The 72089-nt window shown below is 36.0% G+C and overlaps 1 pseudogene; it reads right to left on the bottom strand.

Annotated features, from left to right (window-relative positions):
• Positions 1-40373: 40373 nt before the first annotated feature.
• Positions 40374-50298, bottom strand: LOC133055533 (solute carrier family 25 member 3-like; annotated as a pseudogene).
• Positions 50299-72089: the final 21791 nt, after the last annotated feature.

The following is a 72089-nucleotide window of genomic DNA, read 5'->3' as shown; positions in this document are numbered from 1 at the left end:
CAGTGAAGTGAAACAAGAAGAGAGAGGATAAGAACTATAAGTAAAAATTCTGGTAAGCCTTTAGGTAAAAGTGAAGAATTTGAAGATGTGTGTCAGGAATTAATATACGTGATGGACCCTGGAATATAAACTGGAGAAAAAGAAAAGTTAAGGATATGCTAGATTTTGAGATAAACTAATTATAAATCAGAATATGACACTTTCAATATGAACTATAGTGATATATAGACATATATATAATGATTCTCAAATCATGAATTGATTATACCATAATAAGAAGATTCCAGAAAGAAAGTATAAAACAAATCTCTTTTACTAAATAAATAAGCACTGCATTAAATATATAGTCATTATTAAGCCATTAATTTTTAAAAATATTTTATACAAATTTGAAAGGTTGCTTCCAAATTACAGTTATTACAAAATATATTCCCTGTATTGTACATCCTTGAATCTGTCTTCACTCAATAGCTTGTACCTCTCACTTCTCAAACCCTATATTGCCCCTCCCCCTATCCCCACTAATAATCACTAATTTGCTCTCTATATCTTGGAGTCTGCTTCATTTTTGTTATATTCACTAGTTTGTTTCATTTTTTATATTCCACATATAAGTGATATCATAGAGTATTTGTCTTTCTGACATATTTCACTTAGCATAATACCCTCTAAGTCCATTTACATTGCTGCAAATGGCAAAATTTTATTATTTTGTATGACTAAGAAGCATTCCATTGGGGGATATATATATATATATATGTATGTATATGTACATATATGTATACATATATATACATATATATGTGTATATATACACCACATCTTCTTTATATTTTCATCTGTTGCTGGACACAAGTTGCTTCTGTATCTTGACAATTCTATACAGTGTTGCTATGAACATTGGGGTACAAACAGTAATGTTTTATATCATATGTGCCCATAGCAGTTTGAGTTTATAATGTTAAAATAATATCTCACTATATCAGAATTATTTTAACCATATATTTATTTAAGCCATATAGTAAAATTTTAGAATAATTGAACCTATTCTCTCAACTATAAAAACCTCTAATTTTTGACATATAGTAAAAAAACACTTTTTTTTGACATACATTAAAAAAACACTAGTCAGATTAAAGCCTTCAACTGTGATTGAATAAACAAAACAAGAAATAAAAACATAACTCAAGGAACAATAAAAATAAATAGAAAATTGTATTGCATTAGTATATTGAATTAATTGTAACAAAAATATTTTCTAGTCTAGAAGACTGATTCTCATGCAAAATTTTAGAAAAAAATTAGTATTGGTGTTGAGTATTGCTGTTGAATTATTCCAAAGTATTTTGGCTTTAATAGTGAGGAATAACAAGAATCAACTTTTCAGGAACTTTAAAATGTTTTATATTAATTTGTGTGTATTTAGGTAGATCTGATATATGAGTATTCGATGATGAGTTTTATATACTTGATGTTAATTAAAAAGATAATTTCACTCCCTTGGCATATTTGATTTGAAAATAAATTTTCTTCAATTATTGAATAAATCTGAGCTTTAGAAGTTATAAGAGAATTTCATTTTTTCTGTATGTGGTATGATTCTGTTTATGCTAATAAAAGAAACTGTCATTAATTAACATTTTAATCACTGTAGGTATTTCTGGTAATTGCATGTTTTCAATGCTGTCATAGTCTCTTCCAAAAAGATTCCAATTCATAAATATTCAATCACTTGGGTTCATTTTCATCATAAAGGCATCAATCCTTATGTTATTTATAGGAAAAGTAATATAATTACAGCTACTGCTTCAAAACCTAAATGCTTTCAATTGCTATTATTAGTGCATGGAAGTATGACTAGATAGTTAATATAGGGGAGAAAAGGATACAAAGAGAGCCACAGAGTATTAAAATAAAGGATAGGTCATTCTATCAGACTTAGGAAATTTCCACTTAAATTTTGTACAGAAAATTTTGAATAAAAAGATGAATAATTGGTCTCTGAATTTAACCAGAACAGTTAGTCAAACATGTTACTATTTTTTACAAAAATCCCTATTTCAAGGTCACCCCTTTGTTATAATAGTAACTATAGAAGTGGAGGTTTTTTTTTTTTTTTTTTTTTTTTTTTAAGGTTAGCAATTTGGTGGCCCTTGAAAAGTAGTTCCTAACTCAGGTACAAAAGAAATGCCCTCAGCTATTCTTGATCAGTTGACTAGTATGGAGTTCAGAAATGTTTCGTTTTTTTTTTTTTTTTCTAATTATGTAGTCGCACATGGGATTATAGTTCCTTGACCAGGGATTGGACCCACATTCCCTGAATTGGGAAGTGGAGTCTTAACCACTAGACCACTGGGGGAGTCCTAGAAATGCTTCTTATAAATCACTATTCCAGGTGACTCAAGTTCAGATGTCCATGTCCATTTATTGAGAAACTATTCCACAAGAATAATGCTTTTTTTTTTTTTTTTTTTTTTTGGCTTTAGTAACTTCTGGTAAGACACGTCTTCAAGTTTGGTATCAAATTGCTTATACCGAGATTTCATTTTCGATGCTTACTCCTTCGAAAGAAAGTTATGACCAACCTAGACAGCGTATTTAAAAGCAGAGACATTACTTTGCCAACAAAATTCCGTCTAGTCAAGGCTATGGTTTTTCCAGTAGTCATGTATGGATGTGAGAGTTGAACTATAAAGAAAGCTGAGTGCTGAAGAATTGATGCTTTTGAACTATGGTGTTGGAGAAGACTCTTGAAGGTCGCTTGGATTGCAAGGAGATCCAAACAGTCCATCCTAAAGCAGATCAGTCCTGGGTGTACATTGAAAGGACTGATGTTGAAGCTGAAACTCCAATACTTTGGCCACCTGATATGAAGAGCTGACTCATTTGAAAAGACCCTGGTGCTGGGAAAGATTTAGGGCAGGAGGAGAAGGGGATGACAGAGGATGAGATGGTTGGGTGGCATCACCGACTCAATGGACATGGGTTTGGGTGGAATGTGGGAGTTGGTGATGGACAGGGAGGCCTGGCATGCCGAAGTTCATGGGGTCACAAAGAGTCGGACATGACTGAGTGACTGAACTGAATTGAGATTTCATTTTCAAAACTCATATTTTGCTTCAGTGAAGCTGGTTTCTCTATCTGGACATAAAATATAACAATAAAAAAGACAAACCGTATGATGCTTCTTTGCGTTCTCAGATTGTAGTTTTTGGTTGTCTATTCCAAGTGTAATTAGAGATTTTGTATTATTTATATTATTTTAGTTGCAAACACATCAATTTTCTCTTTGTTGGTAGTAGTATCAAAGAAAAAATATATCCAGACAGTAATAAAAATAATAACAATGGTATTATTAGGGGAAAAAGAGACATCTGCCTAGAACTGCACCCATTTTCAAATATAGCAAGGCCAAAGGTGATTTATAACCAAGGAGCAAGGTGGGCATCAGTGGATGGGTAATTACTGAAAGAAAGCATCAGAGGTGAAAAGGGACTCAGGTTACATTGACTGGAACAGGATTTACGCTGAAGGCAGAACAAGGTGAACTGACATCAAGATTAGAGAGTGAGAAATGTGATCAGATATGGAGAGTGGGGAGTCTTGCTAAACTAACTTGGCAGGATTTTTATTAAAATTGGGTGATGCAAAGATGAACCCAGACATTCAAAGGTAGAGAACTAGTTGAGAATTCCATTCAGGGGAACATGATTAAAGTTTGCTCAGGGAAGTCATCCTGTCGGTGACACATGGCTCCCAATCAGAATTTTAATTGTTAAGACTTTCAAATGTTACTTAAGATGCAAAAACTCTAATTCTTGTGGGGTCTTTTCATATTTCTCAATTCTTTCAAGTCATTATTTCCTTTTTGTGATTTTTGGAGAGGCTTTGTGAATTTTGAATTATTTTAGCTTCTTGCATGTTCTGAAACAAGACTAAATTTTTATGACTTACTTCAAATAATTATCATTTGACTTTTAATACAAATGAATTTATGTCAGTTAATAAATACTATGTCAGTCACTCTGTATAGATCAAAACCTGTCCAAAAAACAGACATTTTGCCACTGAGATTTTCAAATTCATGATTGCACATCCTACACTGTATCTCCAGTAAAATAGTGCACTTTTATTTTGAAATTAATTCATAAAATGATATATCCAAATGAAATAATTTTGGCCCCCTTCCTTGGTTAGTATCCTTAATTTTTCTTTTCTTCTGGATCATATTTTTTGAAAGTTGAGTCACTGCACTCAGTCACTGTCATCACACTAAAGCAGTGTGATGTTATTGTCTCCTGCATTTAGGGTGGAGTCTACAATAGTGCAGAATTCTTCCCTATATTGGTCTTCTGTTTCTTATTTATTGATTCATTCAATCATTTATTTATGTCAGCATGTACTAAAGAATATTTTATACTTTGGGTTATAATCCAGTAGCTCCTTATTTTCTACTTAAACTGTTTCACCTTTGGCCTTTGGGGATTCATTTGGCTCCTCTGCCACTTTGAGGTACCCTCATGTAAGTTTGTTCATAGGTTGATTGGTTTGAAGTAATTCTTTGCATTCTGGCATGACAAAATACTCCAGCCTCATCCTTCATATATTTTGCTTCAACTCTAGAAGCAATCATTTCTCCAAGAGATCTTCATTATTTTTATTGGGGAATGGTATTAGAAAACAAAATCTGAGCACTTAATATGCTCATTGGACAACAGAAAGAGACCCCAAAGTGATCTAGTTAATGCAGTTTTCAGACATGGAATTTAAAACAATGTCTTGAACAGAGTTAGAGATATATAAGCAAAGAATAAGAAAATATGGCCAAGAACTGAAAACCATAGGGTATGTACTTAAGCTCTGAACACTTGGTAGTTACCAAATGTTTACAGCCATAATATTAACAATCATGTGAAACAAGCTGTTACTTAAAATAAATGCTGAATACAGTCAAACTTGACATTAGTGAATGCACTTAATATTTTGAAGTGTCTGACATGATATGTCTAATACTATAATCAAAACAATTTTTGGTTTATATTGTCTGATCAGTTCAGTTCAGTTCAGTCACTCAGTCGTGTCTGACTCTTTGCGACCCCATGGACTGCAGTACGCCAGGCCTCTCTGTTCATTACCAATTCCTGGAGTTTACCCAAACTTATGTCCATTGAGTCGGTGATGCCATCCAGCCATCTCATCCTCTGTCTTCCCCTTTTTCTCCCACCTTCAATCTTTCCCAGCATTAGGGTCTTTCCCAATGAGTCAGCTCTTCGCATCAGGTGGTCAAAGTAGGATATTGTCTGATATCCTATGTGAAATAGTGAACACATTTATTTGGAACCTACTGTGTTGTTAGAATTTAGCTAAGTTCTAAATGAACGGTTCATTCTTATACTTACTAAATGACTTTTGAAACTTCACATCTCTTTTAACATGATGTAGCACTAAAAAGTCAATTTTCTTCTTGGAGTAAGTATGGATTTTAAAACTTGAATGAAAGTGAGAGGCTGGACAGTGTAAGAAGTTGGTTCCTTATTATAATTTTTAATTTCCTGATGTCATCAGCAACTTAGCTATTCAGACATCTACTTAATCCCTTTAGAACTTTTTTCTGATTATCTGGGTGCCACAAAATTTAGCCTGGAAAGTTTAGTTTGAATCATTATGTAAATTGCTTTATGAAAGAATATAACCTTACGTCCTCCTAATAGAAACAGAAATTGAAAGAGGCAAACCTGAATTAATGATTCCATCCCTAAAGAGTCTCAAGAGTGAACAGCTCACAAGGGATGCTTATGAATTTTATTCTTTCCACTTCCACCCTTGACTCTCAACTGGTACTGAATGAGGGTTGTACAAGAGTAATTTTATTCTTTGTTCTAGATAATTTAAAACTAGAACAATTCTTTTTTATGAAAAGATGAAAAAATTATAAATATTAATCTATTAAGTTAAGAATTATCAATGACAGGAAAAGGGAATATGGATTTTATCATATAGCCAAGTATTTTAATTAAAATTGTGTATTTCTACCATGGCATACAAAAGAGAAAATATATTGTCTATAACAGGCAAATCTGAACCTGTAATGCCCAGTTGTATAATAATGAAATACAGTGAGGTACAGGCTGCCCCAGTGGCTCTGTGGTAAAGAATCCACCTGTCAATGCAGGAGATGTGGGTTCAATCCCTGGGTTGGGAAGATCCCCTGCAGGAAGAAATGGTGACCCAGTCCAGTATTCATGCCTGCAAAATCCCACGGAAAGAGGAGCCTGGTGGGCTACAGTCTCTAGAGTTGCAAAGAGTCTGACACAAATGAAGTGACTTAGCATGCATGCACACTGAGTTACACTCTCTTCACAGAGGAATTTTATGGAAATTATTGAAGACTATAGGATACTCAAAACACCTGTTGGATGTTAACGGTAAAAAATTATATCTGCTGTGTAAAGATTATACTTCTTACTAGGAAGAAACAGTTCAAAATGTTAGGTTTTATAATCTTTTCACTTTTTCCTATCTTTCTAACCAGGTGGGCATTTCTGTTAGGGCCTACTCAAGAGGCTCGATACAGGCCCTCATCATAAGAATATCACTTCAAGTTATAGAAAGTTATAGAAAGGATGGACTAAATCACAATGTCATTTTCTGCATCTTTTATTTTTCCCAAAATCTTTTAATATCTATTTTTGAGAAGAAGAGGAAATTGTTTCTAGCCCCATACAGAAAAAGGAATCCACATAGCCTGGTTTTCTGGTTTTAACCACAGGGAGTATGTATCTATCTACACACACAAACATGTGTATATAGGTGTTCTTGTTGCTGTTGTTCAGTGGCTCAGTTGTGTCTGACTCTTTGTGACCCCGTGGACTGCAGCATGCCAGGGTTGCCTGTCCTTCACTATTTCGCAGAAAGTGCTCATACTCATGTCTATTGAGTCAATGGTGCCTTCCAACCATCTCGCCCCCTGTCATCCTTCTCTCCTCTTACTCTTAATCTTTCCAAGAATCAGAGTCTTTTCCAGTGAGTTGGCTGTTTGCATCAGGTGGCCAAAGTACTTCAGTATCAGTCCTTCCAGTGACTATTCAGGACTGATATCTTTTAAGATGGACTGGTTTGACCTCCTTGCAGCCCAAGGGTCTCTCAAGAGTCTTCTCCAACACCACAGTTGAAAAGCATCAATTCTTCTGCACTCAGCCTTCTTTATGGTCCAACTCTCATATCTGTGAATGACTACTAGAAAAACCATAGCTTTGACTATACAGACCTTTCTTGGCAACGTGATGTCTCTGCTTTTTAATATGCTATCTAGGCTCATCATAATTTTTCTTCCAAGGAGCAAGTATCTTTTAATTTCATTGCTGCAGTCACTGTCTGCCGTGATTTTGGAGCCCAAGAAAATAAAGTCTCCCACTGTTTCCATTTTTTTCCTATTTGCCATGACATGATGCCATGTCTGGGACTGGATGCCATGATCTTCATTTTTTGAATGTTGAGTTTTAAGCCAGCTCTTTCCCTCTCCTCTTTCACCCTCATCAAGAGGCTCTTTAGTTACTCTTCAATTTCTGCTATTAGGGTGGTGTCATCTGCATATCTGAGGTTATTGATATTTATCCCTGTAAACTTGACTCCAGCTTATGCTTCATCCAGCCTGGCATTTTACATGAGGTACTCTGCATATGAGATAAATAAGCAGGGTGAAAATATACAGGTTTGATGTACTCCTTTCCCAGTTTTGAACCAGTCCTTTGTTCCTTGTTCATTTCCAACTGTTGCTTCTTAACTTACTGTATACAGATTTCTCAGGAGGCATGTAAGATGGCCTGGTATTCCCATCTCTTTCAGAATTTTCCACAGTTTGTTGTGATCCACACAGTCAAAGACTTTAGTGTAGTCAATGAAGCAGAAGTAGATGTTTTTCCGGAATTCCTTTGCTTTTTCTATGATCCAATGGATGTTGGCAATTTGATTTGTATTTTTCTATTCATAGCTAAAAAAATTAGTCGATAATTAAATTTGCAATGAGTCACTGTCTAAACATACTTATTGAGAGAACATTCTTGCATTGATCAAAGAAGATTCAATATTTTTGCTTTTACTTGAACAGTCTGTGATTCAAAACAATGCTGGATTCTTTTTTTGTATTTGGAGGCACTGTAATTCTGGGACCTCTTTAATTAATAATGTGTTTGCCAACTTCACTACAAGGTACTGCTGTCTCTCAGAATAGATCATGACAAATCATTTTGTCTTTTTACCATTCTTGATGAGCTCCAACACCACAGAAACTCTAAAGAAACTATTACTCTTTTCCATCCCTCATATTTTGAATTGGCATTTATTCAGAAACAATAAGAGTCCCTCTTATTTCTTCTAAGTTTTGATTCATTTAATCTGATCTTCAGTACAAAAGAGATGACAGAAGTGTTCTGGCTGGTATTACATATAAAGTGAATGAAAGCTCAAGGGAGATTAAAAACCTCCGAATTATCTTCCTTTCATTAATATGAAAAAGTAATTCATGCTATTAGGAGACATAAACGTAACCCATCAGGCAAAATTTATAATTTCATGGTTATTGGAATACTTTTTCTTTTATACTGTTTGTCTAGAGTATAGTCCCAAAGTGGGCTTCCCTGGTGTCTCAGCAGTAAAGAATCTGCCTGCAATGTAGGAGCTGCAGGCAACACAGTTTCAATCCCTGGGTCAAAAAGATCCCCCGGAGAAAGGCATGAGAACCCACTCCTGGAGAATGCCTGGAGAATGTCATGGACAGAGGAGCCTGGTAGGCTACAGTCCATACAGTCACAAAGGGTCTGACAAGACTACAGCAACTTAGCATGCATGCCACATGCTAGAGTCCCAAGTAAGTCATTTTCTTATATCAATTCATGTATTTTATCTCATGGCCTAACATAAAAGAAAGTGAAAGTGTTAGTTGCTCTGTCATGTCCAACTCTTAGTGACACCATGGACTGTAGCCTGCCAAGCTCCTTTTCCATGGAATTCTCCAGGCAAGAATACTGAAGTCGGTTGCCATTTCCTCCTACAGGGGATCTTGCCAACCCAGGGATCCAACCTGGGTCTCCTGCATTGCAGGCAAATTCTTTACCATCTGAGCCACCAGTGACATATGCACATATGGTTTAATACATGTACATTTAAATATTATATTGAAATACTATGTGACTGGATTAAATATTAGATTTATTGGATTGATAACATTTATATTTTGAAGATACTATTTATGCTGTTTATCATGAAAATAGAAAAGTAGAAAACACATCTTATGTGCTTTTACATTTTACTATTTTTTAAAATACTTTATATGTTGAAATTTATACTCCATTAAATACTTGAAACAAGACCAGGAGCTGACTGTGGCTCAGATCATGAACTCCTTATTGCCAAATTCAGACTGAAATTGAAAAAAGTAGGGAAAACAACTAGACCATTCAGGAATGACTTAAGTCAAATCCCTTATGACTATACAGTGGAAGTGAGAAATAGATTTAAGGGACTAGACCTAATAGACAGAGTGCCTGATGAACTATGGACGGAGGTTCGTGACATTGTACAGGAAACAGGGATCAAGACCATCCCCATGGAAAAGAAATGCAAAAAGGCAAAATGGTTGTCTGAGGAGGCCTTACAAATAGCTGTGAAATGAAGAGAAGCGAAAAGCAAAGGAGAAAAGGAGAGATATTCCCATTTGAATGCAGAGTTCCAAAGAATAGTCAGGAGAGATAAAAAAGCCTTCCTCAGCAATCAATGCAAAGAAATAGAGGAAAACAACAGAATGCGGAAGACTAGAGATCTCTTCAAGAAAATTCGAGATACCAAGGGAACATTTCTTGCAAAGATGGGTTCAATAAAGGACAGAAATGGTATGGACCTAACAGTAGCAGAAGATATTAAGAAGAGGTGGCAAGAATACACAGAACTGTACAAAGAAGATCTTCACGACCCAGATAATCACGATGGAGTGATCACTCACCTACAGCCAGACATCCTGGAATGTGAAGTCAAGTGGGCCTTAGAAAGCATCACTATGAACAAAGCTAGTGGAAGTGATGGAATTCCAGTTGAGCTATTTCAAATCCTGAAAGATTATGCTGTGAAAGTGCTACACTCAATATACCAGCAAATTTGGAAAACTCAGCAGTGGCCACAGGACTGGAAAATGTCAGTTTTCATTCCAATCCCAAAGAAAGGCAATGTCAAACTAGTGCACAAGTGTACTCATCTCACACTCTAGTAAAGTAATGCTTAAAATTCTCCAAGCCAGTCTTCAGCAATACATGAACTGAGAACTTCCAGATGTTCAAGCTGGTTTTAGAAAAGGCAGAAGAACTAGAGATCAAATTGCCAACATCTGCTGGATCGTTAAAAAAGCAAGAGAGTTCCAGAAAAAACATCTATTTCTGCCCTATTGACTATGTCAAAGACTTTGACTATGTGGATCACAATAAACTGTGGAATACTCTGAAAGAGATGGGAATACCAGACCACCTGACCTCCCTCTTGAGAGACCTGTTGCAGGTCAGGAAGCAACAGTTAGAACTGGACATGGAACAACAGACTGGTTCCAAATAGGAAAAGGAGTACATCAAGACTGTGTATTGTCACCCTGCTTATTTAACTTATATGCGGAGTACATCATGAGAAACGCTGGGCTGGAAGAAGCACAAGTTGGAATCAAGATTGCCAGGATATAACCAAGATATAACCAAGATATGCAGATGACACCACTTTTATGGCAGAAATTGAAGAGGAACTAAAGAGCCTCTTGATGAAAGTGAAAGAGGAGAGTGAAAAAGTTGGCTTAAAGCTCATCATTCAGAAAACTAAGATCATGGCATCCAGTCCCATCACTTCATGGCAAACAGATGGGGAAACAGTGAAAACAGTGGCTGACTTTATTTTGCAGAGACACTACTTTGCCAACATAGGTCTGTCTAGTCAAGGCTGTGGTTTTTCCAGTGGTCATGTATGGATGTGAGAGTTGGACTGTGAAGAAAGCTGAGTGCTGAAAAATTGATACTTTTGAACTGTGGTGTTGGAGAAGACTCTTGAGAGTCCTGTGGACTGCAAGGAGATCCAACCAGTCCATCCTGAAGGAGATCAGTCCTGGGTGTTCATTGGAAGGACTGATGCTGGAGCTGAAACTCCAATACTTTGGCCATCTCATGCGAAGAGTTGACTCATTGGAAAAGGCCCTGATGCTGTTAAAGATTGAAGGCAGGAGGAGAAGGGGATGACAGAAGATGAGATGGCTGGATGGCATCACCGACTTGATGGACATGAGTTGAATAAACTCTGGGAGTTGATGATGGACAGGGAGGCCTGGCATGCTGCGATTCATGGGGTCGCAAAGAGTTGGACACAACTGAGTGACTGTACTGAACTGAACTGAAATATTTGTAGTTTAGTAGTCAGTTGAATCATACTATTATTATTTAAAGATTAAGACCAAGGCACTTGAGTTTCAAATTGGTTGTGTTCAAATCTAAACTTTATCTAAATGAGATGGAAAAACCTGTTTATTTTTGATATCTTAAATTTTCTTGTTGAGGATCATGGTATACTGTAGTCTTTCAAATTTAAAATCCATGTTCGCTTTACATATTCTTCATATAACTGGTTTTACATTATTGAATGATACTTTTTCTTCTATTTAAGGAAAGGAAGGTGTCTCTTGAATCAAAGTTTTTTGGTCACTGTGGTGGAAAAAATATATTTAAGCAAACATATTTCATTGAAGCTTATTGAAGCAAGAAGTTTTCTGGATGTGTGATGTGCCTTTGAGTATGCAGACTCGCTCACTCAATCTTGTCCAGGTCCAACTCTTTGGGGCCCTATGGAGCCCGCCAGGCTACTCTGTCCATTGGATTTTCCAGGCAACTGGAGAGGGTTACCATTTCCTCCTCCAGGGGATCTTCCCAAACCAAGAACTGAACCTATGTCTTCTGTATCTCCCTATCTCCAAATACTTGAAGTTTATATTTTAAAAGATAATAATTTCTAAATTTCTATACCATGTACTGATATTTTCTACTACATTATTCTCTTTATTGAAATGGAAGTATATTATGCTGATTCTTATGTGATACACAACATTATCCTGAGATATTATGACAGTAATGCAAATTGTAGCATTTGTCATGTACATGGAGATCACTTTAAGAGCACCCAGATGTAATGGTTTATATAATTTTGACAACCCTTAGAGGTAGGTATCAATATCATTCTCATTTTACAGGTATGGAAAGAGAGGCAGTAATCTTTTTTGGAGGTAAAAAGAAAATGTGTTTTAGAAGCAAATTTGAGTTTATCTCATCAAAACCATACTCTATCAAGCAATAATAACAATTAAAATATGATAATGTCAGAACTGTTAAACTATGTGGTATTCTTCTCCACTACTATGTATACATAAACAGATTTCACTTCTGGAATTTTTCTCCCACTTCTTTAGTGTCATCCAGCTATCTATCTATTAATGATTGATAATGCCAGCTACCAGCTATCAATGTTTAAATACTTAAATGCTTTAAAAGTATTAAGTATTTTTTAAATACTTAAATACCTTAAATTATTGAAGCTATATTGTTTCCCTTATTCGCTACCTATGTTTCTATATATTATCTAAATTTCAGGTGAAACTTTAAGTCAAAAGAAATGCCCTGAGGTTGACCTGATGAAATTTTGAATGCCTCGGTTTCATGCACGTCGTCTCATACTTTATTCCTTCCTATAGTCTGTGCGCTCAGTTTCTCCCTCATGGCTGACTCTGCGGTCCCCATGCACTGTAGCCTGCCAAGCTCCTCTGGCCACTGAATTCTCCAGGTAAGAATACTGGAGCGTGTTGCCATTTTCTACTCCAGAGGATCTTCCCAACCAGGGATGGAACACAGGTCTCTTGCCTTGGCAGGCAGGATTCTTTACCACTAGCGTCACCTGGGTAGCAGCTAACTTCCTATATTATTCACATAAATTCAATCTGAGTTGTTGACCTGACTGAGACCGCTTGATAATAAAATGTTTCCCAATTTGTCAGTAAATATCTCAAGTACGGTTAATTCATTAGGCATGTCCTATTTCAACATATACTGAAATAAAACTGCACATTCACTTTTGATGTGACCACAGAGGCAAAGTGCTTTGACCACAAACCAAGAAATGTTGGCAGTCACCAGAAGCTGGAGATAGCAAGACACAGGTTATCTGCCAGTGATTCTGATTTAGGGTGTCTGTCCTCATAATTTTGAGCTGTAGATTTCACCACCATGTTTGTAATAATTTGTTACAACAGTCATAGGAAATTAATATACCCTTTCATTTATTTTAACTGTATGCCTTGTCCTCAAGATTACACAAATACATCTCGATTTATTGTGTCAATAAATATCAGTATGTTATCCACTTTAGAAAATGAAATATTTTGTGATGTTTCTGTTGTATGTGTTAATCATGTGCATATATCTATATTGCACACTGTATGTTTCTATAGTTATAGAATATAATTATATTTATAGACTCACATGTCTATATTTATAGACTCACATTCCCTTTGTTTTTCTTCACTTCTTGCAATGCCATAATTTAATGTGTGTAGTTTGTGAGAAACGCTGGGCTGGAGGAAGCACAAGCTGGAATCAAGATTGCCAAGAGAAATATCAATAACCTCAGATATGCAGATAACACCACCCTTATGGCAGAAAGTGAAGAAGAACTAAAGAGCCTCTTGATGAAAGTGAAAGAAGAGAGTGAAAGAGTTGGCTTAAAGCTCAACATTCAGAAAACTAAGATCATGGCATCTGGTTCCCATCACTTCATGGCAAACAGATGGGGAAACAGTGGAAACACTGGCTGATTTTATTTTTCTGGGCTCCAAAATCACTGCGGATGGTGATTGCAGCCATGAAATTAAAAGATGCTTGCTCCTTGGAAGAAAAGTGATGACCAACCTAGACAGCATATTAAAAAGCAGAGACATTACTTTGCCAACAAAGGTCCGTCTAGTCAAGGCTGTGGTTTTTCCAGTGGTCATGTATGGATGTGAGAGTTGGACTATAAAGGAAGTTGAGCGCAAAAGAATGATGCTTTTGAACTGTGGTGTTGGAGAAGACTCTTGAAAGTCCCTTGGACTGCAAGGAGATCCAACCAGTCCATCCTAAAGGAGATTAGTCCTGGGTGGTGATTGGAAAGACTGATGTTGAATCTGAAACTCCAATATTTTGGCCACGTTATGCAGAGAGCTGACTCATTTGAAAAGATCCTGATGCCGGGAAAGATTGAAGGCGGGAGGAGAAGGGGATGACAGAAGATGAGATGGCTGGATGGCATCAGCGACACAATGGACATGGGTTTGGGTGGACTCTGGGAGTTGGTGATGGACAGGGAGGCCTGGCGTGCTGTGGTTCATGGGGTTGCTAAGAGTCGGACATGACTGAGCGACTGAAGTGAATTCAGTTTTACTTTGTTATGAATTTTACTTTGGCACAGGACTTTTGTGAAATAATTCTTTCAATTATTGTTTGTCAGAAAATACCTTAATTTCTTCTTCATTCTTGAGGGATATTATCATTGGGTATTAAACCCTGATTTGTCTGTTACTATCTTTTTATCTTTTGAAAATATTATTCCATTTGTCTTCTAGTCTCCACCACTTCTGTTAAGAAGTCATCTGTAAATCATTTTTTCCTCTTTGTGAAGATAGAGCATTCTTCCTCCAACTAAAGATCTTCTTTTCTTGGTTGTTCTGTGGCATGAAATCACAGGCTCTATTGTATAGATGTATTTTATTGCAATGACACATTCATAGTGCTTCTTAATAATGTGTACTGATATCATTTTTTAATTTTTAAAATTTTCAGTCATTAGTACTATGCATTTAACTTTTACACATCATATATTACTTTATACTCTCTCTAAGATTTTCTTATAGGATTGCACTTACCTACTTATCGTAGAACTTTTTAAGTTTTATGTCATTCATTGGTCATATGTATATAATGGTCTTCTACATAGTTTCTATTCAAATCTCTATACTTATTTTTAAATATTTTTACCCCTCAAGAATACTGGAGTGGGTTGTCATTTCCTTCACCAGGGGATCTTTCTGACCTAACAATGGAACCTGGGTCTTCTGCATTGCAGGCAGCTTCTTTACGACCTGAGACACCCAGGAAAGCCCATTATTAAACAAATATTCTGAGCTCATAATTTCAATTGTATCTCTCACATAAGAAAATTTTACTTGATTTTTAAAACTCTTCAATCACCTCCTGAAAATTTCTCTCATCATCTCATTTTTAAAAAGTATTTATTTATTCAGCTATGCTGGGTCTTAGTTGTAGCTTGCAGGATCTTTGATCTTCATTGTGGCATGTGGGATCTAGTTTCCTGGACAGGGATTGAACCCGGGCCCCCTGCATTGGGAGCACACAGTCAGCCACTGGACACCCAGGGAAGTCTCTCATCATGTCATTTTGATATATTACTGATAACAATTCTTTTAAAATCTTTACTCTGAAAACTCTACTATGTGGTTCTGGTACATTCTGTCTTCATCTATTTTCATTACTTTTTCTTTTTTCTTGTTTTTCAGTCATGTCAACATATCAGTCAGTATGTCTGATTATTTTATTTGATTTTATGATATAATACAAGCTACTGTGTACAGGAAAAAAATAGAATTTGAGGTTATGAATAATGTTATTTTTTTCTTCAGATAGGATTTGGATTTGATTCTGGGAAGGGAGCTAGAGGGAAATGAGATCACATTAGATTGTTAACATATTCAAAACCAGGCTTCAAGTTTAATGATAGCTATATTTCTCTGATTCACCCTTATTTCCATACTAGCAACTTCTCTGGTATCTCAAGTAGGAAACTAGCGTGTATCAATGTCTCCATTCCTTGGTGAGTTCTGAACTCAAATATTTACACACTGACTCTAAAATATTGACACAAATTTTGTTCAATTCTCAACCTCTCAGAAGCAGTTTCCATGCAGGGTTACAGTTTACTTGCTTCCTTGATTTCTTTTTTTTTTTTTTTTTTTTGAATGAGTACGTGACTTAAAGAGAAAGTAGTACTGAATGTCACACACTCTTTCCTGCCTCTTCATTTTAGGATTTTGTTTTCTCAAGATAATAACACCTTGGTAGTTTTTCAATTTCATTAAACAAATTTCTAGACATCTATTATTAGAGAAGGAGAGAAAGAGAGATTAGTTTTTTATGTTACTTGTTGAATGTTAATTAGTTAACGTAGTTTTCCATCCCTGGAAAAAGCAATGCAAATGTATTCTTCTAAATATAAAGTCTTCAATTCTTAAACTGTAAAATATTAAAATTTATCCTTTCCAGTATAATTGTAATAAAACAGAATAGATGTTAGACAACTATATCTTTTAATATCATTCTTTCCTCTGTAAATAATACCCATTGAAGAAACAGACCTTGAGAAGTTAACTATTTAAATAATGAATTCTTTCAGAAAATATTTACTGGGCAAATGCAATGAGCTAAGCTTTCTGCCATGTTTATTAGCCCTGATCTTCTTTAACTCAGAATTAAGCATATGATGACATGATACTAGAGGAGATGTGGACAGATCACAACCATTGAACCACATTTAGTTTGCCAGTTTCGTTGTTGGATATGAGCTAAGCATACTTTCAATACTTTTAAATGTTCAAAAACATCAAGAGAAAAGAATCATGACATGTGAATATTGCACAAAAGTCAAGTTTCTGTGATCAGAAAGAAGTCTTACTGAAATATAGCCACACTCATTTGTTCACATACTTTTCTGTGACTTCTTTTACACTACAGTGTTGGAATTGAGTAACAGATATTATATGACCCTGAAAGCCTAACAGATTTACTGTCTGGTCATACATAAAATGTTGACAAAAGACTTATTTGATTATTGATTTTGTTTTTTGACTCAAAACAACATGGATTATATTCTGAAACTTAATTCTCCTTTTTCAAAAATAAAACTTTTACTTTACAAAGTGTCCATCAGCAGATGAATGGATAAGAAAGCTGTGGTACATATACAACAATGGAATATTACTCAGCTATTTAAAAAGAGTGCATTTGAATCAGTTCTAATGAGGTGGATGAAACTGAAGTCTATTATACAGAGTGAAGTAAGTCAGAAAGAGAAACACCAATACAGTATACTCATACATATATATGGAATTTAGAAAGATGGTAACAATGACCCTATATGTGAGACAGCAAGAGACATGGATGTAAAGAACAGTCTTTTGAACTCCATGGGAGAAGGTGAGGGTGGGATGATTTGAGAGAATAGCACTGAAACATGTACATTACCATATGTGAAATAGATCTCCAGTCCAGGTTCGATGCATGAGACAGGGTGCTCGGGGCTGGTGCACTGGGATGACCCTGAGGGATGGGATGGGGGGAGGTTGGAGGGGGATTCAGGATGGAGGACACAGGTACACCCATGGCTCATTCATGTGAAAGTATGGCAAAAACCACTTCAGTATTGTAAAGTAATTAACCTCCAATTAAAATAAATAAATTAATTTACAAAAACAATTTTAAAAAATTCTCTGAAGAAGCATTCTATACTTGAACTTGATTTTTTTTCCTACCAGCAAAAGCTCAAAAGGTATATATGCATTTCTATTTACTTTGGCAATACATTGGCAATTAGACTTCAGATAGTCCCACTCTATAAACAGCATCCCTTAAAGCTTACCTTTTAAAAATCTAGAATTTCTAATTTGTAGGAAGGTGAAAGTCACTTAGTGGTGTACGACTCTTTGTGACCCCATGGACTATATAGTCCATGGAATTCTCCAGGCCAGAATACTGGAGTGGGTAGCCTTTTTCTTCTCCAGGTGATCTTCCCAACCCACGGATTAAACCTAGATCTTCCATATTGTGGATGGATTCTTTACCAGCTGAGCCATTTGTAGGAAAACCTACCCTCAAAAATTATGCCAAAGTGAAAACCTCAGCTCATTGATTCTTTTAGACTCCTAGCATGTATTTATCCCATCCTCCATGGTTATATAACAGCTCTTTTAAAGTACCTTAGAAATTATATAGTTTATTTTTCAACATAAAACACCACACCTATGTGAATATGTACATTTGCTCTTCAATTATTTAGATAATTATTTTTCTGTTTTCTAAAAAGTAAGCCATATACAGAAAAACGGCTTGATAATAATTTACAGAAATAGTTGCAAGTAAGTATAGCTTAAAGTGCTTTGGCTAGTGGGAAACAGAAAACTTTTTTTTTTTTCTTTTTAGTTTTGTATAGCTTACCTGATACACTATGAAAACTTTAAAATTTTTACTCTTCTCTGGTGTGGCATTAAGTTTATAAAAATAATTTTACTGGCCAACTTAAATATTTTCAAGCAAATGATTTGTGAATCAGGTCCAAGTGTTAATCCAAGCTTTAATATTTCTAATTAATTAACCTTGGCTACAGCAGCTATAAGCTTCTAAGCAAGGGATTACTGGTGACTTATCTGAGAATAAAACAAGTCCATTATTTGAACAAAATATCTTTAAAATGGTTGCCTAAAACCTACAAAAGCTTTGAAGCATGTTGATATAAAAATCACTCTCAAAAGCCATTTAATTCCCTTAAGATACTAAAACCTACTCAGCTTAAAAAAAAACACACAAAACCCTCAAACTTTAAATACTTGGTGATTAATCCCCTTGTCTTAAAACTTAAATTCAACCTTTCTAGTGTTTGAATAGCAATTGAAGTAGAACACTTATACAAACGAAAGGAGACATTACTTTCTAGAGGAAAAGTATGCTGATTGGGTTGGGATACTCCTATTTTTTTACCTACCTTTCCAGAAAATCTTGAATTAGGCAGTAAAATAACTTTGTATTTAAATAAAAGTAAATCAATGTAAAATTCAGAGAAGTGTGACTTTTGGAGCTATAAAGAATTTTTCAGTTCTATTGTTTTATATTGTCTTGAAATGTGATTTTGTGTGTTGGCTTTACGTAAAACAATGGCAACAAATTTAAAATCAAAATGTATAAAATCATATCAATTCTCATAATCTATATTTTAAAATTATTGATGACATCCTCTAGGCCCCAAGGAATATAAATGCGGTGAAAATGAATCTGAATTCCCATTTAGTGTCACTTCAGTATAGCTATAATGAATTTGAACGTGTTTGTGGTATATTCCTATTATAATTGTAAGTTCACAAAAATTAGAGAAGTACTGGAAAGATTTGCATTCTTTTTTTTAAAATGATAGTTTATAAGCCCTATAATACATGTATCCCCAAATGTATACATTTTAAAATTTTTGGCTTAGAAAATATAAAAAATAAAATGGGAAAATCTGGGTTAAAATGACGTAGTAAACACATATTTTTGCTTCCTTCTAAAACACTTAATAAAGAGAATTGATTAGATTTTTAGATCACAAGCCCATAAAGATGAAGCAAACAAAAGAGGAGAAAATAACCAACTAAGTATTGGAGTGTTTAGAGTAAATTGGTAAATGGTAACTGAGCAGCAGACCAAATAATGATCAATTCTAAGCAGACAATAAAGAAACACATGTGACTTAAACTTCGTGTTGTCGTTCAGTCGTGTCCCACTTTCTGTGACCCCATGGACTGTAGCCTACGAGACTCCTCCATCCATGGGATTTTCCAGGCAAGAGTACTGGAGTGGGTTGCCATTTCCTTCTTCAGGGGATCTTCCCAACCCAGGGATTGAACCCGGGTCTCCTGAATTGCAGGCAGACACTTTACCCTCTAAGCCACCAGGGAAGCCAACTTAAACTTAGAACCCCCCAATTCTTATCTTGAGTTGAATTCCATCTGAAAGCAAAGGCACAATGGACTAAAGATATATTTTATAAATATGACTAAAATAAGATACATTTTTTTAAAGCAAAGAGATTATCTAGGTATGATTTCTAATCTAGGTATGATTTCTAATGTTTTAGGGTAAAAAAAATCATCATCTTTCTCTAATTGCAGAACAAAACTGCAAAGATAAAGCTTATTTTTCAGAGCTTAAAACAGAGATAATGACTTACATGCTGAGCATAGCAGCCCTCTTCTACTACTCAGATCCTAGCATGCTGAATCACAGAACACTGACATCCAGGTATGATGTGGTGGTGTATGGGTTTTGTTTTGTTTTGTTTTGTTTTAAATCCAACCATTCTCATAAGATTGGAAAAGAGATGCTATCAACACAAATATTCTCAAAGAAACCAGCCATCTAGAAAATCCAAAAGATAGCCTACATTTGTTAAGCATTACCTTCTAATGGAGCTTCCATGCATCTTTTTATTCAGGAATTCTTAATTATGAACAGGTAACCAAAGATTACTCTACACATGGACATCACCAGATGGTCAATACCAAAATCAGATTGTTTATATTCTTTGCAGCCAAAGATGGAGAAACTCTATATAGCCAGCAAAAACAAGACCAGGAGCTGACTGTGGCTCAGATCATGAACCCCTTACTGCTAAATTCAGACCTAAATTGAAGAAAGTAAGGAAAATCACTAGACCATTCAGGTATGACCAAAATCAAATCCCTTACAATTATACGGTGGAAGTGACAAATAGATTCAAGGGATTAGATCTGATAGACAGAGTGCCTAAAGAACTATGAACAGAGGTTCGTGACATTGTACAGGAGGCAGTGATCAAGACCTTCCTCAAGGAAAAGAAATTAAAAAGGCAAAATAGTTGTCTAAGGAGGCCTTACAAATAGCTGAGAGAAGAAATGAAATGAAAGGAAAAGGAGAAAAAGACAGGTATACCCATTTGAATGCAGAGTTCCAAAGAATAGCAAGAAGATAACAGAAAGCCTTCCTCAGTGATAAACGCAAACAAATAGAGGAAAATAATAGAATGGGAAAGACTAGAAATTCCTTCAAGAAAACTAGAGATACCAAGGGAATATTTAATGCAAAGATGGGCACAATAAAGGAGAGAAATGCTTCCAACAGAAGCACATGATATCAAGAAGAGGTGGCAAGAATACACAGAACTATACAAAAAAGATCTTCACGACCCAGATAATCACAATGGTATGATCACTCACCTAGAGCCAGACATTCTGGAATGCAAAGTCAAGTGGGCCTTAGGAAGCATCACAACTAGGTGATGGAATTCCAGTTAAGCTATTTCAGATCCTTAAAGATGATGCCGTGAAAGTGTTGCACTCAATATGCCAATAAATTTGGAAAACTCAGCAGTGGCCACAGGACTGGAATAGGTCAGTTTTCATTTCCAGTCCCCAAGAAAGGCAATGCCAAAGAAGGCTCAAACTACTGCACAATTGCACTCATCTCACGCTAGCAAAGTAATGCTCAAAATTCTCCAAGCCAGACTTCACCTGTATGTGAACAATGAAATTCCAGATGTTCAAGCAGGATTTAGAAAAGGCAGAGGAACCATAGCTCAAACTGCCAACATCCGTTGGATCATCAAAAAAGCAAGAGAGTTCCAGAAAAACATCTATTTCTGCTTTACTGACTATGCCAAAGCCTTTGACTGTGTGGATCACAATAAACTGTGGAAAATTCTGAAAGAGATGGGAAAACCAGACCAACTGACCTGCCTCATGAGATATCCATATGCAGGTCAGGAAGCAGCAGTTAGAACTGGACAAGGAAAAACAGACTGGTTCCAAGTAGGAAAAGGAGAATGTCAAGGCTGTATATTTTCACCCTGCTTCTTTAACTTATATGCGGAGTACATTGTGAGAAACGCTGGGCTGGAAGAAGCACAAGCTGGAATCAAGATTGCTGGGAGAAATATCAATAACCTCAGACATGTAGATGACACCACCCTTGTGGCAGAAAGTGAAGAAGAACTAAAGAGCCACTTGATGAAAGTGAAAGAGGAGAGTGAAAAAGTTGGCTTAAAACTCAACATTCAGAGAACTAAGATCACAGCATCTGGTCCCATTTCTGCACAGCAAATAGATGGGGAAACAATGACAGAGTTTATTTTTGGGGGCTCCAAAATCACTGCAGATTGTGACTGCAGACATGAAATTAAAAGATGCTTGCTCCTTGGAAGAAACCAACCTAGACCACATATTAAAAAACATATTAAAAAGCAGAGACATTACTTTGCCAACAAAGGTCCATCTAGTCAAAGCTATGGTTTTTCCAGTAGTCATGTATGAATATGAGAGTTGGACTATAAAGAAGGCTGAGCACTGAAGAACTGATGCTTTTGAACTGTGGTGTTGGAGAAGACTATTGAGAGTTCCTTGGACTGCAAGGAGATCCAACCAGTCCATCCTAAAGGAAATCAGTCCTGAATATTCATTGGAAGGACTGATGCTTCCGAACTCCAATACTTTGGTCACCTGATGTGAAAAACTGACTCATTTGAAAAGACCCTGATGCTGGGAGGAATTGAGGGAAGGAGGAGAAGGCGATGACAGAGGATGAGATGGTTGGATGGCAACACCAATTCAATGGACATGAGTTTGAGTAAAGTCCGGGAGTTGGTGATGGACAGGGAGGCCTGGTGTGCTGCAGTCTATGGTGTTGCAAAGATCAGACACGACTAAGTGGCTGAACTGAACTGAACTAACCAAAGATTATCTGTGAAAATCATCTAATCTGAAAGAGATAAAAAGTAATAAAAATTTTTACTTATAATATACAGTGACTACTTGTGCTAAAGAAATATCAAATACCATTTGCATACAATTTAGATCAATTAAATCTAATTATATGTTTGAGGAATTCTATTTGGAAAAATGAAAGCTTTGAGTATTTCTTATTATATGGAACCATTAATATATATTAGAACTTTGTCTCTCTTAGAAGTGTATCAAGAAAGAGACATTATTTTTTAAAACTGATTCTTTTAATTACCACATAGTTCCATTTGAAACTTTTCTATGATATAGTACAGAATCTTAGTAGTGATTTCCTTATAACAAAGTATTTCACTATTTCATTAACCTATGAATTATTCATTTCTTATCAATTTCTCCCAAATAAAGATTCAAATAATTTTTAAAAAAGAAATTTGGAATCATAGAATGATTATGCAATAGTGAAATAAATTATTCTGTTTTAATGTTTTGTTTTGATGCTGTAAAAAATTTTTATCATCTCTCGAAAATAAAAGAGAAAAGTAGGGAATCCATCTCTGCAGTGTGCTTTTTGATTTCTTAACAAAAGTGAGAAGTAAGATTTTTCATGTTTGGTCTTTGATAGTGAAAAGAAGAAAATTGACAGAGGATTATATTTCATAATTATTAGATAAATCAGAAGTTAAATTCAGAGAGACTAATTATACTCTAGACTTTGATTATGATGATAAAATTTATCATAAAAATGCAACCTTACACTGTTAGTCACTAGATGATGATATCTTACTTGATTTTTCCCAACTTCACAAATGAATAATAGAAAAGACAAAAAAGACAAAAGACAGAATATTTCTAAAGACAAAAAAGAAAAACGTATTCTCATGCAGTTAGTAATTTGAAAGGAAGAACTTCATGATATAATGCTTTGGGATAAAAACCCAGACTAAGCCAGTTTTCTGAAAGAGTGTTAAGAGTAGTTTTCTATCTTTTAAAATGTTTGCATACCAAAATTTATTAACATAAAAAGATTTACATGTTTGTTATTATTAAAATTACTTTAAAAATTTACTCTCCTTTTTTTAACTATCCTTTTCCTTTACCCTTTAAAAAAAAACTTATTATTTACTATTTCTTTTCTGTTATATTTGAAATTAATCATTTTAAACATAAAGCATTGAAAATGTCTATTGGAATCATGTAGATAATGATGATGATATTTTCTGAGGGATAATATTTCCAGAGAGAAGCCAATGTATCCATGAGTAAACAGCAGTATACTACAAAAAGGAGGATCAAATTAACAAATCAGTTTTCCTAGAAAACACAAATATGTAACAGAAATGACAAAAAAAATCAAAAGAAGTGAAAGATAACGATAAATATCTCATAGACACTCAATTAAAAGATTGTAATCAGACAACAGGAGTCAGAAATAATAAGTTGGCCAAAAGAGTTCTTTCAGGTTTTTCTGTAAGTTTGTATGAAAAAAACAAAACGAACTTTCTGGCCAACCCGATATTTTCTAGACGATACAACAGGCATATATCTATTAGTTCTAAGGTGAATAAAAAAAAAAAGAAAGAGATAAAGAGAGAGAACTGTTGAAATGATAGCAACATTGAAATAACTCAAGAAAACTTTTAAAAACTGAAGGATGTTGACTTTACAAACTCAAAGAGGTCACTTGATACCTGACAAAACCTCCAAAAAATATGCCCTAGTTTCATTGTTGTGAAATGCTGTAACTATGGAAACAAAGCCAGTATAAGATTTCAGAGAAAATAAAAGTGGCACAAAGAGGATTAACGACCCCAGTGTTGACCTTCACAAAAGAACTATCAGAAACTCAAAACATAGCTTCACAGTTCTGAAGAGAATTAGCTTCTAAAAAACTGGAAATAGAACTGCCATATGACCTAGCAATCCCACTTCTGGGCATACACACTGAGGAAACCAGATCTGAAAGAGACACGTGCAGCCCAATGTTCATCGCAGCACTGTTTATAATAGCCAGGACATGGAAGCAACCTAGATGCCCATCAGCAGATGAATGGATAAGGAAGCTGTGGTACATATACACCATGGAATATTACTCAGCCATTAAAAAGAAATCATTTGAACCAGTCCTAATGAGATGGATGAAGCTGGAGCCCATTATACAGAGTGAAATAAGCCAGAAAGATAAAGAACATTACAGCATACTGACACATGTATATGGAATTTAGAAAGGTGGTAACGATAACCCTATATGCAGAACAGAAAAAGAGACACAGAAATACAGAACAGACTTTTGAACTTTGTGGGAGAATGTGAGGGTGGGATATTTCAAAAGAACAGCATGTATACTATCTATGGTGAAACAGATCACCAGCCCAGGTGGGATGCACGAGACAAGTGCTCCGGCCTGGTGCACTGGGAAGACCCAGAGGAATCGGGTGGAGAGGGAGGTGGGAGGGGGGATCGGGATTGGGAATACATGTAAATCCATGGCTGATTCATATCAATGTATGACAAAACCCACTGGAAAAAAAAAAAATAAAAGTAAAAAAAAAATAAATAAATAAACTAGACTTCTGTACCTATCATATCAACCAAATGTGGGACAGAATTTGTACATAAGTTATAAAAATGTTTGGGCTTCCCAGGTGGAGCTAGTGGTAAAGACCCTGCCTGCCAATGCAGGAGATGTAAGAGACGTGGGTTCAATCCCTGGGGCATGAAAATTCTCTGGAGGGGGGCATGGCAACTCAGTTTAGTATTGTTGCCTAGAGAATACCATCCTCAGAGGAAACTGGCGGACTATAGTCCACAGAGTCACAAGGAGTCGGACAAGATTGAAGCAATTTAGCACTATAAAAATGTTTCACAATGACAAAAATTATTTTAATGAAATTTTAAAATAACCTAATAGAGTATATAACCACTAAAAGGAAAGAGAAAGCCAGGGACAGCAAAACAGAAGTGAAAACCAGAAAACAGGTGATCCTGCAAAAATAAAGATTGACAAGTATGATGAAGTGAGATCTCAGATATTCACACATGTTGGACAATAGTCACAGGTTAAAATAATGGAACTTTGAAGATAGCCTTGTTAAAGATTCTCATCGCTTATGCATCTTCCCTAGTTTCCCCCAAGAAAAATCATATTTACTAAGGAAAGAAATCATATATTTTATTGTAAAAACTGGCTCCCCAAAGTATTTAAGGCATCACATCTAATTAATGAAATTGATACCTTTCTCAAATGACTAAAAATCATTTGCATTTAAATCTTGGCTAGGTTCTCTTGTTTTAGTTATAAATCAATCTCAGAACATGAATATATAAACTTTATACAAAGGGTATTACCCTGCCACAGTTTCTCACAATATTAATAAGTGATGAATGCTTCAGCACTAATTTGTCGTAAGTTAAATTTACTTTCATATAGTAATTTTAAACATATGAAAGAAGTAATTAAGTCCCTTTTTTAGTATTATCTATATTTCAACATTTGGGTGATTTTGAAAACCTCCTGGCTATTATCATTATTCTACAAAGTCAAGAAATCTGACCAAATATTTTAGCTTAAGGGGACTTATATGAGGGAGGCTGAAAAATTACCAGTTTCCTGGGATGTAATCACATGCAATTAATCTCTCGTTCTGAGAATATACCAGAAAATCTGAACATTAAGTACCCCGAGGATTTTGAGTCACACATAAATTTCAGGTTAATTCCCTCAAGAAATGATTGTTAGCATGATTTTCTATATATTAGCTTATTCTTCAAAAAAGAGTAATTGTATAAAATGCCAGCAGAGTGTAGAACATGGGGCCAATTATAACTGCTTATTAAACATTCCATGATTATATAAGTAAGTTAAATAGACTGAATATAGCACAACTGGGATTTTGTGGAGATTGGGAAAACTGGTGAGAGAAAATGCCCTGTCAAAAGAGAATAATGTGTTGCCAGCTGACGGTTGCCAATGAGAAGTTGATCTTAGTCTTGCCAGATCCTATTTTTCAAAGGATGATGAAAATAGACACTTCTACATTTAGAGTCTCTTGCCTTTTAAATCTAGGCAATCACTTTTTTTTATGCACTGATGGGCATCAACATGGCCACCAAACACACCAATCTGTGAGCTGCCTTTTTATTAGCAGGCTGACCATTTGTGACACCTTACATCTTGCTATTTCCATGTGATGGCTAAGATGCTAATTGTATACTGAAATTTATTTAGTTTAATTTCCAACCTTTGTAGATTAAAAAAAAATAACAAACCAACTCTCTTTTCTCTTTGAGGAGCAACATTTTAAACAATGTGTACCCAAATTTTTTACTCCCCATTCATTTACAAGAAGGCACTTTTGTAATTCGAAGAGAAAACTGAAATTCTAATAAAGGAACTTCTGATCTTAGGTGTGATTGTGTAATGAACAGTAAGACTAATTTGGGATCACAAAACTCTTAAGTGTGTGACTTCTGTAAATGAAGGACCATACTCTTTGTTGATAGGTAATATCAGATCAGGAAAAAATAAGATTTAGGGATTCAAAGTACTAGAATTTCACTACAATAACATCCTAGAAACAGAAGGCCGGGAGCTATGATAGTTTTACCTATCTCCTCTCACTGTACTTTCTCGCTGTCTCTTTTCTGACCTTCCCCATCCCTTTCTCCATTCTGCCTCCAGCCTCTCCGTGGAAAGTCTCTATAACTAGGTAGGAGTGTGAATATAGAATCAGCACTGGAAAATTTAATATTATATAAAGGAACATAAAGATGCTGCAGAGCCCAGATCCAAATGTTTCTTCAACTCTCAATCCCACTGAAATATAAATCCCACGAGGAAAGAAAACAGTCAGATTCTTTCTCTGCAGAGAAAAGAGCCTGTATCACAGCAGATAATACATAAATATTTGTATAAAGATGAAATTACAGTACATATAGCAATAAATAGGGCTTCCCAGGTTGCTCAGTGGTAAAGGATCTGCTTGCAATGCAGGAGATCTGAGTTAGACCCCTGAGTTGGAAAATACCCTGGAGAAGGAAATGGTTACACATCTAGTATTCTTGACTTTCTAACTCCATGAACAGTGGAGCCTGACAGGCTACGTTCCATGGGGTCACAAAGCAGTTGGATACAACTTAGTGACTAAAAACACAAAGACAGCACAGAGCAACTGATTTTGGATTCTTTGGGATTTTTCAAAATATCTGGATTTATTTTTGTGTACATATTTTTAGAGTTTTCTTAAAAGCTTGTATATGGAAATGAAAGAATGAAATACAAAATTACCATTTACTGACTTCCTGTTGTCCAGAGAAAGGAATGGTACCCACTCCAGTGTTCTTGTTTGGAGAATTCCCATGGACAGAGGACCCTGGTGGGCTTCAGTCCATGGGATTGCAAAGAGTCAGACATGACTGAGTGATTAACACACACAACTGCCTATTATGTGTCAACAGTGTGTGATGGATTGTAATGGTGAATTTTTTTAAGCCATCACCCCCATAAAATGGTCATCATTGAGGGGATACTAATGAATCTAACTGTTATAAGCCCAATGTGATCCTTGTTGCAATAAGAACTAGAGATCACACGGTGGATGGTGTTCATGAGCCTGAATTAAGGGATTTCCTGGAGGAAATCACTTATAAACTAAGACTTGGAATATAAATAGCAATTAGCTAAAGGAAATGTTCTGGTCACTGAAGTTATTGTGGAGGGAAAGAGTAGGGAACGTGAGGCTGAAACAATCAGGGACTAGGTTGTTTTAATAATCTTACAGGTCATGACAGTGAGTTGATCTTTACCTTTAAAGGGACTATCTGAGTGCAATACAGATCATAATTGAGAGAGGCTGTATTATACCAGTATCTATTGTATTGATAATGCCAGAGAAGTTGTATTGAGACCATTTGGATGGGTGCTATCTCAATAATACAGAGAAAAATGGATTTTGATACAAATCACTAATATAGCTGTAATGGAATGAAGATTGGAGAGATTTGAATCCTTGAAGTTGCTGTGTGTTAGGTAAAGTAGAGTTGAATATCAATGACTTCATAGGGTTTAATGCGCTAAGTCGATAGAATTTCTTGATTTATTGGCAGCATTGGAGAGATAAAAGGAATCAACTATTTTTGCTGAAGTTTCTGGCTGGTGAGCTATTGGTAGTGACATGATTACAGAGGGCATTTTCTCATTAATACTGCCTTTGAAGGGTAACTGTTTGTTGGCTATCTTAAACTTTCCAATGTCAAAACTAATAAACTGACAAGACATTCACTTTTCCTTTCTCTGCAAAATATTTGGCTTCTCCAGTTTGAGTTTCTTCTGGATTCACGTTTGTGGAGATAGTGTGTGTTTGCTAAGAAATGTGATGTGGTTTGTAGAATTCTTTCACCTTATTTAACTAAGACTTACTTACTGAAGAATAAATTCAAGAATTATTGTTACATACACACACACAGGATCCAGTAGTTGGTAACTTGTGGAAAATCAGTAATGATATCATATTTCTTTTAAAATACATTTTTCAATAAAACATTTACTATGAGAAATATTTTTTCTGCATCACTTGTCATTTTTGAAGCTGTGTGCTTTGAAATTCAATACAAAATGAAAGGCACATTATCAGAAATTATAACCTATGTATTCACAGTTTTATATTAAACTATCCTATGTTAAATTCTAATTTCTTTATCATGGGGTGAGTTGGGCTGTTTCATCTAACATTATTACTAGAAATATAAATTAAATAAAGGTTAAGACAGGTAGAGATCCTATATTTTCATTAACTTTAAAACATATGATTAAAAACAGTGATTTCATAATACAGTAAAATCCATATGAAAAACAATGTTGAAAAGATATACTAATTTAAAAAATTTGTTTAATGTTTTGCCTAAAAGAATTTAGCTCATTATAGGTTTCCGTAGTACTCCTTTTTAACACAGAACCAAAAATGGTATCAGTTTTTGCTGGAACTTGCTCAGCGCTATAGTTAAATTTCTATTTATCTGTCAAGCTGTCTTTCTCTCACTGGAGCTCCTGTCAGAAATAATCATTTCATGGGTCTCACATTTACAAAGGTGCAAACCCCAGATTTTCTTGCCTTTTTTATGTCAAAAATTGCACAGACATGAAATGTTTAATAAAACTACTATGGACACACAAGTAAGTCCCCTCCATTTGTTTTCTGTGTTTTGTTCTGTTTTATTTTTTCAAGAGTAGGTCCTGAAATATAGATAATCAGCAGGTTTTAAAAATGTTGCCAGGATGATTTCTTAGTTTACTATAATAAGTTACATAGGAAATTCTTCTACTACATCAATGGATGTTTCAAAACTGGGATCCCTAATATAAAGTCACTGAGGATGTTTATTGATAAGAGCTAATACCTTCAAAATTTTGTTTAAATAAGAAACCTAGCTTAGATTTGCTATCTTCTTGAATATCATAAAAGAGAGAATGACAAAATTTTCTTATGAGTCAATGTGAAAACATTAAAATATGCACATACTGAGAAAACAGAACTATTAGTTTACATATTATTATAGGCCATACATATTTTAGATAAACCATTTAAAAGAAATCAGAGATCTTAGAGACTAAATACCATTTTATGGTATTCAAAGTCCTGTATCTTACAAACTCTTTATTAGAATTTGCATTTGCAAGGATGCTTAAATTAAGTAGGATTGTATCTACAATTGTAAGTGTTTTTTCTGTAGATGCAAGAAATACAGATATAGTACTTTCTTATATTGATGATATATCTTCCCCTAGCATTTAGTGGGTTTCAGTTTCAAGGCCAAATACTGTAATTTTATTTGTTAGAATAATGGAACATAGACTTAGCTCTACAAGATAATTCCCAATATACTCATTCCAAGAAATATTGATAAAGTGTCCAGTGGTGCAACATTTAAATCAATATGGAAATGATATAATTTCATTGAGAAAAATTCAATTTCTATGCTAATTTCATGAGATTGCACAACAGATGTTCATTTAGGAGACAGTCTTAATGGGAATTATAAAGACATCTACTAGCAGATTTTTATCCTTGCTATTGACTCCTAAAATATTTGTTAAAAATATGGATAGCTTGTTTTTATAGGGCTGAAATTTGCTTCTGGAGCTTCAGAGTAGGGCCAGAAGTTCTTATTTTAAAATTAATTAATTTAGCCTCTTAATTTTAGCAAGTATCTTGATCCTTGCTCAATCTGATGATCAATTAAGTTGTAGAACTACTGTTTGGAATAATAAAAGAAACTCCCTAGTGTTTGTTCAGAATTTCAGATTTTTTTCCTCTGGGTAATCTCCTTTATTCTAGCCCACTGAAGTGGATAAATAGCCAGATAGCTGGAACTAAAAGAAAGTGTCATAAAAGGGTTTTCTGTGTAGCACTCAGGACTAGTTTAGATGCTGGGTAATAACTTATCTAATAATTAGAGTGCCTGGTTTTCAATTCAGACTTACTCTTGGTTAACCCTGAGTTTAAATAAGCTACCCAACCTCACTAAATCTCATTTCCTGATCCTTAAGAATTATAATGATATTTATCAGTTGGAGACATTTTACAATGTTTAGAATAATGTGTGGCAATGAAGTTTCTCTTTTATAAACCATTATTATGCTTACTTAAATTATTACAGTTGATATTATTCAATATTGGTATTTGAAAGAATACACAATAGCCCAGAATATTCCTATGGAGAAAGAATGATAATTGTTTAGTAAATTCATAATCCCACAATATAAAAGTAGTGACAAAATATCATTATATAATGAAACAAAAGTAATTATCCTAGTTGGAATAAGTTTTAGACATAACAGTCCTCTCACATAAAAGCAAAAAACAAGCAAACAAAACAAGAACAAAAACTCTTCCTTGATCACCCACTGCTTTCCCAATGAGATATATTCAGGAATAGAGCAACACTTATATTTTCTTATTTTCAGTTACCACATAAAATGCAAGACAGAAAAAGAAACACAGATGTATAGAACAGACTTTTGGACTCTATGGGAGAAGGTGAGGGTGGGATGATCTGAGAGAACAGCATTGAAACATGTATATTATCAAGTGTGAAACAGATCGCCTGTCCAGGTTGGATGCATGAGACAAGTGCTCAGGGCTGGTGCACTGGGATGCCCCAGAGGGATGGGATGGGGAGGGAGGTGGGAGGGGGGTTCAGGATGGGGAACACATGTAAATCCATGGCTGATTCATGTCAATGTATGGCAAAAACCACTACAATATTGTAAAGTAATTAGCCTCCAACTAATAAAAATAAATGGAAAAAAATTTCCTTGCCAAGAGTAAATGGCAATTTGACATACAACATGCTTTAAGGTGTGAAGACTAGATTTGTTAGAGTAAATTATAACTAGCCTGTCTTTTCCCAGGAAGGAAAATGACCTAAGACTTAAAACTGAATAAGGTGGCATTGAAATCTAAGTTCCTCTCATTCCAAAACTCTCTCTGCTACTAAAATTAAAAGAGCAAATTTAAAAAAAAAAGGGATTTAATTTGATACACCTTTTAATAAATATCTTCTTTTACATGGTTTCTGTTACTGAAGCCAATAAAAGTTTAGTGTAGGCTTCCTGTTTTATCACCTATTATGTATTTCTCCTATCCATCTATAGTCAAAATGGAATATACTATTATTTCCCACTTATCAACTGTCAATCTTCCACCCCTTCATTCATTTAATATTCATCTGTACATCTGAACACTTTCAAAATATGTTTTTATGCTGTTTAGGAAGGTAGATCAAAATGATAAAATCCTAAGCAAATGATTACTGTTAATATATTAAATTCACCAAAGATAGACATATTTTACAACAGATAGGAAAAGTGTTCCACCTGTGTTGAAAGTTTGGTTAAAAATGTTAATGAATAAAAATGTAAGTGTATCAGGAATTTTCTGCCTTAACGCGTACTTAAAAGTATTAAATAGAAATAAGATGGACAGTAGCAGTTTTAAAGTGATAACAATAGCCAAGCACAAGAGAATGATAATGATTTTCACACATGTATTAGTTGTTTACTGCAACCATAACAATTTGCCACAACCAAAGAGGCTTAATACAACACAAATTTATTATCATAGAGTTCAGTAGGTCAGAGGTTTGGTGGGCCTGGCCAGTATCTCTGCTTCATATTAAACAAGTTTGAAGTTTAAAAGTGATTTCATAATATGGCCCCATGAACACAAAAATAGCCTTTCTTGAGATTTTAATTCCATATAAAGGGAGAAATACATTTGATTCATAAGTATGTAAAAATGATGTAAAAGAGGAACAATATAAAGAAAGCAAATAACTGTAATGAATGTGTTCTTCAACCAAAGTAAATTTTGATTCATATTTTAACTTTGTATAGATAAATTTATTCAGATTTCATAAATGGAACACAAAGTAATTTTAATATCAAAGGCCTCATATCAGTTCAGTTCAGTCGCTCAGTCGTGTCCAACTCTATGCAACCCCATGAATCGCAGCATGCCAGGCCTCCCTGTCCATGACCAACTCCCAGAGTTTACTCAAACTCATGCCCATCGAGTCGGTGATGCCATCCAGCCATCTCATCCTCTGTCATCCCCTTCTCCTCCTGCCCCCAATCCCTCCCAGCATCAGGGTCTTTTCCAATGAGTCAACTCTTCACATGAGGTGGCCAAAGTATTGGAGTTTCAGCTTCAGCATCAGTCCATCCAGTGAACACCCAGGACTGATCTCCTTTAGGATGGACTGGTTGGATCGAAGTCCTAGTTCGAACCAAATTATGCAAAATGTAGCTTTTTTTCTACCTTTGTAATGGGGCTTCCCATGTGGGGAAGCTGTCTGTCAATGCAGGACATGTAAGAGATGGGCGTTTGATCCCTGGATCAGGAAGATTTCCTGGAGCAAGGCATGGTGACCCACTCCAGTATTCTTGCCTGGAGAATCCCATGGACAGAAGAGCCTGGGGGTTACAGTCCATAGGGTCGCAAACAGCCAGACACAACTGAAGTGACAGCACAGCAAGTAAGCAATGTGGCAAATAAACGACGGTTATACTTTATTAAGCAGTATATAACACAAGATATGCAAAGCTTCCATACAGAATATATAAATGATTAAATCAACATCACTGACTAACCTTTATGATTAAAACTATTTAATTAGAAATAAAAAATTTTAATTGACTTGAGCATCGTCTCAAAGAGGCAAAGAAGTCACGCTTCTTCAAAAAAGACAAATATTCTAGCGTTTCTTTTTCTTCTGCATCTTAAACACCTCAAGATGTCCCAAAGTTAAGATAATTGCTAAATTCTCATGTCAAAGCCAGCAAGTGCTCCTGAGTCCATTTAGTAAGGTTTACAGGAATTATAGGTCCTGAGCTATCAGGATATTTTCTAGATATGCTCTAAGTGGACAGTGAGGCTAAAATTACCATTAGAAAAGTGGGATGTATTTTCTTTGAGGATCCATATAAATAAATATGGATAAAATACATATTATTTACAGATAATCAAAAATTCAGTTTAGGATAAATTAAAATGAAGTAATCATTTATTATGGGCTTCCCTGGTTCCTTAGCAGTAAAGAATCTGCTTGCCAATGTACTAGATGTGGGTTTGATCCCTGGGTCTGGAAGATCCCCCGGAGAAGGAAATGGCAACCCACTCCAGGATTCTTGCCAGGGAAATCACATGGACAAAGGAGCCTGGTGGGCTACAGTCTGTGGGATCACAGAGTTGGAAACGACTTAGCAACTAAACAACAACAACACTCATTTATTATAAAGCTGGCAGTTTTAATGCATACATTAAAAAATATTTGGGAGAATATGCTATTCTATAGAAGTTTCATCTAGTCTATTTTAATCATTTAAGGAAATGCTCCATACCTTTCAATTAATGTACACAAAATAATTCTGAACATGCTTTAAAGATTTAGAAGCATGCAAGTATGAAACTGTATTTAAAGTATTTCTATTTTCTTTTTCAAGAAACAGTTTTGTGTTTATGCTGTTTTTTATGAGATTATCTTCATAAGGGAGGCTTGCTTATATTAATAAGACAAATATTATATTACTTAATTAAAATTCAATTTATTAGCAGCTGCACTCATGTTTCCAAGATTAAAACTTCTATAATGTGCTTGTATTAGACTTGGTCCCCAGGTGATCTTTTTCAAGAAAAAGAATCCATTGAGAAAGGAGGGCATGCTAATAGACTACAATCAAGTGCTAACATAGAATCATCATAGAACATTGCTTACAGCACCAGGAGAAAGAATTTTGAATAATTGTCTAGAAGATTCTGAAAGATTGTATCTTAAACTGATCCCAGGATTTTGAGATCTACAGCTTACCCAATGGCATTATCCATTCAAAGGACTTGTCAAAGGAATCAAAGCTAGAAAGAAAAAAAAACATCAAGAATGTTCTTTAGTTTCCTGATTTTACTATGGATGCAGCAAACCAGAAAGGTCACTCCAATTTTAAAAAATAAACCAAACAAATTACAAAATCATAACTTCACATATGTCCATCAGAGACCAGAGAACAAGCAAGTAACCAGAATTTCTGAAACCAGAGGAGGACAAGAAATCCAAGTAACTTGAATTCCAAATAAAGACACGTCCCATGAAGAATAAATAACTAAAGAGCCTCTTGATGAAAGTGAAAGAGGAGAGTGAAAAAGTTGGCTTAAATCTCAACATTCAGAAAACTAAGATCATGGCATCTGGTCCCAATCACTTCATGGCAAATAGATGGGGAAACAGTGGAAACAGTGTCAGACTTTATTTTTCTGGGCTCCAAAATCACTGCAGATGGTGCAGCCATGAAATTAAAAAACACTTACTCCTTGGAAGGAAAGTTATGACCAACCTCGATAGCATATTAAAAAGCAGAGACATTACTTTGTAGAAAAAGGTCCATCTAGTCAAGGCTATGGTTTTTCCAGTAGTCATGTATGGATGTGAGAGTTGGATTATAAAGGAAGCTTAGCCCTGAAGAATTAATGCTTTTGAACTGTGGTGTTGGAGAAGACTCTTGAGAGCCCCTTGGATTGCAAGGAGATCCAACCAGTCCATCCTAAAGGAGATCAGTCCTGGGTGTTCATTGGAAGGACTGATGTTGAAGCTGAAACTCCAATACTTTAGCCTCCTGATGTGGAGAGCTGACTCATTTGAAAAGACCCTGGAGCTGGGAAAGATTGAGGGCAGCAGGAGAAGGGGACGACAGAGGATGAGATGGTCAGATGGCATCACCGACTCAATGAACATGAGTTTGGGTAAACTCTGGGAGTTGGTGATGGACAGGGAGGACTGGTGTGCTGCGATTCATGGAGTTGCAAAGAGTAGGAGATGACTGAGCAACTGAACTGACTGAAGGATAAAGCAACTATGCAAACAAGACATGGGAATGACATAGATGTTCGAAATATCAGAAAGAATATATAAATAATTAACATGTTAGAGGACATAGTGAATGTCGAATGTGGCATACTTCAGTTAAGTGTTAGTCCTTCAGTCCTGTCTGACTCTATACGACCCTGTGGACTATAGCCAACCAGGCTCCTCTGTTCATGGAATTCCCCAGGCAAGAATACTGGAGTGGGTTGCCATTCCCTTCTTCAAGGGATCTTCTTGCCCCAGGGATTGAACCCAGGTCTCCCGCATTGCAGGTTAATTCTTTACCATCTAAGCCACCAGGGAAGCCCTTGGCATACATAAAAAGGCACATAATTTTGCAGAGAGATGAAAAATATAATAAAATATCAGTGGCACCACTGAAGAAAGAATTTGAAGATAGGCCAATCTTTGTCTAATGTCTATCCTTAGACAAAGTATTCATTTTAAAGAGAAGATATAGTGAGAAAAAAACAAACAAAAGACAACAAAACACACACACAACAACAGAACACAGAATCCAAGAGCTGTGGTAAAACCTACAAATCCAATCCAAAAGAAGAATACTAAAAAAAGTTTGAAGATCCAATCCAAAAGAAGAAAGAAGAATACTAAAAAAAGTTTGAAGACTGAAACATTCCAAAATGAGTTTCCAAAAAAAAAAAAAAAAATCAAACTATAGATTAGCTCAGAGAATGCTAGCTGGAATAAATGTTAAATTTGAGTCATATCTGATGTTTGCAGGCTCAAAGATAATCAATTCGTAGAGTGTAGCTGTTCCCAGATTCATCTAGACATATATCATGATACAGATAAAACCAGAATATGCTCTTTTTTGTTGTTTATGGTCATAGAAATTAGCAAGGTAGTTCTAAAATTTGAAGAAGAGCAAAGGACCCTGGGTAGCCAAACAGTTCTGAACAAAGAACAGATTTGGAAGGCTTGCACCACCTGGTGTAGGATTGCCAAACACAACTACATGCCATTTAAAAGCTGTAATAAACACAACAATGTGGTGCTGGCATAAAGATAGACATATAGACCCATGAAATAGAATAGAGGGTTCAAATTTAGATGCACACACAATTGGTTTTTGTTTTTTTTTTTACATTTAAGTCCAAGGCCATTCAATGTTAAAAGGATACTCCTTGCAATAGTGTGCTGGAAAAAAATTGGATATCCATATATAAAGCAACATCCTTACCTGACTCATGAGAAATTTGTATGCAGGTCAAGAAGCACCAGTTAGAACCAGACATGGAACAAATGGACTGGTTCCAAATTGGGAAAGGAGTATGCCAAGGTCGTATATTGTCACCCTGCTTATTTAACTTATATGCAGAGTACATCATGTGAAATGCTGGGCTGGATGAAGCACAAGCTGGAAACAAGATTGCCAGGAGAAATATCAATAATGTCAGATATGCAAAAGACATCACCCTTATGGCAGAAAGCTTGATGCCTGATGAACTATGGATGGAGGTACATGACATTGTACAGGAGACAGGAATCAACACCATCTCCAAGAAAAAGAAATGCAAAAAAGCAAAATGGCTGTCTGAGGAGGCCTTACAAACAGTTGTGAAAAGAAGAGAAGTGAAGGTGGGAGGGGGGATTGGGATGGGGAATACATGTAAATCCATGGCTGATTCATGTCAATGTATGACAAAAACCACTACAATATTGTAAAGTAATTAGCCTCCAACTAATAAAAATAACTGGAAAAAAAAAAAGAAAAAAAAAAAAAAGAAGAGAAGTGAAAAACAAAGGAGAAAAGGAAAGATATTCCCATTTGAATGCAGAGTTCCAAAGAATAGCAAGGAGAGATAAGAAAGCCTTCCTTAGTGATCAATGCAGAGAAATAGAGGGAAAGACTAGAGCTCTCTTCAAGAAAATTACAGATATCAAGGGAACATTTCATGCAAAGATGAGTTCAATAAACGACAGAAATGGTATGCACATAACAGAAGCAGAAGATAGTAAGAGGTGGCAAGAATACATGGAAGAACTGTACAAAAAAGATCTTCACGACCCATATAATCACAATGGTGTGATCACTCACCTAGAGCCAGACATCCTAGAAAGTGAAGTCAAGTGGGCCTTAGGAAGCATCACTACGAACAAAGCTAGTGGAGGTGATGGAATTCCAGTTGAGCTATTTCAAATCCTGAAAGATGATGCTGTGAAAGTGTTGCACTCAACATGCCAGCAAATTTGGAAAACTCAGCAGTGGTCACTGTTATGCCCGATGTCCAAATCCCCGAGCGGGAATAGAGAAGGCCTCCAAGACCATGCAACTCTCAGAAAGGGAAGTTTATTACTGACTCGAGCCAGGACTCTCTGCCGCAAACAACACAGTGGTGCGGGTCAGAGAGCCCCGAGCCCAAGCTGTTACACAAATTTATAGGGTGAGCACACGCCGTTGGTAATTGGTTTAAGCAGATTGTTTACAAGCAATTTCATTGGTCAAAACTTTCACGTGGGCGGGACTTTCCTGGGGGTTTCCGCCCCGTTCGTAATTTCCTAATTGGCAAACAGTGGTCAGTGTCAAGTGAAAGCTAATTGGTCCTAATTGGTAAACAGCGGTCAGTGTTAAGCGAAAGCTAATTGGTTGTATCCAGGTGGCCTGATAATCTTACCAAGTAGGAAGGCTTACTCCTAATCCAAGCTGTGTTACTTCTGCTCGCCTCACATTCCCCCCTGTCTGTTGTTCAAGTAGAGGAATCTTCCTCTTTTCCATCTTGGGCCACTGGCACTATAAGTGGACCCAGGAGGGTGGAAATTAAGGTAGTCAGCCAGGGGGAGTGTTGAAACCAAGACTCAAACCATCTCTGCTGGGCTTCCCGTTCTCTCTTTCGTTGCTCCAGTCCCTCTCTCACTTTTGCTCTTACCACTCTTGTATGGTCTGCATAGAAACAACATTCTTTTCCCAGAACCTCGCAGACCCTACCCTGTTGAAGAAAAATCAAGTCTAATCCTCTCTTATTCTGCAAGACCATCTCAGACAAGGAAGTCAAAGACTTCTCTAAGTGACTGATTGCATCTACAGTGGCTCGTAGGGAGGAAAGCCCTTGGCCTTGCAGAGATAGTGAAGCTTGGTTAAATTGCACCCGTATCTGAGGTACTTGGCCCTGGGGATTATGCCATACTCGGGGCTACCAAATCTCTGTTTCCTACGTCCCATTCCCGGGGCCCATCACAAGAAGTTACACAGCTCCAGCTCCTGCAATAATAGCTTTCCATGCCACCACAGGTTTTCCAGTTATTTCTTATGTTGCCCGGGCACGCAAAGAACCCCTCTTGGCCGAGTTTTCCCCCGGTCCCCATGGATCCCCATGTCCCAAATTGTGCGTATTTCCCCTGGGGTCCTTCCCCGGGGAAGATTCCCCTTAGGTCAAAGTAAAGGTCTGGCCACCTGGTGTTCAGAGGGTGGATTCCTGAGGTCTCGTTGAGCAGCTCATGAGTCTGCCCGTCGCTGATCAGCAGGAGAATTAGGAGACCTCCCGGCGGATGAGTTTCAGTTTCAAAGGATTTGATGGGTGAGGACTCGCCTTCCATTCTGCTCACACTTTTTCCTGTTCTTCTGGTGTGGCTTGCCGCACGTGATTGCAGTGAACCCAGGGTCCAATCCTGTCTACCTTGACAGATTGGTGCCGTTTTACCCAAACCCAATCACCTGGGCCAATATTATGTGAGGGGATGGCCCCCATATTTTGACCCTCATGTATCTCTACACAGAAGGGGGTCTTCCATACAGAATCTCAAAAGGGGTAAGATTCAGCTTATAAGGGGTGTTACACCCCCAAAAGAGTGCAAAGGGAAGGAGGGTCACCCAGTCCCTGCCAACTTTGTCAAAGTTTCTTTTAGGGTCCGATTCATTCGCTCAACCTGTCCTGAGCTCTGGGGATTATAACTTCCATTTCATCCCCAGAGCTTGGGCCAGCCCTTGTACAATCTGGCTCACAAAGGCAGGTCCGTTATCAGAGCCCATAGTCACTGGCAGCCCGTACCTAGGCACTATCTCCTCTAAGATCTTTTTAGCAACCACTATTGCTGTCTCTCCCTTAGCGGGGAAGGCTTCCACTCACCCTGAGAAGGTATCTACCAGAATCAACAGACAGCAATACCCGTACTTGCCTGGCCTTACCTCAGTGAAATCTTATCTCCCAGTGTTGCCCTGGCTCTTCCCCTCGGTACCTCGTTCCCGTATGCTGCTTTTTTCCTGTCCTCATCAGCTGGCACACTTTGCAAGCCTGGATTATCTCTCGTCCAGTTGCATTTTCCTCAAACACTGATCAACACGCAGATTCAGTCCATATTTGCTTTCATTTATCTACTGAATGTACCCAAGCTTCTTCTTCAGAGACTCTGGCATCTCAGGGGAAGGAGGGCGAGGGAGCCTGAAGTAGACCTTCATAGAATCATAGATAAACCACTGTAGTGCAGTCAGAGTGCCGATCATGATGATGTGGGCAAAGAGTCCCTTCCATACACCTCTAAATCCAAGTTTCTTGAGGACCTGAGAGGTACTGCTACCCTTCTCTTTATTCAACACAGACACCATGGAATTGGCAGGGTGGGAAACAATGGCACAGAAGACTCCAGCTATGTAACCTGCCACAAATGTGACAACCATCTGCTCTGGCTTTGAACATTCACTTCGGGGCTTGGGAACCACAAACTTGTACAATGCTTCAACAGTACGTTCAAAGAAGGCAAACTTCATCATGGTGTATGGTATCTGTCTCATCCAAAGAGGAGCAACCCCCTTGTAGAACGCCTTTAAGCCTTCTTCCTTATACATTTTGGGAGCTGCATCCCTCAGAGTGTTAGCATAACCTGATTGGGTTTGAATTCGAACCTTAGCAGCTTCCATAGGAGCCAGAGCAATGTCAGCAAAGAATTCAGCACTGGCAGAGGCAGTCAAATACAGTGATGTGCGCCACAGATAGGGGAAACCATAACTGAAAATCCATTAAAAATGCCCTTGTACTTCTGTGGGTCCACCTGCATACGGCATTTCACTAAATCCAGAGGAACAATAGCAGTGTGTGTCAGACCACAACTTAAGACCCCACCAAAGCCACACAGTGCGTAAAACTTCGCGGAGCCATATTCACAACTGTATTCTTCTACCGTGGCAGCTCCAGCTTTCCTTTGCCCATCTTTTACATAGCTGCTCCCATCGGTGAACCATACTAGCTCACTGTTGTCTAGGGGTACATCTCTTCCCTTTCTTCTGGGGTCTCCCTATTATTAAGTACCTTTTCAGCTGCTTTCAGTAAATCTCCCAATCCCTCTATCTTTTGTAATTTCCTCCTAATATCTGGGGCTGCCTGATTTACAAACGCTAACAGAACTGCAGCGCGTGACTCCTCAGCCTGGGGGTCCATAGGTGTATATTGCCTGAAAGCTTCCATCAGCCTCTCTAGGAAGGCTGCCGGGCTCTCAGTGGGCTCTTGCCTTACTAAATTTACCTTTGCCAAATTTGTCGGCTTACTTGCTGCAGCCCGCAGGCCTGCCATCAGAGTCTGGCGGTACACTCAGGTACAAGTCGGTGAAGCCATCCAACCATCTCATCCTCTGTCATCCCCTTCTCCTCCTGCCTTAAATCTTTCCCAGAAGGTAGGGAAATCTCACTCAAAATCCCAGTTAGGCTGCAACAGAGGAAACCCCTTGTCCATGAGATGAGGCTGGGCGGTTGGCCTTCCGTCAGCCCCTGGGACCCGTTTCCGCGTTTCTGCCAGAATTCACTCCCGTTCTTCTGTGGTGAAGAGCACCTGCAACAGCTGCTGACAATCGTCCCAGGTGGGGTTGTGAGTGACCGTAGACAATGCTGGCACACACACAAACACGGCTCACTTATTGTAGGGCCTTCAGAGTCCGCCAGAGTGTAGCCCTGGCTGGGACTCATCAATTGCCCCCACAACCATTCACCTGTTCACTGAAACTCCTGAAGAGAGTAGGAGTTGAGGGCAGAACGAGACCAGAGACAATGCCGGCACACACACAAACACGGAGAAACACGGAGAGCCGAAGACAAGCACACGGACAGACAAACGTCGGCCGACAACACAGTGCTGGGTTTTCGGGCCCCCTGAGTTTTCTCACCAGACTCGGGATCAGGAGAGGAACTCTCCTTCCCGCAGAGCCAGCTGCCTTCCAGCACGCTCGCTGGCCTCGGCCTTACGCCGGCTGGAACGTTTAATCCGTTCCCCCCTTACAGAAAGCTTTCTCCTGTGCCAGATACCTTCCTGCTTCACAGCAGGGCCTCAGATTTACACTGGACTTCCTGTGCCAGATACCTTCCTGCTTCACAGCAGGGCCTCGGATTTACACTGGACTTTCCTGTCCTGCCTGAGACAATGCCAGCACACACACAAACACGGACAAACACGGAAAGCCGAAGACAAACACACAGAGAGACAAATGTCGGCCGACAACACAGCGCTGGGTTTTCGGGCCCCCTGAGTTTTCCTGAGGACCAGTGCTGTTATCTATCCTTCCCCTCTGTCCTGGAAGTGTTCTCTTCCCCCAGTCAAGGGATCCCAGACGAGCCCCCAAATGTTATGCCCAATGTCCGAATTCTCGAGCGGGAATAGAGAAGGCCTCCAAGGCCATGCAACTCGCAGAAAGGGAAGTTTATTACTGACTCGAGCCAGGACTCTCTGCCGCAACCAATGCAGTGGTGTGGGTCAGAGAGCCCCAAGCCCAAGCTGTTACACAAATTTATAGGGTGAGCACACGCCGTTGGTAGTTGGTTTAAGCGGATTGGTTACAAGCAATTTCACTGGTCAAAACTTTCACGTGGGCGGGACTTTCCTGGGGGTTTCCGCCCCGTTCGTAATTTCTTAATTGGCAAACAGTGGTCAGTGTTAAGTGAAAGCTAATTGGTTGTATCCAGGTGGGCTGATAATCTTACCAAGTAGGAAGGCTTACTCCTAATCTAAGCTGTGTTACTTCTGCTCGCCTCACAGTCACAGGACTGGAAAAGGTCAGTTTTCATCCAATCCCAAAGAAAACCAATCCCAAAGAATGCTCAAACTACCACACAATTGCACTCTTCTCATACGCTAGTAAAGTGATGCTCAAAATTCTCCAAGCAAGACTTCAGCAATATGTGAACCATGAACTTCCAGATGTTCAAGCTGGTTTTAGAAAAGGCAGAGGAACCAGAAATCAAATTGCCAACATCCTCTGGATAATCAAAAAAGCAAGAGAGTTCAGAAAAACATCTATTTCTGCTTTATTGACTATGCCAATGTCTTTGACTGTGTGGATCACAATTAACTCTGGGAAATTCTGAAAGAGATGGAAATACCAGACCACCTGACCTGTCTCATGAGAAACCTGTATGCAGTTCAGGAAGCAACAGTTAGAACCAGACATGGAACAACAGACTGGTTCCAAATAGGAAAAGGAGTACGTCAAGGCTGTATATTGTCACCCTGCTTATTTAACTTATATGCAGAGTACATCATGAGAAATGCTGGGCTGGAAGAAGCACAAGCTGGAACCAAGATTGCTGGGAGAAATATCATAACCTCAGATATGCAGATGACACCACCCTCATGGCAGAAAGTGAAGAGGAACTAAAGAGCCTCTTCATGAAGGTGAAAGAGGAGAGTGAAAAAGTTGGCTTAAAGCTCAACATTCAGAAAACTAAGATCATGGCACCTGATCCCATCACTTCATGGCAAATAGATGGGGAAACAGTGGAAGCAGTGTCAGACTTTATTTTTTTGGGCTCCAACCTCACTGCAGATGGTGATTGCACCCATGAAATTAAAAGACGCTTACTCCTTGGAAGGAAAGTTATGACCAACCTAAATAGCATATTAAAAAGCAGAGACATTACTTTGTCAACAAAGGTCCATCTAGTCAAGGGTATAGTTTTCCAGTGGTCATGTATAGATGTGAGAATTGGATTATAAAGAAAGCTGAGCACCGAAGGATTGATGCTTTTGGACTGTGGTGTTGGAGAAGACTCTTGAGAGTCCTGTGGACTGCAAGTAGATCCAACCAGTCCATCCTAAAGGAGATCAGTCCTGGGTGTTCATTGGAAGGACTGATGTTGAAACTGAAACTCCAATACTTTGGCCACATGATGCAAAGTGCTAATTCATTTGAAAAGACCCTGATGCTGGGAGGGATTGGGGGCAGGAGGAGAAGGGGACGACAGAAGATGAGATGGCTGGATGGCATCACTGACTTGATGGACATGGCTTCGGGTAGACTCTGCAAGTTGGTGATGGACAGGGAGGCCTGGCGTGCTGAGGTTCATGGGGTCGCAGAGTCGGACACGACTGATGGACTGAACTGAACTGAACTGAGCACCAAAGAATTAATGCTTTTGAACTGTGGTGTTGGAGAAGACTCTTGAGAGTCCCTTGGACTGCATGGAGATCCAACCAGTAAATCCTAAAGGAAATCAGTTCTGAATATTCATTGGAAGGACTAATGCTGAAGCTGAAGCTTCAGTACTATGGTCACCTGATGAGAAGACCTGACTCATAAGAAAAGACCCTGATTCTGGGAAAGATTTAAGGCAGGAGGAGAAGGGGATGACAGAGGATGAGATGGTTGGATGGCTTCACCGACTTGTTGGACATGAGTTTGAGCTTATTCCGGGAGTTGCTGATGGACAGGGAGGCCTGGTATACTGCAGTCCATGGGGTTGCAAAGAGATGGACATGACTGAGCAGTTGAACTGAACTGATATAAAACAATCACCTTCAACCCAAACCTCTCAAAATATCCACAAAATAACTCAAAGTGAATTAGTGACCAAGATTTAAAACCTACAACTATAAAATTTTCTGTGAGAAAGTATGGGAGAAAATTTTTGTGACAGATGCAAAGTTTTCTTAGATGAGACATCAAATGAACAATCCATTTTATAAAATGGACTGACATATTGACTTCATTGCAATTAAAAACATGTGGTGTTTGAAAGACAGCCTATTTAAATAAAAGACAAGCAATAGGTTGGAAGAAATGTTTGTAAAATATATCAATTACAAATGTCTAGTATCTAGAGAATATAAAGGACTCTCAAAATACAGTAATTAGAAAATATACAACAATAATTTTAAAAGATAATTTACCCTATAAGATATAAAGGAAGTAAATAATCAGATGAAAAGATTCTTAACATCATAACTCACTTTGAAAATTCAAATATAAATGCCAATGGAATACTACTACAAACATGTTAGAGTGACTGAACTTAAAACAAACAACCAAAAATACTCTATGTATCAAATTGTAGAAGGAAATAAAGTAGAATTCTCATATACTGCTGGTGGGAATTTTAAATAATACTGACACCGAGGACAATAATTAAGTAGTTTTTCTATAAAATTAAGTACCATATGACCCAGGTATCCCATGCCAAATTGCTTTACCTAAGAGAGATCTAGGTTAAACACATTCAGGTCTGTTCATTTGTATAAGAGCTTTATTTATAACAGAAAAATTAAAAGTGACTTAAATAGCCACATCAAGAGAATAGATAAATAAATGGGGCACATATGTTTAACATACTATATGGTAATAAACAGAAGCATTACTACTCATACCTGAAAAAATGCAGATGATTCCTAAAATCATGCTAAGTAAAGACTACATACTCTGATGACATGCATATAATTTTTTAAACTACAAGGACAAACATCATGCTGTAAGTTCCAAGATCTACAGTGAAAGGGAGAGTGTAAGAAAGGGGTAAAAGAAACATTTTGAGATGATGAATGTGTTCAGTTGATCTAAATCACCAGAGAATCTTTATATATTTAGTCACTTCCTAATTTACATTTTAACACATGTATATATAATTGTCATTTTCATAATTTTTAAAATTTGTTTACTACTGTAGTTTTTACAATTTGGTGCTGTATTAAGTGTTTTTTCTAGAATGACAGACCTCCTTTCCTTTCAAAACATATTAGATATGTCAGATATATGCTCCTATTGCATACATGAAACCATTGTTTCATATTCTATTTTATTTGTTAATGAAATTATCCATTCCCTTTATACTGAATATTTTTGAAGGTGGACACTATGAATGGCTTATTATTGAGGTTCCTCACTGAGCCTAGAAATCTTCAGGTAGATGATGGTTAATTATTATTTTGAATGACATGTTTCAAGTGATAAGAAATTTGAATTTTTACTTCTAAAATAAAATCTAGTTAAATAGAAATTGAATGCTACTGTGTAAGAATGTATTGTCCATGTATTTATTTAAAGGCAACCTAAATGAGGAGTCAATGGCTAAATATTATATCCTAAATGAGAAGTCAGTTGCTAAATATTATATCTGGATCTCTCCAAGACTCAATAATCCTTGAAGATAAATGATCTTTCGAGAAGACTAAGCTTTAAAACACATTAATCAATACATCTTTATCACACGCCAACACTTACTAAATAATAAAGTAAGCTGAGATTGTATGTGGTAAGTGGAGATTTCAAAAGAGATATTGTTAAGAACATTTAAATAAAAAAGATATTAAACTTGAAGTTTCCTCTAACTTTACCAGGAATTTATTTTTAGTATGACTTCTTTGTTAATTTCTCTGTGTGTATAAATTCTACATGCAAAAGGAGAAATGATTTTTTCTTTTTTCTTTTTTACAAGAAGCATTAAAATCTTACAGTTTTGTCATTAACAATATAGACAATGGACATAAATGGATGGAATCAAATCATGACTAATTTCATCATCTGTAAAATGGGGATATTAATTGATTAATCTTATTGGATTATTTTAAAAATTAAATAATTGAGTATGTATATAAATACATAATATGTTAACTAAGACCTTAAAATCTGTATATAAGCACTGGGTTTTCATATTATATCTAATTTTAAATTTGCTTAGTACGCACTGAAATTTATTTAGTAGGTTAGTTAAAATCATATTTCTCCATTTGTTATTATACATTTAAATCATACATTAAAAACTAACAGGCTTATCAAGTCAAAATACATAGATGTGATTGCCTGTACTAAAACCTAGAGATATAATATTTAGAGAAAACTTGGCACTCTAATCAACAAATTAACAAACTTTTCTAAAAGAAAATTAGTTTTCTTGAGAATACAACAGTCTTTGAAATATATACTACCTCTAGGAATTTGAGTTAAAGGATCTAGGAAAAATATTGAAGCATGTACTTAAACTTATCTATATAGTGAGTCAGTGAAAAATGAAGCTGTAAAGCAAACCAATTTATGAGCAAATAAAGTGTCCATTTCTGCATTAAGATATTTCTCCTTGGTCTCAAAAGACTAAAAACAATCTAAATGATAATTGCTTCTATGCACAAGACAATCCCCTGTCCCCAAAATGGGCGAGTGGAAAGAGAAACCAATATTCTGTAGATAAAATACTATTTATACATTTAGATCATTCTATCTGAATATAGGATGCACTATTTTTGACTTTTCTATTTCTTTTGATCCCATTACCTAAATTTTTCTCTATACTCCATTATTAAAATTTGGTAGGATAATCTACATTATCTTAAGGGGCGTTCAGAGATTTATGTAGAATATTAACATCAACCATCTCTTGGCTATATTAGTATGTAAACTTATATCATCAGATCTGTTTCTTCAGCCTGTGTACTACGCAGTTTGGGGGTCTTGGCACTATGCCAAATAAGGCAACTTCTTAAAGTTGGAAAGTTTTTACTTTCTGTAAGTATGATGGAATATAATTACTTCATATCTGACCAAGGGATTAAAGAACCTGGTGCAATATTATGACTCCTAATGTCTCATTTCTGACACTTTTTATTTAGTGCTTGTACTTATTTTTAGTATGTAAATATGCATCCAGAGAATGCTATTCTGAGAATGGAATGATTGTTAATGTTTTAAATTCTGATTTAAACTGAAGAATCCCTGACCTTAAATGGCTTTCATTTACTTTGGCTTCATCTCAGGAATATATAAAGTTGGAAGGGCATCACTCCACACTTAGAAAAAGAAAAACATTCAGACAAAATTCCAGTCAGGTCCATGACTTCACTTGAACCCATCAGAGATTTGACATTTCAGAGTAACCAAGTAATCTAAACTCTCAAGAGACATAGACTCCTGTGGGGAGGTATAGGAAGCAAACTCTATATTAGAAGGGCATAGGGTATGGAATCCTAGGTAAGAATTCAGCTAGAATGCTCAATGAATTGGCAATGACCAAGAACAGCCTGGCAAAAGAACATGAAGCTCCTAGAGGCTACAGATAGAAGGAGAAATTGCGCCTTCTTTTTTATATAAATGTTTTTTATATAAATGTTCTTAACAATATTCCCTCTGAAGTCTTCACTTCCCACATACATTTTCAGCTTACCTTATTTAAATCAGTGGCAGGGTATGATAGGGCCCCCCTGGTGGCTCAGCTGGTGAAGAATTCGCCTGCAATGCAGGAGACCCCGGTTTGCTTCCTGGACTGGAAACATCTGCTGGAGAAGGGATAGGCTATCCACTCCAGTATTCTTGGGCTTCCCTGGTGGCTCAGTTGGTAAAGAATCCACCTGCAATGTGGAACACCTGGGTTTGATCCCTGGGTTGGGAAAATTCCCTGGAGAAGGGAAAGGCTACCCACTCTGGCCTGGAGAATTCCATGGACAGTATAGTCCATGGGATCTCAAAAAGTCGGACACCACTGAGTGACTTTCACTTTCACTTTGGGGTATGATAAGGATGAATTGCATTGATTAATGTCCTAACAATTGATTTTTACTATGACTCTTATTTGTGAAGTGCTCTGTGTATAAATTCTACACGCATTAATATGCATTATTCTGATTTTTTTCTCTTCTTTCTTTTTTCTAGTTCTTTCTTTTTTACAAAAAGCATAAAAACCTTACAGTTTTGTCATTAATGACATAGGCAGTGGAAATATATTGGACTAGAATATAATCATGACCCTAATATTTGTTAATTAGGTGTCCTTGAATCGGACTTGATTGAAGCAATTAAGCACGTAACAGTATTGAAGGAATAAAAACTTGTTCGGATACATTTAATGAGGGGCTGAACATGCAAGCACCTTTATGTAGAAAATAGACAAAGGTGAGAAAACAGCACAAGTTCCCACATTTTCCACATAAACGCTACAGAGATATCAGTATGGGCAACCCCAGATTTGCACACCTCGCTTCCCTGTAAAACCTGTGTAGGTGATTGATTGTCCAAGGCATGGCTTTAGGAAAGACAGTTTATGTAAATAAGTTAATGTGGAGGGGCTCATTTTATTTTCTAACTTCTATGGTCTAAAATCTAATATGAGAGGAGAATTGAGTCAAAGTTCAGTCCATGATGGGGGTACCCATCAAATGGTTTGTTGTTGCTATTGCTGCCAAGTCGTCTATGATTTTTTTGACTCCATGACCTGTAACATGCCAGGCTTCCCTGTCCTTTACTCTCTCCCTGACTTTGCTCAAACTCAAGTCCATTGAGTCAGTGATGCCATCTCATTCTCTGTCACCCCCTTCTCCTCTTTCCCTCAATCTTTCCCAGCATCAGGGTCTTTTCCAATGAGTTGGCTCTTCCCATTAGGTGGCCAAATCATTGGAGCTTCAGCTTCAGCACCAGTCCTTCCAATGGATATCAGGGTTGATTTCCCTGAATCAAAATCAAATGGTTTCTTTTTCTCCAAATGCAGCAGCTTGCAATTGAATTCACTTTCTAATCATTTCATCAATTTCTATAATAAATACTTCATATTAACAACAAAGTTGATAAAAATTATTGCAATAGATCACAATATAATGAATAATTATTTTTTAACTTATTGGTTTCTCACTAACATGAACACAAAGTACTTATAATTTGATCTCTTTGGGTATGGAGGTGACATTACAATAAATCATATGTAGTTTCTATAATGAACGTATGATACAGGGTCAGGCCATTGTCTGTGATTATCTGAGAAGCAGTCTTCGAGAGGAATAGGAAGTTATACCTTTAAACTGCTGTTTTTATAATTTAACTTTTTCATGGAACATAGGCATGTCTTTTTCAGATTCTGTTAGCATGAAGTCTGATATTTGTTGGGTTTAAAAAGCATGATGCAGTTCATAAGTGACTTACTATTACCATCAAGTAATTTCCTCACCAGAGAACATTAAAACTCTTCCTTTTCCATCAATTACATTTAGCTGAGTCAATAGTAAGAATTTCACATCTACCTTAACAAATAATAAATCTGGCCAAGGCCAAGTCAATGTTCCAAACGTCATGGTCACTGTAAATATACTTTTTCATGTTTTTAAATATTTTCTCAGTTTTCTTTTCAGATTAGTTTGTTTCCACAGAAAAAAGTTGATGTGCTTAGAATTAGCCAATGCAATAAACTGAACTGGTCCCTCTTGGTTCATAAAATATTTACCATGTCCTAAAATGGAAAAGAAATGCAAAAAGGCAAAATGGTTGTCTGGAGAGGCCTTACAAATAGCTGTGAAAAGAGGAGAAGCAAAAAGCAAAGGAGAAAAGGAAAGATATTCTCATTTGAATGCAGAGTTCCAAAGAATAGCAAGGAGAGAAAAGAAAGTCTTCCTCAGCGATCAATGAAAAGAAACAGAGGAAAACAACAGAATGGGAAAGACTAGAGATTTCCTCAAGAAAATTAGAGATACCAAGGGAATATTTCATGCAAAGATGGGTTTGATAAAGGACAGAAATGGTACGGACCTAACAGAAGCAGAAGATATTAAGAAGAGGTGACAAGAATACACGGAAGAACTGTACAAAAAAGATCTTCACGACCCAGATAATCACAGTGGTGTGATCACTCACCTAGAGCCAGACATCCTGGAATGCGAAGTCAAGTAGGCCTTAGAAAGCATCACCATGAACAAAGCTAGGGGAGGTGATGGAATTCCAGTTGAGCTATTTCAAATCCTGAAAGATGATGCTGTGAAAGTGCTGCACTCAATATACCAGCAAATTTGGAAAACTCAGCAGTGGCCACAGGACTGGAAAAAGTCAGTTTTCATCCAATCCCAAAGAAAGCCAATCCCAAAGAATGCTCAAACTACCACACAATTGCACTCATCTCACATGCTAGTAAAGTAATGCTCAAAATTCTCCAAGCAAGACTTCAGCAATATGTGAGCCATGAACTTCCAGATGTTCAAGCTGGTTTTAGAAAAGGGAGAGGAACCAGAAATCAAGTTGCCAACATCCTCTGGATCATCAAAAAAGCAAGAGAGTTCAGAAAACATCTATTTCTGCTTTATTGACTATGCCAAAGCCTTTTACTAGGTGGATCACAATAAAGTGTGGAAAATTCTGAAAGAGTTGGGAATACCAGACCACCTGACCCACCTCTTGGGAAATCTATATGCAGGTCAGGAAGCAACAGTTAGAACTGGATATGGACCAACAGACTGGTTCCAAATAGGAAAAGGAGTATGTCAAGGCTGTATATTGTCACCTTGCTTATTTAACTTATATGCAGAGTACATCATGAGAAATGCTGGGCTGGAGGAAGCACAAGCTGGAACCAAGATCGCTGGGAGAAATATCATAACCTCAGATATGCAGATGACACCACCCTTATGGCAGAAAGTGAAGAGGAACTAAAGAGCCTCTTCATGAAGGTGAAAGAGGAGAGTGAAAAAGTTGGCTTAAAGCTCAACATTCAGAAAACTAAGATCATGGCACCTGATCCCATCACTTCATGGCAAATAGATGGGGAAACAGTGGAAGCAGTGTCAGACTTTATTTTTGGGGGGCTCCGAAATCACTGCAGATGGTGATTGCAGCCATGAAATTAAGATACTTACTCCTTGGACGGAAAGTTATGACCAACCTAGATAGCATATTAAAAAGCAGAGACATTACTTTGTCAACAAAGGTTCATCTAGTCAAGGCTATAGTTTTTCCAGTGGTCGTGCACGGATGTGAGAGTTGGACTGTGAAGAAAGCTGAGCGCCGAAAATTTGATGCTTTGAACTGTGGTGTTGGAGAAGACTCTTGAGAGTCCCTTGGACTGCAAGGAGATCCAACCAGTCCATCCTAAAGGAGATCAGTCCTGGGTGTTTATTGGAAGGACTGATGCTGAAGCTCAAACTCCAGTACTTTGGCCACCTCATGTGAAGAGTTGACTCATTGGAAAACACCCTGATGCTGGGAGGGATTGGGGACAGGAGGAGAAGGGGACGACAGACCATGAGATAGCTGGATGGCATCACTGACTCGATGGACATGAGTTTGAGTAAACTTCGGGAGTTGTTGATGGACAGGGAGGCCTGATGTGCTGCGATTCATGGGGTCACAAAGAGTCGGACATGACTGAGCGACTGAACTGAACTGAAAATATCAAAATACTTTAGCCAAGTGTTTTCAAAAACTATGATTTATCGTGCTGCCAGGGGTGAAGAATTAGATTTCTTTTTTAAGCAGATAATAAAAATAAACTAATATTTTAAAATTAATAGTTCAAAATCCATGAAATCTAGTTTCATTTCACATTTTCTTCTTTGTTATATGCATCTTTTGTATTAATAAAAATTTATGTGACACACTTCTCATTCCTAAAAAGTAAAATAAAAGTTAGTCAAAATATTAAGCTTTGCTAAGGAGAAGTCATTCTAATTTGCAACAATTACCTTATGTTTAACTCTAACTCCCTCCACATTCAGAAGGCCAAATGCAGTGATTATACACCATAGTGGGAAATACACTTTTTCTTTCACTCCACAGGTATTTTGTATATATTTTTTTTCTTTCACCCACTTATTTATAATAGCTTTAAAGGAAGAATGGCTTCTCAGATATCAAAAAGCGGTGAAGCAGCTAACATAGAATTTCATAAGGTTTCTGCTGGGTGGCAGAGCAGCAACGGCTACGTAAGTAGAAGCATTGCTGGGTGCACCTGGCCTTTATCACTAATTCCAGGGCACACTTGTCACTGGTGCGTGGCCAGTTTTATAATCAGGAGACAACAGAGAAGCTGCATAATGATGACTTTCATGATGATTTCAGGAGACTGAAGAACTAATGGTTACTATCTTCATGGTTAATGATGAAACCGAAATGATCATGAATATTTCTAGAAATATATTTGAAATTCAAGTCTTCCTAATGAGTAAATTAAGCAATATTTGGTATTACAGAAGATAAATGAGAAATACTTTTCTAGAAATGTCTTCACAATGAAGGAGAGTGTTGTATAGAAGATAAACAGTAAATCATATTAATAGTAGGAATAGAATCTAATCAAATGCATATATCATTTTAAATGTGTGAATTTATTTTCACTGTACATAATGTACTTTTGTGGTTAAAAATAGTTCTTACATGCTACTATTGTCTTAACTTTAAAAAAGTAAATTAAATGCAATAACATTCTCACATTATATATTAAAATATTGATAATTATTAAAATCATGGCTTCAAGAAACTTATTTCAATGTAAATGCCATCACAATAGATTTTTGAAAAGATTTATTTCAGCAATAAAAATAGGTAATAAATTTGGATTGTACATTTAAAGTAATTATGTAATTTAAACATGTGTGTTTCAGTAAGGATATGATATTTCTTTAATGTCTTCTTATTTTGACCTATATAGTCATCATTTTTAAACTAACCTTTTTTAACTAATAAGTTTTTAAAGATCTTTTCATAGTGTCTGCATATGTGTGACTGATGGTCTATCCATATATGATCAAAATCCTATCACCTTCTCATAATTCTTATTAGCAGTTAGACTTCTATTACTTACAGATCCAACTAAAATTAGTCAATGATCTTGAGTGAGATATGTAATTTGAGTTTCAGTTTTCTCAGCCCTAAATCAATAGTGTAGGAATATATGAAATTTATAGATTTTCATATTCTTAATTCTGTCCTTCTGTAATAATTTATGTCCATGAATGTCATATTGTATTAGAATTGAGAAATATGAGACCAAAAACATATATATATATATATTTCTACTTTGTCATTCTATTTTGAAATTTCATATTACTATTTAAAGACTAGAAATAGACAATGTGTCTAACACAAATAAGAGGAAATTAGTTAATAATAGTAACATTTCACACAAATAAAACATGAAATTATACTATTTGAAAAAGCTCCAGGCCCCCTCTTTCTCCAACTTCATAGACACACACACACATGACACAAATATACCCCACATGAATATAAACATGTGCCTTTGTATAATACTTCTAAGACTGTCTTTCACAATCAGTTTTGCTTTGTGATTAAGGCAAGAATTCTGAAGTAAAAGCTAAAATATATTTTCCTTTGACCTATTTTGCTTCCATTTTTCTTGTTCTTTGTCTCATAGTTCTTCAAGGTATAAAAATGTTAAGGGGCCATGCTGTAGGTGTTAGAAAAAAGAGAGAACTTGTTTTACTAACCTCAGGAAACTTAGGAATCTCTATATTTCTTCCTACAAATACTATCCAAAGCTCTCAATGTTAACTTTTGTATCAGAAACTCTTACAGCACTATTTCCAAGTATACATATTTTATCTTGATGCTATGTCTTTGCACTCTCCTTTGATTTTTCCCTCATGATTTCACAATGGTATATATTGTTTTGTAGTTTGATTTTTAAAATATAATCAAAGTGCTACATGTAACATGATTTTTAAAAATATCAAATAATTACAGCTCAGTTTAATTATGAAAATGAAGACTTCCCACCATAATTATCCTCTCCCTGCATCCATATCCAGAGACAACTTTAATTATTTCTATGTCTTTACTGTTTTTTCCCCTATGACAGACTTCTAATTTTCCCTCGTTACTTATTACCTATCCATTTAATGATAAGACTCTATACAAAGCTAGGAACCTTCCTCCCCAACCTGTCTTACTGCCAGATGTGGCCTGTGATTGAATTAAAGCCAATGGTATAAGAGTAACTTCTGGCTACAAATTTTAAAAATTAAAATAATAGTCTTCTATTGGCTTTCTTTCTTCATTCCTAGGGAAAAACTAACATGGTGTTAGTGAACCAGCTTCTATCAGGCAGGAAAACAGAGTAATAAGAATAAAGAAACCTGGGTGCCTGGGTACCATCAAAGAGTATAGCCACTTATGCGATCTGACTGTCCAATTACCATAGGCTGCTCTGGGAGAGAGGACTATACTTCTCAAGGACATGAATGAGTCTGAATTAACCTATGTCCTTTTTAATGCAGAAATTGGCCTTTCCTTTTTTTCTTTTCTTTTTTTTTCAACTTTTAGGGCATTTTATCTAGGTAGAGATGTAGGATCATTAAAAGACTAATATATAATAAAAGAAAACTAACTCAACACTGTTTTACTCTGACAGTCAATGATAGATGATTATGGGCATTAATTAATTCAGAATAAAATATTTCTTCTGCCCTTCCTGACTATGCTGCTGCTGCTGCTAAGCCACTTCAGTTGTGTCCGACTCTGTGTGACCCCATGGACGGCAACCCACCAGGCTCTGCCGTCCCTGGGATTCCCCAGGCAAGAACACTGGAGTGGGTTGCCGTTTCCTGACTATAAAAAGTCTCAGTTCAAGGAAAGGAGAACCATCTTTAAGACCATAAGTGTGGACTGGGTAATTTTAATAAAATCTATTGCTAAATAAATATGAACTGCTTGTCTTCAGAGATTTGAATACTAGTTTCTTAGTCCACTGACACAAGTTGTAAAAGAAATATCTAAGTACAGATCTCAAAACTTCTCAAACACCTTAAATTAGGAGAGACAAAGTGATGTATTGTTTTCAAATGATAAACTCTTGTCTTAAGTCTGTGTAAGACTCAGGGAGGAATTTAGATCTGTGGCTTTTCCTACCATTCTCCAGCTTCCTGTCCTTATACTGCGGTGGCTGGCATTACAAGACGGATAATGCTGTTAAAAACAAAACAAAACCAAAAACCTGAATTTGTTACTGAGTGGTAGACTGTAGAAAAATATTTGGTGACTGTTAACCTGTGATGACCTAAGGCAGAGATGCTGAAATTTAAGACAAGTGAATTAAGTAGAGAAGACTTGTGAGTTTCTCCTGTTGAAGGGGTGGTTATGCTGTATTTAAAGTGAAGAGAGGGAAGAAGAGGGTGAGACCAACTGAGATTAGCACTGAAACATACATATTACCATATGTAAAAGACATTGGGAAAAATTCTGATGCTGGGAAAGATTGAGGGCAGGAGGAGAAGGGGACAACAGAGGATGAGATGGTAAGATGGCATCACTGGCTCAATGGACATGAGTCTGAGCAAGCTTCAGGGGGATAGTAAAGGACAGGGGAGCCCGACATGCTGCAGTCCATGGGGTTGCAAAGAGTCAGAAACTACTTAGTCACTGAACAACAAATATGTAAAATAGATAGCCAGTGTAATTTGCTATATGACCCAGGGAGCTCAAACCTAGTTCTCTGTGACAACTTAGAGGGGTGAGATGGGGTGGGAGGAGGGATGGAGGGGATATGTATACCTATGGCTGATTCATGTTGATATATAGCAGAAACCAACACATATTGTAAAGCAATTATTCTCCAATTAAAAATAAATAAATTTTTTAAAAATTCCCCAGTTAGATCTGAAGGAAAAAAGAGAGGGCATTTAGACACTCAGCGGCAGGAGGGTGGATAGTGGAAGACAAAGCTAACAGTTCCCAATATCCATTTTATTTCGCTATTAAATTAATAGAAACACTCATGTTTTAGCAGATACATAACCACCTTGGTGGAAAAAACATTGCCCAGATTCTCTGATACCCAGATATGATCATGAGATTAATTTTGTCACATGAGTGTGAGTTAAACTCTCAGGTCATGCTATTTAAAAAGGAACAATTTGCTTGGCTTCCACATTCTCTTTTTCCACATCTATGTGGAGGGATGGTACTGGCCAGTCAGCTTGAATCAAATAGACTGGATATCGTTCCATGAAGACTAAGGAAAAAAATACCAGGAACCTAGGTCTTTGGAAGAGTTGTCAGGGTAAAACACCTTATCTAGTTTGGAACACATTTTTACCTTTTGACTGATAAGTGAGGGAAAAAAAATCTTTATTTTATCTGAACCACTATAAATTTTTATAGTATTTTGGCATGTGTTTTTACTAATACACAAATGTTTCTCTAAATATTAGGCTTACAGAGATTTTTAAAAAAATCAACTTGATATATATTTTCTTTACTCCCTCCTTTGATAGATAAGGATATATTTGACATAATTTTTACCCTTTCCCACCACTCCAAGGTTTAACTCTACATTTCAAAATGTACATTTGTATTTCTATTTCATATTCCATCAGCCACAACTGTATTTCTACTCCTATTTTACACATTAAAGATATTAATCTTCCCTACTTTTCTTTTACCTTTCCTCCCAAATTGCAGTTCCCAAAGTCACCAATTATGTTTTTATACTTTTTGAAAGTATATATTAAATTTAAGAATACTATGGCTATGTATTAATAAAGTACATTCATTTTTGAGAAAAGCATTGTTAGCACGGAATATCTCTTGTGCTCAGGCATCAGTTGAGAAACATTCTTAGAAATAGAGACATTTTCTTCCTTAGAGATAGCCTTACTAGTGGATTCCATTCATTTACTTCATTATAATGCATACTTCTGTAGATTTGCAGCATATATAATTTCATAAGATTTGTGTTTATTATTGTCCTGGGCTGGACTCACTTTTTGCTTAGGTCTTTGTTCTTGTTTTATTCCTTAGCTCCACTGGTGGCAATGGGGACTGGGTGGGTTACAGAACCAGAAGTTAAAATCAAAAGGAGATACATGGAAATAAAATTATCAATTCAAAATCATTTTCCCTTAAATTTTGAAGCAGTTTCTCCATTGTCTTTTAAAAGCTGATTGAAGAAAATTTTCTAGTGCTTGATTCTTGTTCTATTAGATTTATTGTGTATCCTTATTTGCTTTGCTTTTAACTTTTTAATATTCATATTTGCATCTTTAAAATTGTACATGTGTGTTAGTTACTCAGTCATGTCCGAATCTATGTGACCCATGGATTGTACTCTGCCAGGCTCCTCTGTCCATTGAATTTTCCAGACAAGAATATTCGAGTGAGCAGCCATGCCCTTCTCCAAATGGTATACCAATATACATAAAATGGTATACATATATATATATATAATGGGGTGTGTGTGTAGCGTAAGTTGCTCAGTCGTGTCTGACTCTTTGCGACCCCATGGACCATACAGTCCATGGAATTCTCCAGGCCAGAATACTGGAGTGGGTAGCCTTTCCCTTTTTCAGAGGATCTTCCCAACCCAGGGATGGAACCCAGATCTCCCACATTGCCTGCGGATTCTTTACCAGCTGAGCCACAAGTGAAGCCCAAGAATAGTGGAGTGGGTAGCCTATCCCTTCTTCAGGGGATCCTCCCAACCCAGGAATCAAACCGGGGTCTCCTGCATTGTGGCAGATTCTTTACCAACTGAGCTATGAGGGAACATTTCCTTATACAGGGCAGTCAGAATAGGCCTTCTTAACAAAATAAAGTGGAGTAGAGACATTAAGGGATGTGTGGGGATGGGCCCAGCAGGTCCAGGAGGGGATGGACCGTCTCCTTCCCATGACATTCTCACTGAGCCTGCTGCAATGGTGTACTAATAAATATAAACTGTATACCAATATATATTTCAACATATTTGAAATATTTCTTTAAAGGTGTATATTTCTTTTATTGATTTATTTTATTTATTGATCTGTTTAGACACTGTAATCCTTTCTATTTTAATTCCTATGCCATTCAACTTTGGGATATCTTTTACTATTATAGTCCTGTTATTTTTCTTCTCCCCATTTTCTTTCATTGCCTTTGAGATGTCTAATGTTTAGCTCAGATGCAATTTGCTATTTGAAATCACACCAGTGAAGTGCAGTTTCTGCCTAACTAGCCTATATAATGGTCACTGAAATCCTCAGACATTACTTGATGATCAATAACTTTGAACAAATATGGCTCCCACTGTTTTACCCACTCCATATTTTTCACGCCTTGAAATATCTTCTTTAGTGCAATGTTTTGTCTATGAAAAATATTAGTGAAACTTCAGAGTACATAAATATAATTATGATGTGAGAATTTTCTCCCTTCTGAGTGAATTTGTCCCACACCTGAACCTGGTACATTCAGAGTTCTAGAGCTCTCAAGAAGAACCTAAGCGGTATGCTCATTAAAGATGACCTCACTCTTTTCTATCTCTACATAAGGTCAAGAATATAAATGTGATAAAAGTAGAATTCCCTTTCTGGATTTATAATTGGGTCCCTGAGTGAAGAGTCAATAATCTTAGGATTGACTTGTTATAATGACCTGTAAAATCAAAGCAAATTAAGAAGTTTGAAAATCAAAGCTATTTTCAAGGTTCAGTTTTGAGGGGGTGGCAGCAGGACCCTTTGAAAAATGACAGGGACTTTTTAAAAGTTATTTTTAAATGGAGGGTAATTACTTTACAATGTTGTATGGTTTCTGCCATACATTAACACTAATCAGTTATACATAATGTCCCCTCCTTCTTCAGCCTCCCTCTCACCTCCCGCCCCATCCCATCTCTCTAGGTTGTCATAGAGCATGAGGTTGAGCTCCCTGGAGTAACACTCATCTTCAAAGAGTATGGATCAGTTGTGTGGGGAAGGACTCCAGTGTTATATTTGACTGATAGTTCCCAACTAGATTCCTGGGAATCAAGACAGTAATGACTGAAGGTATTGGAATAAAACACATTAATTTGAATCTCAACTCATTTAGATTTCTTTTGTTTACAAATATCCTGTTGCATTTTGATTAAAATAGTTAATAATAGCTATTAAAATGATTATTGTTGTTGTTCAGTTGCTAAGTCACGTCAGACTCTTTGTGACCCTATGGACTGCAGCATGCCATGCTTCCTTGTCCTTCACTATCTCCTGGAATTTGCTCAAACTCATGTTCATTGAACTGATGATGCCTTCCAACCATCTCATCCTTTGTTGTCCCCTTCTTTTCCTGCCCTCAATCTTTCCCAGCATCCTGGTCTTTTCCTGATGCGAAGAGCTGACTCACTGGAATAGATTCTGATGCTGGGAAAAATTGAAAGCAGGAGAAGAAGGGGATGACAGAGGATGAGATCATTGGATGGCATCACAGACTCAATGGACATGAGTTTGAGCAAACTCTGGAAGATGGCAAAGGACAGAGAAGCCTGGCATGCTGAAGTCCATGGGGTCACGAAGAGTTGGTCACTACTGAGTGAACAACAATGGCTCTTCCCATCAGGTGGCCAAAGTACTGGCGCTTCAGCTTCAGCATCAGTCCTTTCAATGAACACTCAGGACTGATCTCCTTTAGGATGGACTGGTTGGATCTCCTTGCAGCCCCAAGTGACTCTCAAGAATCTTCTCCAACACCACAGTTCAAAAACATCAATTCTTCGGTGCTCAGTTTTCTTTATAGTCCAACTCTCACATCCGTACATGACCACTGGAAAAACCATAGCCTTGACTAGATGGACCTTTGTCAGCAAAGTCATGTCTCTGCTATTTAACATGCTGTCTAGGTTTGTAGACTGTATCCATTAAATGGTAGCTCTCGCGAGCTGTATTTTCAAACTAGAAATACATATTAAAATGCCATGTTCATGTGGTACCATTATGTTAAAATACTAAAAATATAAGTAATGGAAGTACTCCTATCTTGAAGTGACTTTTGTGTATACAGCAAAATGCTTTTTTTTTTTCCTAACTAATAAAAAATGACTACTTTTAGTTAGAAATTAATAGACCCTGAGCTACACTTTAATAAAATAATAAAGTGAAATAAAATAAACTAAATTTTACCTGGAATTTATATATCCTTTGTGGAAATGGTGTGTTTACAGTTACACAAGTTCACAACAGTTTTGGATAGTTACCTTTATACCTATATGAAGCAGCCTCTATTTAGATAAGAGAAGGTATAATTTAATAAAAGGGACTTTGTTCTGGTATTTGTAAGACCTGACCTTCCATCTCATTTACAATCTTATGCCAACTTTCATAAGATAATTAACCTCTTTGATCTGTGAAGTAAAAATATCATGTTATAAATAGAAATATTATGCTTGATCCAAAATAGCAGCTGACCTATGAAAACTGTATTTCCATTTCATATGAAAATCCAGGACATATAAGAATTAGAAGGCAATATGTTTTGATCTCCCAAATGTACCATATGCTATTCATTTTGATATGAATAACAAACCTTTTCGTAGTTTCAAGCAATGCCTTTTGGGATATATTCTATGATGCTTATGTAAAATATCTTGCAGATGCTTTATTCCTTTAACATTTGCAAAATTTGTATTTCATCCTCGTGAGTCTTCTGTTTTGTTTAAGGCCAGATAGGGTAAATGTTGGTGCATCTAATTAGCATCAAAAAATACCAAGTTGATCAGATAGTAATTCAAAAGCAAATACACATGGTCTTGTTATAGAGGTAACTAGATTTTACTTTAATGCTCAGTAGATGAAAAACATGTTCCACAAGTATGTGTTCAGATTGGCTTTCTTAACTCTGTTTCAAATTATATAGTTCTTTTAATTATTCTCACATTTAATAAATGTATTTCACATATTTTTAGTAGCTTTCACTTAATTTGGAAGTATGCTCTGGTTTCTCTTTTCTATTCTAAATGTTCTAAATATCTATTCTATTCTAAATATCCTAGATATTTCTAGTAAAGAATATTTTATTATTGAAGTGCTTGAAATGCATGTAACTATTAGCAGCTGTGTACTTTCATTATATCAAGTTCAGTAATATCAGCTTGATAAAAGAACAAGAATAAAACAATATTATTAAATAAATATCAATGTTAGAATAACATTCTCTTTATGTTTTGGCTCCTGTGTGCTCTGTCACTGAAAAAAAACAAGTATTTCTAATTTCACATGTCACCAAGAAGCAATATCATTAAGAAACCAAGTTAAAACACATTATTGTAAAACCAGTAGTGTATTTTAGCTTAAAAACCAGTTCTTTTCACTTATGTCTGTACATATATCTTGATGAAAAGTAGAAACCTGAATTTTTGAGTGGCACTGTTGTTTTACAGAATGATAAAGAACCACAAAGTCCTAAAATTCTGAATTTGAATACAAGTTTTGTCTATTAACAGCTACATAAATTTCAGATATCACTTAACAGTTTGAAGTCTCAGTGACCTCACTGAAGAAAAGCAGGTCATATCTACTTTGACGAATTTTTAGTTTGCCTAACTTTCAAAATTTAGGTAAAATGCCTGATGTATCACTTCGTAAATAATAAGTACTCAATATTATTAGGCATAGTGATAACATATTTTACTTGTTCACACTCCAGTTTTGTTGAAAAATCAGTAAATAATATACAGAAAGTGTGGAAAGAAATGAAAGATATTTTTGTCATTCTAACAGAACTGTTAACATATGCTTCTATTTTTCCCTCTGTATATTGTGCTTAGTTTTAAGTATGGTATAATACAATTTATAGACTTTTACTGTTTAATTTATATCAGGGGCATTTCTCCATGCTTAGACATGGGCATATTTTTCATAGTTTCATAGAATTTTTTCAGGTGTCGAGATGAAAATTCTACTTCTATAACTTGAAAAGAGAGTGATCTGTTTACAGGTGTTTGACACCACTCACCTCGAAAACACAAGTGTACCCACCCCCCCACACACAAAAATAAAAATGACCAAAGGTATATAAAAAACACTATTGAAAATATCCATCAGAAGAAGCCTGAATATGGTACCATACAACATAAATTCCTGTTAGACATACTGAAAATATACTCATTAACAAAGAAGCTGTAATATATTAAGAACTAATACGGAAACGCAAAAAAAAACTGCAATTCTCTAATTTGGAGGGTCAAGGGTTATAGAAGAAGCTAGAACACTGGGCAGGACTACCTCATTTGGAAGTGCTGTTAATGTGATGGAGTCACAGATTTCAAAAGGGACCCATTGCTTGAATATCTATGCCCACGTATAGGCACATTGGACAGAAAACACCTGTTGATACCAGAAAGGCACCTTGATCTTAATTGCTCCTAATATTCTGGACTTGTCTTGAACTACCAGAGCATTTGGCTGATGTGGTAGTAGTAGTCCATGAAGTGGCAGGATCATGACATGCTGTTACACATCGCTACAAAGTCACAGAGAGAAACATGCCAGTATTGAAACTAGGCATAATCGTATCTTGTATCTACGCAAACAGAAAACTGAATTACAAATATTGTCCTTAGAATAGTAAATTCAACAAACACAGAAAAGCAATCAAGCAGAAAGTTCCAGTGAATCATTTCTCATATCAATTGATATGCTGAATCACAGGAATGGTCATATTTGCATAATTTAGTCTTTCAGCTAAAAATATGAGCATCTATTTGTTCAGCACAAATTAATAATGAAAAGAAGTAATAAAGTCCATGAATAATTTATGCATAAATATCTGATGAAGAGAAATTCTCCATTCATTGATAAAAATAAGGAAATATAAAATATGAATAAAATATATAATAATACAAAATAAACATTAAATGGACTCTATTTTGAAGCTTGACTGTGTTAAATAGGTTCAAATAACATATCACATTATCTCAGTTTAATTCAAGAATTTGGGATTGTTAAATTCTAGAATTCTCCAATAATTTTAGTAATTTAATTGACATAATTTCTTAATAATTTAGAAGATCTAAACTAAGTATGTGTGTAAATACATAGCTGTTCATAATATATTTATATTTAATCATGGTTTCCAGAAGTCCTTATGAAACCAAGAGATATCTCAGATAACTTTTATATACATTATATGTTTAGATATACTCATAAACAATAATTCATCTAATAAAAATAATTTGAGCAACTAAAACATAGTCAGGGCAGCTCTTGAGTTTTCAAGGCTATGAGACCAAAAGTACAGAGGGAAATTTTTCCTTAAAAAAATAATTTAACTAGAGTTCATAAAGGAGATATTCCTAGAAGATGGTGCATATCACATGTTTCCATAATATATATACCTGAATGATAGTAACTGTTTTTAGTTTCTTAGAGTGGTCATATCAATGTACTACTAACTAATGGCTTAAAAAAACAAGAAATTTATTATCGCACTATTTTGGATACTAGACATCTAAAATCAGTATCAGCTTGGCTACTTCCTTCTAAGGACTCTGAGTGATCAAAGAGAATGTTCTATTTAACTGCACACAATGAATATGAGAATTCAAAATTACAAAAGTGATTTCACTTTGGTACTGTATAACAAAAGCCTATCATGTAGAAATACATGCTATTTACATATGCGTTGATTAGAATGAAGATTGTTAACATGTCATCATTAAATAAATTACCAGGATATAACACTACATTTTCGTTGATTTTTATCAGAGTTGTTGATTTAAAACCCACTTAAATAAAACATATTTTTATTGTAATAATGTGGACTGAGTTTGACATTGAGTATCTTGTTTTACGAAATTCAAAAAGATATACTTCATAAAGATTTATTTGTATAATTTCCTATATGTGGATAAATACCACTTCTTACAGGAAGTAGCTTTTAACTGCCTTATAAGTCTTTTTGTAAAAGTTTTAAAGACCACATTTTACAGAAATCTTTTAATTATTTTATTATATTTTAAAAAATCAAAATTCAAACATTTAAATATCTTTTAACTAGATAAATTTAGAGACACTGCATATGAAAAGTTAAAAAATTATATTTTAGTAAAGAAAAGGCTTACTAAATATCTACTTGAATTTATTGATTATATATTATTGTTGAGTATACTTGATAAGTTTGTTGACAAAATTCCAAACCTTAATGGCCATTAAAAGTAATGGTTGAGCTATTAAAATCTCTATTAGAGTAATTTGCTCTAAAAAGCATTGTACTGGAGTTCATGACTGAATGAACCACAAAATTACTGACAGCATTTGTCAATTACCAAAATGGAGCAATATTAGTAAGCATTTAAAAAATGAGTATGCCTTTTAACTACATGGCATCTAAGGGACACAAATCAACAGGAAGTAAAGGAAGCAAATCAAACAACATTTCTGCTCATCAAGACCTTTAACCTTTCTCTGCTGACAATTTCATAATCACATTGGTTCTCAGAGCCAGCTAATTTATTGATTACATGTGAGACACATGTCTTCTTCATCATTAAGGAAATAGAGAATCACATTTTAATGGAGTTATAAATAGTCTTTTAAAGAGATAGCACCATAAGTTCAGCATATTTTTGATAGTAATTTATTTTATGTTGAATGTGCTTTAGTTTCTTTTATGATTATTGGGTTTGGGTTTTCCTCCTCTTTTTTTTTTTTGACAATTATGATAAATTAGGCATTGTTTGTAAAACATCCATTTCATTATATTTGAATATTTTATCACCATAGAGTTATGTATAGCTTTAATGTTTATCACTCTCTTCTGTATATTCAGCTTTTTCATCATTTTTGTTTCTGTGTATTTCTAGTTCCTATAATTAATGACAATGAACACATTACAATTTTATTCTTTTTTTCGAAAGGCAGCTACTAGATTTATCAGTTCTTATGCATTCTTTTCAAATTCATCAATTTCTGCTTTTGTTCTTATTTACTTTTCTGCTTTCTTTTGCGTTGCTATAATTTTTGGCATTTCATATACTAAATGGTTATTCTCAGCTTTTTTGGATTAATATTGAAAATATTTAAACACTAATGTGTCTAATTATCCCTTTGGCCATAGCCAGTTTCAAAGAGACATGTACAATGACTCTATTTGGGGCAGTGTTCTAGTTTAGGAAACATGGTTTCAGTTGTAAAGGTGAATGGTAGACAACATTGATTACTTATTCTGGTTTAAGCATTTAAGTCCTTATCTATATAGGACTTGAATTTATGTATATAGACAATTAAGGTATTCCCATGAGGAAAGTTCTATTCCATATTTACTATATTGATGATATAATTAACACCTAGACTTGCTGATATCTTGCTCAAGATCTTCATTTATGAAACAGCAAAACCAAAAACTCAGTGTGACGGTCTCACGTGTCAACTTGGCTGGACTATGGTCACCAATTAAACACTAGATGTTGCTCTGAAGATATTTCGCAGATGTGATTATTTGGAATCAGTTGACTTAATTAAAAGGAAGTTATCCTCATTACAGTCAGTGGATTTAATTCAGTCAGTTGAAGGCCTTAAAGACAAAAACTGAGATTTCACAAAGAAGAAGAAAATCTGCCTCAAAATTGTTAACAGAAATCTTGCCTGAGTATCTTGCCTGCTGGCCTGCCCTATAAACTTAGCAGCCCCCCAAACTGCATGAGCCAATTGGTTAAATCAAACTCTCTCTCTATCCAACCCTTCTTCCCTCCCTCTCTCTCTCTGTTTCTTTCTCAGTGAATCTCACTTCTTAGTCATTTACCCAGCACATAGACACAAACATGTCAATATTTCATTAAAAACTGCTATGATTCCTATCTGTCATCTGATGAATTTTGAAAGAGGCTTTGCTTCTTTTCATGCTTATTATTTGTTGATTTCTGAGGTTTTTTAAAAAAGAATCTTACTAGGGTTTCATAGGTATCACTGAATCCTATATTTACAAAGAGATCAGAGTCTTGTCATGGCATCCTCATATTTGACTGTTCCCTCTGCGCTTAATATTGGTTTACTTTCAGTTCATGGTTTCTGATATATGCTCATTCTCTCCCTTAACTATGAAAAGAGACAACAGATATTACACTCTTCTTCAGTTTATAGAATACCACCGGACTGGCCTGATATTCCTATAAATCCTAGTGGAAAGCAAAAACAAACAAAAAACCAGAAAACCTTGAAAAAAAGTGGAATACATGATGCACATTATTAAAACTATGTGCATATTTCAGTTTGTCTTTTGACTGACCTCCCTGGGGAACTTAACATAGCTAACCAATCTTGCTTTATTGAAACTTTCCTCTTTTGATATTTGACAGTCAGGCCGTACATGTTAGTTCTTTTAGGACTTTCCTTAGTTTATCCCTGAAATATTCCTATGCTTTTTCTCTACCAGGACAATTTCCTATATACACATAACTTCAAATATGCCACTTATACCCTAATATCTCTAAACAACTGTATAACCTGTACAACTGTACAATGCAGTCATGCCAGTCATTTTCAAGTGGTCCAGAGTCACTTAAAGTTATATAAAAGATTAACTGGTCACCCCCTCCCACCTCTAGTCTATTCCAGTCGTGCTTTCTCTCTCATGATCCGTAGTCTCAGGGACTCTATTATCCAGCCAGTTGAAAACTAGAAATCTAGGAGGAAAATAGTCTGCTTAAGATGAATGTTCAATGATGCTACCAATTTCCATCATCTTCTATCTCCATTATTGTGACTAAATTACTTTATTTGTACATATTGTGTGTTTACTAGATTGCAAACCTTGTGAAGACAGAAATGATGCATTTTACCTTTATATGGCCACAGGAATTCAGTGATAAAAATGTGGGAAGTAAATGAAAAAATAAATTATGAGTATGATATCTATGTAAGCATATCTATTCTCATAGATTTTATCATTCTTATTGAACACTACCATACACTGTATCTGAAATACACATGAGAAAGTTAACATGCATTGCATTTGAGACATGTGCTTAAATTTATGATAGTCAAATGAGTCCAAAACATATATTTCTAATGCCACATGACAAAGTGTCCAACTGGGGAAAACATACAAGCAGAGAAGTAGTAGAGACAAGTCGTTGTCTCATTATTTCCAGCTAGGCATAGCTTGAGCTGGCTCATAAAAGGAGCCAGGCTTATTATTTTTGGCTAATTCTCATTCCCATCCCAGTAAGGCTTTATACATCTATCTGCAAGAAAGGAAACAGAGAGCTCTGTGATCATGTAATGATGAAAACTGCTGGCTATGGAGTGCTTTGTTAGAGAAGGGGAGCCTCTGAAGCCTGGTGGTTGGTGTCACCCTCTTTAGCTTACTAGGACCTTCTGAATCAATTCTCTGTTCAGCTGCCAGAGAAAGAAAGTGAACCAATGAGACTGTCCAAATTTGTTGCCTATCAGTATTCAAGTGGAAAATACCACTTGCCAAAAGGCAGTATGATATAGTGGGATAACATTGTGATTTTATGATTTTTAAAATCAGACAAACATTTGTTGGAATCTCAGATGCGCCCTTCATGAGTTGTGTTCTTTAAAACTCTTTTAATAAAAAGGAGTTTTTAAAGCTGAGTTTATAATATAGACCATTACTGTTTTTTGATACATTAAGAAAGTACATATTAGTTTGATGATTATACTAATTCTGTACTAATTTATGTACCACTTAACTGGTTGACTAAATAACATACATAGAAAGTCTGTATCCAATAGAAGATAGGCTTCCCTGGTGGCTTAGCAGTAAAGAATCTGCTTGAGATGCAGGAGATCTTCTGCCAATGCAGGAAACTTGGGTTAGATCCCTGGGTCAGGAAGATCTTCTGGAGAAGGAAATAGCAAACCACTCTAATACTCTTGCCTGGGAAATTTCATGGACAAAAGAGCCTGGCGGTCTACAGTCCACAGGGTCACAAAAGAGCTGGACATGATTTAGCCAATAAACCATCACCACCTATTCTTTGTTGTTGACCAACACCTACATCCAGTAATAAATAACTTTTAAGACCCTCTCGTTTTTAAAGTTTACATGAAAATATTAACTCTCCATGGTCTCTTAAAGCTATAGAAAGACAAACTTTTCTTATTTCACTTCATGATAAATAAAAGTCAACAGAAACCAAATTTTTTAATTGATGGAAATTAAGTGATAACAGAAACCAAAGATTTTGTAAGCATTCATTTCACTTATTTATTATTTAGAAATTGGATCCACATAGATTTTTGACATTGTCCTTTTATATGCTAGAAAATTATTAATATTTAGCTTCTTTTCCTATAATACACACCTTTTCAAGTATAAGATCACTTTAGCTCCCAGAGGAAGCAAATGAATAAAAAATTAGTTGGTAGAGGAACTCCTCTAATTTGGAGACTAAAAGGGTAGATAATTGCAATTTTGGAGGTTCTTATTCTATTTACAAATAAAACTGATGAACAGGATTTCTGATCACTTTATTACTAAACAGAGGTTTGAAACCTATGATTAGTTGAGCATTTGTGAAATTTGGAAATGAACAAATTTAATGTAATAGTCTTGGATTTTGAAGAGTATAAGAATATGAAGAAATAGTGTCAACCTCTCCAACCAAGTACAAAATATAAGAATTTTCTGTTTTTTTTTAACATTTATAAAATTTTGTGCAAACATTACTGAAGGGCAATATACCATCACAGCCAAAATTATCTGATGATCAACACAAGATAAAAACTGTCACCATAATGAACTGTGATTGCTAAAGATCTTCAAGAACCCAAGGGCATTCAGATGTAATTAAAGAAATAGACTAGGAAAAAAAAAAACACACTATAATGGTAATTTGGAAAAAACATGCAGAAGTATTTTCTCCCTCATTCTTTTCCCTAATTCATTTTATGATGCATAAGCATTAAGAAAAAAATAATATGCTACACAATAAATAAACTTCATGTTAAACAAAATTTTACCTTAAAAATTAGCATTTTAAAAGTCACAACAAATATAGGGTTGATGATATACTATAGAAGTATTTTAAAAATATCTTATTACAAAGTATTATGGTGAAAATCATGTTCAAGTATGCCCAGACATTTAATCTCTTTCAGTTCCGTTCAGTCACTCAGTCATGTCCAACTCTTTGTGACCCCATGAACTGCAGCACGCCAGGCCTCCCTGTTCATCACCAACTCCCATAGTCCACCCAAACCCATGTCCACTGAGTCGGTGATGCCATCCAACCATCTCATCTGTCGTCCCCTTCTCCTCCTGCACTCAATCTTTCCCAGCATCAGGGTCTTTTCAAATGAGTCAGCTCTTCGCATGAGGTGGCCAAAGTAATGGAGTTTCAGCTTCAACATCAGTCCTTCCAGTGAACACCCAGGACTGATCTCCTTTAGGATGGACTGGTTGGATCTCCTTGCAGTCCAAGGGAATCTCAAGAGTTTTTTTCCAACACCACAGTCCAAAAGCATCAATTCTTCAGCGCTCAGCTTTCTTTATAGTCCAACTCTCACATCCATACATGACCACTGGAAAAACTATACCCTTGACTAGACGGACCTTTGTTGGCAAAGTAATGTCTCTGCTTTTTAATATGCTGTCTAGGTTGGTCATAACTTTCCCTCCAAAGAGTAAGCGTCTTTTAATTTCATGGCTGCAGTCACCATCTGCAGTGATGCTGGAGCCCCCCAAAAATAAAGTCTGACTCTGTTTCCACTATTTCCCCATCTATTTTCCATGAAGTGATGGGACCAGATGCCATGATCTTAGTTTTCTGAATGTTAAGCTTTAGGCCAACTTTTTCACTCTCCTCTTTCACTTTCATCAAGAGGCTCTTTAGTTCCTCTTCGCTTTCTGTCATAATGGTGGTGTCATCTGCATGTCTGAGGTTATTGATATTTCTCCCAGCAATCTTGATTCCACTGTGTGCTTCACTGATCTTGGCATTTCACATGATGTATTCTGCATATAAGTTAAATAAGCAGGGTGACAATACACAGGCTTGATGTACTCCTTTCCTGATTTGGAACCAGTCTGTCATCCATGTTAAGTTCTAATGGTTGCTTCTTGACTTGCCTGCATATTACTCAGGAGGCAGGTCACATGGTCTGGTATTCCATCTCTTTAAGAATTTTCCACAGTTTGTTGTGATCCACACAATCAAGGCTTTGTCATGGTCAATAAAGCAGAAGTAGATGTTTTCCTGGAACTCTCTTGCTTTTTTGATGATCCAACAGATGTTGGCAATTTGATCTCTGGTTCCTGATTATGTTAATGAGGTTTAATTGGAATCAGGGAACCAGAGATCAATAATAATATTAAATCTCATTAAAATAATACTGGTTTATCAAGTATATATTATTCAATGCAGATTTTTGTGCCTTGTTGATGTAAGGGACTACATCTTAGTTTTTAATGTCAGTTTGGGAAAGGAAAAACTACAGAATATATAAAAAGTAAATGCAGAGTAATCGAGCAAAAAATAAAAGGCAAGTAAAAATAACACTCCCAACCTGAAATTCTAAATCTAATGATTAGTTTTTCAACTTTATAAACTACTCTAAAAATATTTTTATCTTCCCTCCTTTGATTTCAACTTTATAGTCTAGAAATAAAGTGGCACAATTAACAAGCTTATTTGCTGTTTTTATAATAGGATTTATTAAACTATAATAATATGTTTCTGGTCTAACCCCTCCCCCCAATTTTTGTTATATCAAATTATACTTATTCACTGCATAAAATTCCAATATTTATTTGTCTTTTTAATCTTAGTCTATCTTTGTTTATTGCTTGAAATTTTAATTTTAGATTTTGAACCTAGAATTTCTTAGTAAAATAATTTTTCTCCAGAAAATATTGTATGTTCTGATTTAGTGTTTTTATACTGATCTAATTATCTATAAAAAATGCAATGATTTTTTTTGTATCATTACTAGTTCTTACACTTCTTCACCCTTTCTGTTTTTTACTTAGGCAAGGATTTTAGGATTCTTTTGTATGCTTACCTATGTGTTTTTAAAGACAAAATAATTCAAACCTGTTTTTCATCTGATTGAATTATGTTACTTCTTCCACCTTTCTAAATTTATTAAGTTCTGTTAATTTGCACTTTTTCTATATCTGTATACTAATATGCCATTTTGATTTGTCTTAATAAAACCGATATTACTTTGTTTGTCATAAAAGTTGATTGTTTTTTTCCAAAATAGCTTTCTAATCATCTGTAAATGTGTTCATAGATCAAAATTCTATCATAAATAATATTTACCATTTTCTTAAAAATATTGAAGATATTTTAATCCTTGAAAATAATTCTCCTTTGCCCTTATTGTCTACCTTAGAGAATATTTTGTGTTTACCTGAAAATTTACGTTTTAGAAGTTTTCTTGAT

The sequence above is a fragment of the Dama dama genome, chromosome 5, assembly GCF_033118175.1.
Source record: "Dama dama isolate Ldn47 chromosome 5, ASM3311817v1, whole genome shotgun sequence".
NCBI classification, from domain to species: Eukaryota; Metazoa; Chordata; class Mammalia; order Artiodactyla; family Cervidae; genus Dama; species Dama dama.
This window is presented reverse-complemented; position numbering and strand designations above follow the sequence as displayed.